Here is a 50,916-nt window from a genome sequence, read left to right on the forward strand (position 1 = left end):
TTTGAAATAATATGAAACGGTCTAACTTCTTAAGTCTAAATCAATAAATCCCCTAAATAAAACCGCAAAAGATATAACTACCTCAATCAATCTTCTAATATAATTAAAAGGTGTCATAATTTATACCATAATTAACACACCTAGAAGCCCCGATATAAATTCTCAAACCAAATTCCATATTTCTCAAACCAAATTCTTAGCATTCGATCACCATACCCTAATATAGTCAATACCATGAAGGTCATGTCGTTTCGTTTCCTTGTGTTGGCAGCCATCGTGCTTGTCGTGGCAGATATGAACATGGCACAAAAGACAAGTTGCAACTTACACGTGCTACTGACTTTATGTGGTGATTCCTTAAAAGAAGGTGCAATGCCATCAGCAAACTGTTGTAGCCTCTTTTCGGATCAGTGGGAGTGCATCTGTGATTACAAAGAAAGAACAGATTGGCCGGGTACCGCAAAGGTTTTTGGCATTTGTCATCTGCCAATGCCATATTGTACTTAAGTTATTCTATTATGCAACAAATGAAATGAAATTATTGAAATATTTAGACAATATCATCCAAACGGTTAACCAAGACTACTTGTGGTTTTCGTTATCTCCCCATCCCCAAATGTCTTAAATTAAATTAGTTATAATCATTCTATGCATGTAATAATGATGTGTTTGTAGTTCCAAATCCGAGGATTTTTGCTTTAGTACTATGTCTAATCTCTTGATCTGTTTCTGAATTTTACGTCTCATCAAACTAGTGTTATATGTCGGTGATCTTAGCCAACCATGTTAGGTAATTGAATTTTAATTCAGTTGTTGGTCAATTGAAGGTTTTAGGCCTAATTCACGTGTTGTTGATGGTAATTGAGTTTTTTACTGGGCCTTTAAGAAGAAGAGAAAAATTCCCCATTGATTATTTACAAACAAATTTGATTCACTTGGTTGGGCGCATTAGGTTGATAGGTTCTATCATGGGTCAAATGAGTTTTGGCCGATGTTTACAATAGGCTTTTGGATCAATGACTTAAAATTGATATTTTACCTAGTAAAACATGGAGTTGGTAGTTCAAGGACAATAATTTAGCAATGTCCACGAAATGGTATTCAGAATATATATTCGAGTGAATGTGTGATCCTTTGTGGTGTAAAGTCATCAAACTCATCCGTGTTCAATATGGTGGACTGTATTCACCGGTTCCTCCCATCAAATTATTATCCATATATCTTTGCTATCGTCAAATAGAGTCAATGATAGTGGGCTTATTTAAATTTTAGAATGATGATTTGGGCTTATTTAAAGTAGTCAATAATAGTGGGCTTATGGATTGGGTTGTGAATGTATGTGAAAAGTTGGATTAGGTTGGATTGTGTTAGTTGAAGATAGTTCTTTAACAGAAAGTTGGATCAAGTTGGATTGTGGTAATGAATCTTAGAACAAGCCTAAATAGTCTAAGAGATATGAGGTAAGACTATTGACCAACAGTTTTTGGACACACTTCTAAATTCGATCAAGAATAACAAGAAACTTTCTTATAATTAAATTCTTATAACCAGAAACATCTATAGATATTAGATAAGGTGGCAAAATCACATGTTATCACATCATACGTACCAACTACCCATTCACCACCCTCCTAATTAATTTAGTCCTATCTTCTTTCCTTCCTTTCCTCAATATGAAAGCGGTGTCAAATGTTGTGGTAGTCGTGACCATGGCAGTGGTTCTCGCGACATTATTAGTGGCGGCAACGACACACTGCGACGTGAAGGTGTTGCTAAAAGCATGCAGACAGAATTTACTGGAAGGAGGAGTGCCAACGCCTCATTGCTGCAAGATGTTAAAGAAGCAAAAACAAGCATGCATTTGTGGCTACCCCGAAAAACGCAATTGGCCTGGTCTCCCAAAAACTTGTGGTTTTTGCCATGTTTCCATGCCACGGTGTCGTCCATGAACTATTTCTTTCTTAAAGTTTAGATGTTTGAACTTTCAAGAATTTGTTGTCAACGTATCAAGTGAGATGATCGATCGGTATCTTTTTTTTCTTTTCTCTCTCTCTTTTTTTTTTTTTTTTTCTTATTACTCGTAGTTCTTTATATTGTATATTTATATTTACGTTGGTTGATAAAGATTTGATCATTGGGTTTTTATAATCATTTTGGCAATGTAATTTGACAATGAGCTATATATAGTTCGTTATTATACTTTAATTGTTTAAATACTAATTAACTATATATAATCTGTCCTTTGACTATTAAATCAAATAATGATTGACGATTGAAATTTTTTTCCCATTTAGTCTCAGTATATCAATTTATATTCACTCTTTTCTTTGAACAAATCAATTCATATCAGGTCGGTCACCGTTCGAATCAATAAATTAAAGATGTGACTCTTTTGTCGTTTTATTTGACCACGTGGAATTGACTCTGACTTGGTAATATGTTACGAGTATTGTTATTGTTATTAATATTTATTAAACTAATGTATTTTACTATGTTTTGTCCTGTTTACTTTGAAACTCATTGTAGACTTGTAGTTTATTTGGATTCGGGTTGATATATTTTTGAGGTTTAGTTTTTGAGAATTTTGCGCGTAAACCTCAAAGGTTATGATAACACATAATGCTTTCACAAATAAATTTCAAACAGTAGTATAATCTTTCATTTTTGTTTAACCATAACCCGATGAACTATACTTAGCAAACTCTGTTTTTTTTAATTATGAGCTAATTCTATTGATCTCAAACGTCTCCATATGTCAAAAAAAGGTTGCCAGATGTTGATGGGGATTATTAGTACTCATTGGGCTTGGAAAAGGCATATGTATGACGATTCTGGATAACTATAGTACACAACAACAACAACAACAACAATTCGTGAGGTTAATTTCCAGCATATATGGGCCTTGACGCTAAAAAGAACTAAGGGGGTGCCTGGTAGGGGGTTTTTGGGGTAAGGAATGAGAAAGACAATGAATAAACATGTCTGGTGATAGTAAGTAAAGGTATCCATTGCTTAATAATGGGTAATAGAGTATTACCCAATAAATTGAGGGGTAAGGTAATCATTACTTATAAATCTTTTCTTCTCCTTTCCTTTATCCTTTCTCTGTCAGATCTTGTTGGAATCCACCACCGACCACAGTCACCCGATTTGGCCTCTAACCACCGTCATCGAACATCACTCCAGCAGCCATCCATCCGGTATCACCTCTGATAGCCTCTGTCACCTCCAACAACTGCCACCACTCATCCTCCTTAACACCACTACCACCCATCCTCCTTCGAAAAGCAAGTACCACCACCGATTCACCAATCACCACCAACAGTCAACCACCACATTACAAATGGTCATGATTTCAGTAAATATGGGTGTGTCCATGAGTTGTAGGGCTGTAAACGAACCGAACGAACACGAACGGGACCTTGTTCATGTTCGTTCGTTTAACTTAACGAATAGATTAACGAACAAAATTACTTGTTCATGTTCGTTCGTTTGTGTTCATGAACGACTGTTCACGAACACAAACGAACGAACACTAATGAACGAGCACAAACGAACGAAATATTTATAAATTAAGTATTTTTATTTTAATTTTTTCTTAAATAGTTAGGTATTAATAATATATATTATATAAAGCACGTATTACTATTTGTAAATGAACATAACGAACAAATGTTCACGAACATAAACAAACTATTGTTCACGAATATTGTTCACGAACAACAGTTCATGAACATAAACGAACCATCGTTCACAAACAAATTATCGAATGTTCACGAACGTAAATGAACGAACGAGAGATTTGTTCATGTTCGTTCATTTAACTAAACGAACGAACACGAACGAACTTCTCGCCGAACGGTTCATGAACTGTTCGTGAACTGTTCAATTCGTTTACAGCCCTAGTGATTTGTATATTTATGTATATGCAGTTTGTCACGTACTTATTTATGTGTGTGTATGGTGGCTGGATTTTTTGGTGGGAGGTGGTAGTTTTTTTCCGGGAAAGCCAAATTTCAAATGGGTGGTAGTGGTTGTTAAAATGTATTATTAGGGCGATGCTTATAACAACTTCTCCCGAGCGTCTTTGAAGGCCTAAGACGCGGACGGCTATAGGCTGTGATCGTCTAAGCGTGAGCGTCCTCCGGATTGTTCTTGGGGAAGAAGTTCGAAGACGTTCAAAAGTGGGACCCTATTAGCCGTTTGATTTTATTTTTATTTTTTTTGTAACGATAACTTTTTCTTTTCTTATTTAAAAACTAACTTTATTCTCATTTTAACACACAAACAATTCATCAAACAAACTTCTCATTTCATTTTACATAAACATTTCATTTCAAACACCACCCAAATTATGTCTAGTTCATCAGCAAGTGATGAATTCAATTTCCTTTCTAATACCGCTACGCAAATGAACATGCTATTTAATCTAGAGATCGCATGCGTCGTTTTTTATCTTTGTAACGAAGAAGAATCAAACGATAACGTGTCTGGTTCACATGTTCCTAGAACCAGAAGGGTTTTATCACGAGATCATGCCGGATCCGCGGTACGTTTATGGAATGATTACTTTTCCAATGCACCAACGTTTCCGGCGGATTATTTCCGACGAAGATTTCGAATGCGCAAACATATGTTTATCCGCATATGCCAAGCTATACACAGCTTTAGCGCCATCGAACCCCTACCCAAACACTTTCAGCTTTTTCAAAGAAATCAAACCGATTGCACTGGTAGGCATGGACAAGTGAAGATGTCCAACGTTTGGTAAGTAAGAATGAACAGATACATGGTTTTCCTGATATGCTTGGTCGTATTGATTGTATGCATTGGGGTTGGAGAAACTGTCTGGTGTCTTGGCAAGGGTTGTACACACGAGGCGACAAAGGACATCCAACGATCATGCTTGAAGCAGTAGCTTCGTATGATTTGTGGATTTGGCATGCTTACTTTGTCCCCGCAGGTTCAAACAACGACATCAACGTCCTTAATGAATCAGATTTGTTAAAAGATTTGCTCCAAGGTAGGGCTCCTGCACTCCAATATACTGTTAACGGTGAAGAGTTTACCAAGGGATATTATCTAGCTGACGGTATTTATCCGGAATGGCGACACTGGTCAAGTCTTTTAAATGCCGGATGGATCCAAAGAGTGGAAAGCTCAAGCGCTATCAAGAGGCTGCAAGAAAGGATGTCGAACAAGCTTTCGGGGTGCTTCAAGGTCGTTGGGCAATCCTTAAACATAATGCCCGCCCGTTTTCGATGAACAAAATATAACGTATAATGTATGTTTGTGTTATTCTACACAACATGATTATTCAAGACAATGGTAACGCAATATCCAACTTTGAGGAAGATTATTTGTCCGATCCAACTAATGTGCCAACACGTACGTGGGATGAAAGGGTTGCAACGCAAATGCGGGCCTTTGGGGAGTTACGTGATAGAAGGACGCACCATCGACTTCGCAATGCTCTAGTGGAACATGTTTGGAACCTCCTGGAAAATTACCGTCAACGTTGATGATGTGTTTATTAATGTTTTTATTATGTCTAGGATCATAACTTTTCAAATAAATGTTGTAATGTGTTTTTTTTATTTGAATTGTATTTTTTAAATAAATGTTGTAATGTGTTTTTTTTTATTTGAATGGTGTTTTTTAAATAAATGTTGTAATGTGTTATTAATAATAAAAGTATTTTATTTGAATGGTGTCTTTTTGGTATAAAAATTAAATAAAATAAATGATGATGTGGCGAAAAAGTTCTAAAGAAGTTGTCTTTATAAGCAGTGGGTGTCCTGAGTAGGGTTCTGGATTATGTGATGTTGATGTGACAGTGAAAAAGTTCTAAGGAGTTAGTGCTTATAAGCACAGGCCTTAGAGAGAGGGAAGTGGGAGGTGTATGGAGTCAACTTTCAAGAAAAAGATCAGAATTGCTTTGTATACATTTTTCTGAAAAGCTGAGCATATGCCTAGCACACATAAAACTTGTGTTTTGTATACATTTTATATTTCTCATTGTTATATATGGAGTATTAAGCAACAAATGATTCCTTAATATAACCAAGCAATTTTTATACAATGATAGTATTACATAGCATTCCTTTATATAATGATAGTATTTTCTTTTCCCATCCCCTTCATGAAAATAAGATAAAGATAGTTGTGTACATAATTTTATTGATGGATCAATTAGATTTAAATGATAACCGCTGAACTGAATTGTAGAAATATACTAATATAATATTTATACAATGCGATGGCGGTAATCTGTTAAGGCGATTAAGGATTAGTGGTGGTGACAACCGGTGGTAGAGACTAAGACGAGTGCGGCGGGTAGTTGATGTAAATAAGTAAATTTAACTAACTAAGTAGATGTAATAAAGATGTTTGGAAGATCAAAAACTGATGGTGTAAATTAATCTATAATTTATGCTATTATATAAGTATCAATTCCTCATCCTTTTTCACAAATTACACTTTAAATTACCCAAATTACCCTTATTATTTATTCACTAATTTATACATCTCTACCTAATATATGTATAACACTTTTAATGAAATAACTTACAACATAAACCCCTTAACCCTTAGATTAACTACACTACCACTTTTAAAGTCAGTTACTTTTACATACACCACCATTATCGCTGTCATCACCCGTCATCGGTCACCGCCACCGTCGGCGACACCACCGCCACCACCACCCCGCGCCGTTACCACTTTCATTGCCGCATTGCGCGAGCATATGGCTTGTACCTTATAAAAAGGCAACTCACCCCCAAAAACCTCAAACAATGAATTGTACTACCTAAAATACTCCTATCCTTTATTCATTACATTAATCATTTCCACATAATATATATTTATAATACACAAAGGTGTAAACAAGCCGAGACGAGTCCGATCTTAGCAGTGTAGAGCTCGAGCTCGATCTAACCTTAGTGTTTAAATTCGATCTCGGCTCCTTAGGTATTAAGAAAACTCATGCTCGACTCGAGATCGACTCGTTTGTAATAAAAAAAAACTAAATGAATTTGAGTTTTGCTTGAGCTCGAGTTCGGAAAGTAATCAAAATTAAGTTTTTTTTAGACTCGACTCAAGGTCCAATAGTATAATAATATATGTATGTATATATAAAAATAATTTTATTATTAGAGTTGAGTATTATAAAATAAGTATTAAAGTAAAATAAATAGGACAAGATCTTGACCCTTAATATGTTTAAATTGTTTCACGAAGCAATTCTAAAAATACAGAAATTAATGCACGTTGAATTTTTGTACAGTTGTACGGATGACATCCTCGAATTAGTCCGCAATCTCTGCTCCACTAACTTTATTTTTCTTAATTTCTTCTCGAATCATCATATTTGTCTTTTTTAGACTTTTGTAAAACTTAAAATAGAAAAATTCGGTTGGTTATACAGCTTAATTAATTTGCAATTTTAAGAAATCAAACTTTTAGAACAATTTTAACATAACCAACTAGCGTAAATGACAGATAACTTCACCCAACAATAAAAAAATCGTGCTGGATTTGGTGTAGTTCATGATCATTTAAAAAAAGTGAAATGATATGTATACAATAAATTTTGTTAGTTGTTATACAGTATATAACCTCAGTAAAAAAGAAAAAAAAAGTTGTAGATAAATTAGTGTTTTTTCAAATTAGTATCCGTATAAATGTTGAAATTGTATATCGTCAAATTTGTTGAACATACATTAATACATTATTGCATTTTATTTAAAAGATATGTGTCATACATATGTATTTCATATTCACTTCCTTGATATAGAGGGACTTTTTCTTTTAACGGTTGATATAGAGGAACTTATAGCACGAAATGTCGAGATGTACTGTGTATATATAGAGTTGATAGACGCCGGTGGGTTACGGGGTTGATGATGATGAATCATAAACTTTGACAATAATTATCACTTTACACCATTAAGAAGAATTGAAACAAAATTCCAAAAAGTCGGTTCTAAGCCCAACAACGGGTCTTTCGGTATTTAACAAGTTCAACCGGCAGACCGTAAGCTAAACAGGTTCAACACTAGTAACTGGATCGCTCTTGATACCAGTTTCCGAATAGACTGACGAATTTGGTCTTGTAAACCTTGCATGACTAAGACGAAATTCCATACAATTACATAGTATATTGGATTACCTTATTATATGTTCATATATATATGCTTGTACACTTTTATGTTTTATATATTTGGATGCTTATACGTATTTCATATTTGACATACTTTTTTTCCTGTATAAGTTATCACCGGAAGACAAATTATATATTGAGTTAGATGCACAAAACTTAATCAATTTTTTTTTTTATTTATTTTAAATTACAGTTTCCAGGTATTATTGGTTGAAACTTAACAGGAGTGTCCTATCTTGTTGTACTCAAGAACTATGATTTTGTTGTGGGATAGACTGCACTCAAGGTTGAGTTGAACAAAATTGCAAAACACGAAAAAGCTTTTATTGAGAATCAACATGTATTTGTCCCATTTGGTTTTGACACCTTTGGTGTTCTTGCCCCCAACGTTGTACGATTTTGGTTTTAGGTTTTGAAAACTGTTTGTTAATCGTAATTCTTTGACTCTTAAGGCTCAAAACATTGTATCAAATGAAATCGGATTTGCTATTCGAAAAGGAGTTATGGTATAACTTGTTGTCTGACTATCTGCTATTGTAATGTAATGACTTTTCTGTGAGTATATAAATAAGTCATTTTTATGGAATTAAAATTCCAGGACGACCCCGTATTGGTTGCTCCCAAAATAAGTCAAAACAAAGACACTAAATTTCATAAACCAACAAGAAATCAGTGGCTCCCACGTTACAAATTTTCCGAAGACAGAGTCAAAAGGTTGACGTTGTTTAATTAAAACATTCCCTCCGTACCATATATATGATAAAAGTGGCCCAACCAAAATTTACCCAACCAATGCCATTACCCAAAAACATATTTCAATTTTTTCTCTCTAGGACAATATGTTGGGGAAGAAGATTGGTTCATTCAAGAACCTAGCCAAGAAGGCGAAAGTTCGGGGTGACGATGAAGCATCACAATGTGAACGGTTACTACTCAAGGACGACGTTGAAGAAGATGTAGGTTCACCATCGTGCAAAACACCAACCGGGTGTTTCACCGTTTACATTGGTGAGGAAAGACGTAGGTTCGTTATCCCAATGGGCTACTTGTCGCACCCTCTATTCAAGATGTTGCTAGAGAAGTCGTCAGAAGAGTTTGGTTTTGGTCAGAAGTATGGATTGGTGGTTCCATGTAGTGTCAATGCTTTCCAAGAGGTGGTAAGTGTCGTGGAATCATGTAATGGAAAATGTGATTTGAGTCATTTGGTTGAGGAATTTATTTAGATTATTTTGTGCACATATATAGAAGAGTAAATAATTGATTTCAACATATATATTGTATTGTCCAAACCGAGTTTTGATACAAAACATAATGTATTTTCCTTGCCAATAATTCAAATTTATTGTGTTAAAGAACATTATATTATCCGGTTGTTCCGAATTATGGCGATTTTGAGATTGCCTAGATATATAACAATCATAGCCCCTGATTTGGCGGTGTTATTAGACGTACTTCCATGGATACAAAGGTTTCAGCGTCCATACACAAGCTAACTCAATAAGCAACCATGTACAAGAAGAATACGTTAGTTATCCAGTGATTAATCTCTTTTATTTTTGTATTTATTTCTTGTTATGTCCATGAATGTTGCTTTGGACACACTAAGGAGTTTTCTATTTAAATGCACAGTTAGAAGTTAGAACTAGTTCTTCCTTCTAATAACATTCGAGATTTCTGATAGGATCTACATATTAGTGAGCTAGGTTCGATCAATATGTTATAAAAACTGTATAACTAAATCTAAAGATCAAGCTAAAGTTTCGTTAATTCTTTAATTTGACTCATCTATCTTTGTTTACTCTAACTTGCTAGTTGTTACCTTGAGTTTCCATGGCACTTAAAACTCACATATATGAGCCGAAAACGATTCCATTTACATAATTTTTTTTATAAGTAACATACATTTTTTAAAGCAAATGAAGCTAGCTCAACTGGCAGATGCATCCTTGGTTTTTTCCATAGGTCTTGGTTTCGACTCTTAAGGGTGACAAGTCTATGAGTTTTTTTTCTCTGAATCACCTGTAACGACTTATGGTCTACATCTCGTAGTCTAGAGTACGTGCAAAGCTTTACTGTTATACGGTGAGGTGTTTCCTGATGTCGAATATCGATTAACTGTCAAAAAGTTATAAATTATGAAACATAATTTTCTTGTATATGGCCAAAAGTTGAAGTTTAGACTTTAGTGTATAATTTTTCTTTCTTACTTTGCGGGCTATCTACGATAGTACGATGGGCTACCTTTGATTGTCAGTGGGCTCAGGTTATTTGAAATCTCACCAATTTGTGTATCTCTGGTTTTATCCATAGATTACTGTAGTGTTTTTTACTTTCTTGCCACTTTTATCCATGTTAAAAAGAACATGTTGACAATAATATATAGGAAAAGAATAAAAGAGAGACTCCTAGAAGGAGGCTAATGTTGGGTTAAATTTTCTTAACCATGAGAAAAAACCCACCAAATAAGTCAAATTTAAATCAATGATATTTATTGACTTTTGCTGAAAAGTATTATATTTAATAAGTTTTAGGCAGCCATTTTGAAAATTTAGATCAAATATATATATATATATGGGAAAGTGATTCGTAATACAGACTATACCTAAGCTTAGGTACCGCCACTTTAAAAAAAGTTACAAAATTAAACTTTTAAATTTGATAAACATACATAGTCACCCCTGAATTTTACATAATCTTCCCCTGAATATTACATAACCCCCTGCTTTACTTAAGATAGGTACTGCATGCTTTACCTAACATTTTCCTATATATATATAGAGGGAAAATTTCAGCTCATGGTTACCAACTTACCATGCATCGGTCTTTAAAACTGAAGATCTCTTAAGATTGAACTGTTGGATCTTTTAGAGTTTTGGTCAGTGTGTTCTTTCTATCTGGGCTAACATTTTGAACGGCTGAATTTGTCTCAAGTGGTCTGAAAGTCAAGTTACAGTGGTTGAAACATATGGCAAAAAAAAATAGTTGATATTATTAATCTTTTTGTCTTTGTTTTGTTTTCATACATTTTGATGCTTTATTCCAGTGTATGATGATTGTTGTATGCCTCTAATATATTTAGGGAAGGTCTGATTGTATTTCTCTACTATCGGCGATAGTGGATTTTAAGTGACTTATGGGTACCGTAGTTTTTACTTTCACTTTAATAGGTTTTTTCACGCTAAAAACTCTTGTTTTTGTGTGTGCATTTGTTTGTTGATTTTAACATTGTTAGGGGCTGAATTGATTACATTTAGTGTACCCTATTTATTAGTTTTTTCATAGGTTCAAATGAGTTGGGAAAGTACGGCCAAAAAAGAGGTTTTTTCGTCTTTGTGTTACTGTTGTGGTGCTTATTTTCTGTAACCAATCTAAATGATGATGTTTTGTTTTACTTACGTGATAAATACTCGTAGAACCGGCCGTTTAAATGAAAAAAAAAAAGTTACTTGAAAACCCTCCCACATTCAAGCAAAGCACTTTGGTAAAATGTAAACCGGTAAATGTAATGATCGTTGGGTTAAATGTAAATTGTATATGTAAAATGTAAATGTGAATGATCGTTGGGCTCAGTTTGTTCCATTGGGCTCAACCCAAGAGTCCACCCATTGACAATCTCACATACAAACCGTCAGATCAAACTTAAGTAGTAACAAACCAACGGTTAGATCAAGACCAGAGAGCGCTCCTTAAAAAATTTCAAAAACGCACAAAATCGTTTATCATCCCGCTGCTTTTTTCGCATCTCATTTTCATCCATCAAATCAAACTCTTTCAAAACACTCTCACAGATAGAAACAGACCAAAAACATTCCGATCCAAAGAAATTCATTAAATTAAATTTAAAATATGTCGGGTCGGCATGATAAAGGTGTGAATGTTCAGGTGCTACTGCGATGCAGGTACTTTCCATTCCCCCCCCCCCCCCCCCCCCCTTCAATTTGTTTATTTTTATTTTTTAAAATTAGATCTGGGGTTTATATGATTTTTATAAAAAAAATTGAAGTAATTAATTAAATAGTTAAAATTGTTTTGATTGGTAGGCCGTTTAGTAACGAAGAAGTTAAGAACAATGCACCACAAGTGGTGACGTGTAATGAGTTTCAGAGGGAAGTTGCTGTTTCACAAGCTATTGCTGGCAAACAAATTGACCGGGTTTTCACTTTTGATAAGGTACCGGATTTAGGATTTCTTTGGTGTTTTCGTGTTTGCTAAAAAGGATGTATGCTTTAAAATATTTATAAGTTTTGTTTTGTGTGGAATAGGTTATTGTATGTATTTACTTTCAAGCTTATCTTAGCAGACTAGTAGTAGAGATAAGCAATTAAGCAGCATTTCAGAAAACTGCTTATTTATTAATTCTTTTAAGCGGTTTCAAACAAGCTATTTAAGTTTTTCGTTTCATCTAGTTTTAGCTTTTTGTCAAAACAATATTGAAAGTAGACGATAAATATCTATTAAAGGACTCGCTGTAGAATGTAGGCTAGTAATGTTATCAAGAAAGGGAATCAATGTGTTTGTTTTGGACACTGTTATCGGTTTATTGTTTTTATCTAGGTTTTGACAGTAGATGCATTGGATTTCTTAGAAAAACAAGGAACTTTACTCGATGGTTTTTGGTTTATACTTTGTTACGCATGTTATGGTTATATAGGCAAGCAACCAATGATTATGATTGTGTGAATTTATGCAGGTTTTTGGCCCTACAGCTCAGCAAAAAGATTTATACGAGCAAGCTGTTATTCCGATCGTGAATGAAGTTTTAGAAGGATTTAATTGTACTATTTTTGCTTATGGGCAGACTGGAACTGGAAAAACTTATACCATGGAAGGAGAGTGTAAGAGGGCCAAGGTATTATATATAAAACTTTTGATACTGCTTATGTATGTAATAATCCTTTTGTTAATGCTGTAAACTTGTTGATATCTCAGAGTGGCCCAAATGGAGAGTTGCCATCAGAAGCAGGTGTTATACCTAGATCGGTGAAACAAATATTTGACACATTGGAGGGTCAGAATGCCGAGTATAGTGTTAAAGTTACGTTTTTAGAGTTGTATAATGAAGAAATCACTGATTTACTTGCTCCTGAAGAAATATCAAAAATTGGCATTGAGGATAAGCAGAAAAAAATCTTGCCTCTAATGGAAGATGGTAAAGGTGGAGTTCTTGTGAAAGGTTTAGAAGAGGAGATTGTAATGAATGCTAATGAAATATTCACGTTACTTGAAAGGGGTTCTGCCAAACGTCGTACTGCAGAGACTCTATTAAATAAACAATCAAGGTTATTTTTCTTCTCTAACCTATGCGCATTTCTGATAAGTTGATAACTCATGATCCTTACTGGTACACTCTGTATATTATTGTGTTTTTGCTTTCAGTCGGTCACATTCCCTCTTTTCAATTACAATACACATTAAAGAGTCGACCCCAGAGGGTGAAGAACTTATCAAATGTGGGAAGCTGAATCTGGTTGATTTAGCTGGGTCAGAAAATATTTCTCGTTCAGGTGCAAGGGAGGTAATTTTTAAAACTAAAATTTGTTTGCTATTATTTAACTTTCTATCTACAAGTAACTGAGAAGCGTAGTTTTTTGGTATCATTTGTGGTTTAGTTTGTAACATTATTAATTTTTAGGGCCGTGCAAGAGAAGCGGGTGAAATCAACAAAAGTTTACTTACTTTGGGACGAGTAATAAGTGCACTCGTGGAGCATCTGGGACATGTTCCTTACAGGTTATGATCAATCTTATCATGTTTTAACATTCTTTCTTTTTTGTCATTAGTGTTCTTCAACTTGCTAAAGTTTAATCTGATTTTTTTGAATTATTTATATTTGGTTACCTCCTCATGTCTGGCATTTTTTGAATGCCTAATTTCTCAACTTTGTTTAAAAATGTTCCAGGGATAGTAAACTGACTCGTTTACTTCGTGACTCATTGGGTGGAAGGACTAAAACATGTATCATTGCCACAGTATCACCAGCTGTCCACTGTCTTGAAGAGACCTTGAGCACATTAGATTATGCCCACAGGGCAAAGAATATAAAGAATAAGCCAGAGGTATAGCCACCGTCTTTACATTAATTGGGCAATTCTTCTCCTTGTTAATATCTGCTAAATCACTTCATTTATACTAATTTGTTTAAGTAATTGCTTTATGTTTCATAGATGTATAGTGAAATTTTATACATATTTTTCTTTGTCACGTTTTTATTATTAAGTGGTGATCTAATTGGTCTTCATATATAACCAGGATAGATTTCACAGTTTTCTACTTTGCGATGATGTTGTCCTGTGTTGCTGGTTAAAATGTTCATGCAATCTGCTTAAGCTTCATAACTTACTTTCTTGCGTTTTGGTGGTTTTATTGGTCAATCATGCTCATTTGTTTTTAGATCGGATGACTCTATTTTTCTTCTGTCTATAGGTAAATCAAAAGATGATGAAAACAACTCTAATCAAGGATCTGTATTCTGAAATTGATAGACTCAAAGCTGGTAAATAGTAGCTTTGTTTGATTATGCCTTCTAATTTCAATTCAAGAGTTAGATTAAAACAATTCCCCTCTAAGTCTCAAATGATAACTCTTTTTTCTTTTTCTTCCAGAGATAAATGCCTCCCGTGAGAAAAGTGGTGTATATCTGCCAAAAGAGCGATATTACCAAGAGGAAATGGAAAGGAAGGTACTTGTACTTTTTGCTTTTACGTTATCATTTGGTCACATAATGTTTTTATCATCACATATTGCCTTGTAACAATTTTATATCATTGAACTGTTATCAGTTTGTGTTCTAATAATTATACGAGCACTTTTTTGGGGTTCCCATCTCATGCGCTGATCCTAATGATGCTGTTTTTTGTGAAGTCAATGGCAGAAGAAATTATACGAATGGAACATCAGATTGAAAATCAGCAAAAGGTATAACGTTCCTCTGTTTCTAAGTTGATGTTGCAAACTTTTTCTCACTTACCCACTTATCCACAGAAATTTGAGGAATTGCAAACTCAATTTAATGCCCGTGTAGAAGAGTGTTCTGATTTAAGCAACAAACTTGGAATGACACAGGTATATCAAAACCTGTGATTTACTGCATGTTGTGTTATTTTTTAATAATAATATTTTTATTAAATAACATTTTATTTCTCTCTGTTTTCTGCTATATCTTTTTCCTAAACACAGAACAATCTGAACCAAACCACTAAGATGTTGGTTGATACTGAGGAAACACTGAAAAAGTGTCAATATGCTCTCAAGGAGCGGGAGTTTGTCATATTAGAGCAAAAAAAAGCGGGTTCGTATTTCTTAACTTTTTTTTTTATTTGTCATATTGTTGTTACTTCACACATTAACAGATAATTGTTACAGAAAATGCATTGGCTCATCAAGCATGTGTTCTCCGATCCGACTTAGAGAAATCTCTTCAGGACAATGCATCTTTGTTTATGAAGATTGGTATTTATTCTTTCTTATAATCTTATCTAGACGCATAAATGCTTATATATGTACAAATTGCATAGACACATATTTCATTTATAGGCTCATGTGAACTACCATCTTCTCATTTTTATGCAGCAAGAGAGGATAAACTGAATGCTGGTAATAGGTCAGTTGTAAATAAGTTTGAATCTGAGCTGGCACAAGATGTTGGTTCTCTTTGCAACATGGTGGCTGCTTCTGTGTCTGAGCAAAATGAACAACTTCAGTGCATTGAAAAGTTTTGTGACTCATTCATTATCATTAATGACAAGGTACTGCTTGCTTTTTGCCACTGGATGTATAAAATGCTTTACGCACTAGTTATTTATATGATTTTATGTTACAGGCCATCACTGACTTGAAGAAAAAAGTATCCGCATCAAGAAACTTGTATGTTTCTCACATTGAGGACATGGAAAATGTTGTACGTTTGCACAAGGCAAGTGCTAATGGAAGTCTAGAAGAAATATTTGTCAAAGCTTCTTCCAATGCTCATTGCGTTGAAACAGTAAGATTAAATACTTATGTGGCCGAAGAAATATTTGTCAAAGCTTCTGCATTTCTTTTTTATACTTCTAGTTAGTACATAACTTGATTGTAACTTTATTATAGCTATTGGCCGAAGAAGCTGCAAAAGGACAATCTATATTCGATGAGCTCCAGGGCACTTTATCAAAACAGCAAGGAGAGATTGCTGTTTTTGCTAGAGACCTTCGAAAGGTTACCATTTATCTATTCACACGAAAAGTTTAAATGTTGGTAGGGTCTATTTCTGTTTTTGTGTTGTTTAATGGTATATGACGTTTAATTTTTCAGAGATTCGATGCCAGCATACATCATACGACAAATATATCAGAGTTCATTAATGGTATATTTGATAAGCTGATGGAAGTATCTAAAGAGTTAGGAAGTCATACAAATCAAGTTGACGAGACACAAACGAAAAATATTGATGAATTTCAGAAGGCATATGAGGTACATTTAAAAATACATTATATACCCTCCATTTACCCTTTTTAATTAGTATGAAATAACAACTGATGAATAACCTTTCAAAAAATCTGCTTACTTTCAGGAACAATCAAGATCTGATGCACAGAAGCTTATTGCTGATGTCACGAGTTTAGTCTCAAGTCATATTAGCCGACAAAAAGAGATGGTGGATGCACGTTTAGCTGGTATAAGGGAAACTGCAGCTGGAAACAAGACAAAGTTGGATGGGCATGTTTCTTCAATTGTGGGAATCACATCAGATGCAAAAAGAAAATGGCAGGAGTTTTCTTTACAAGCAGAAGATGATGCAAAAGACAATTCTGACTTTTCTGCTGCTAAACACTGCCGAGTTGAGTTATTGCTACAAAAATGGTAAGCGGGAAATCTCTTGCACTTTTCTCATCTTTGATGTTAACTAGAAGAGCTTTATTTATTGATGGTTCTTTTTTGCAATTTTTTTTATCTTCAGTGTTGATACTACTGAAATAGCAAAAACTCATTCCAGAAAGACACATGAGTTCGTGAATGACATGGGTAAAACTCATGTCTCAGAAATGGAGAAGCTTGTCAGGCGAGTTATTTGCAATTCTCTAATCCCTCTCATTATGAATTTTGCAACTGATAGTTAATTAATCTTTTTTTTTTTTTACTTTTTAACAAAGGTATATTTTAAATGCATTCCCAAGTTTAAATGTTTATTACTGTTCAAACTCTGCAGAGGTGCTTCTGAGAGCAATGAGCTTCATGATGCCGAGGTCCGTTTTGCTAGGGAAACTGCTGAAGTGGACATGTTAAAGAATTGTGAGGACATCATTAAGCATATGGAAGGTAAGTCTCCAGTTGTAATATGCTTTCTTTTGCAGGAGATAATAAATACTGCAGTTTTGTCAAAACTTCCAAAAATGTCTATCAACAATACAGTTTTATGCATGATCGTAGGTACATCAGAAGAAGAGCGAGAGGCTATCAATGGAATTTTAGAATTCACAAAAGCACAATCATTGATTATTGAGAACTTACGAGATGATCACACTACCAAATCTGGTGCAATAGAGCAGAAGACTCGTGATACATTCCAGCAGAAATATATGGTAGGCTGATAATCTATGAATCTTTAGGGGTCATATTCACTAAATGATACCTTGTGATACTGAGATGTTATTTTGTATGCGCAGGATTACAAACCGTCCGGAACAACTCCTGTAAGATGTGACACAGATGTTCCAACTAAGATAACTATTGAGTCGCTTCGTGCGATGCCAATGGAAACCCTGATGGAAGAATTCAGAGAAAATCATCCATTGGAATCTTCGGAAGTAAAGGATGCCAAGATTTCACCTTCTCAACGCTCCCCTCTTACCGAAATCAACTAAACTACATGATGAGTTGATTAATATTTGCGACCCATTTGTACTGTTACTTTGTATATTTTTAAACACGAGGAGATAGGTGATAGATGGATCAATTCACATAATCCCTTCTTGGGATTTGATGTTTTTCTGTTGACCAATGCCGTAGAGATGGTTTCTTTGTGTAATTTGTTTGCTCTGTTTCCTGTTAAGATTCCTATATATTCTGGTGTTCTATTCTATCAATCATCTTTGTTTTGAGCATTTTCTGTCCTCTACTATAAGACCATTTGTAACTATTCACCCTTTCACCTACTTTCTTTTTTACACTTTTTTTGTCACTTCAACATCCCCTTCTCATTTACTTTTCCCTTAACAATTAACCTGTCATTTAGTTTACACTTTTATTTAATTAAAAACAATATACCTAAACAAAATAGAACAAAATAACACAAATAATATAAATAAATTAAAATGGACCCACGTCTCATCTTTTACTTAGACCATCTTTAACCTACCACGCTAAAGTTCAGTTTATTGGTACCACGTCAGCAACACACTGAGTCACCACATTGAATTACTTTCACCATTAACCCCCACACTGAAATATCAGTTTATTAGTACCGTATCATTATTTATTTAATAATAAATCATATGATATTAAAATCAAATATATTAATAAAATGAATTACTTAAAGAAACTAAAACATTAGATTAACATTATTTTCAAAAAGCTGATTTTAAACTCAGAACTACGAGTAAATTAAGAAAACTTTAAACTTCAAGAAAATAATTGAAATTAATAATAAAATAATATTATCCCAACCCCCCACTCCTCCATAAAATCATTTACTCTGTATTATATATTTTTTTGTCTTCGTCTTCTTCACAGACAGTTGCATATACACACGATCACAAACTCATAATACACATACATAAATCAATGAATATCAGCGCGGCGGCCACCAATTCGGGATAATACGCCGATGAAAACGCCGGAGGCATTAACGGGCCGCGCCGGAAAACTCAGCGTGTTCGACTGAAAACGTTAGGAATAAGTGTTGCGTTAAAGATGGTCTTAGGCTAAACTAAACATTCACCTATTTCCTATTCACCTTCTCCAATCACCTATAGAGCTGAACAATTTACCTATCCATTATATCTTTTCACCTATAGTATTCACCTTCCCTTTAAGAATGGTCTAAGTTCTCATTGACCACGTTCCATTGAGCGTTTAGGTCAATGAAAGTTCATAGTCTAACTAACCAAGTTGTTAACCTGATCATAATCTTTTTAGACTAATGAAAAAAGTTATTTTGTAAATTATTTAATCTTAACATTTAAATTATATATATAACAATCCGAATTCTAACTACTACAGTGTCGGCTCGGTTGGCTTAGTTAGATTGCCTTTGGCTTAGTCGGAGTTAGATTGCCTTTGGCTTAGTCGGCTAAAGTGGTTCTTTTATCCAATGAAATTTCGCCACCTTCAATCTTTTATTATGAGATGTCCTGACCTTTTTCACTCTTTTTATTTTCATAGTTTCTTGTGCGTCCTGCCAATAACTCTTTTGGGAATTAATTTCATATTCCTTTGTGTTATAATATAAGTGAAGAAAATGGAAGTAACAATTTTTTTCTCCTTGTTGCTCCTGCTTCAGCAAACCACACATACATATGAACACAAATATAGATACATAACAAACTGACAATGGATTAATACATATTCTAGAATGGAAATCGGTGCCACTCACATATGTTAGTGTAGTAACTCGAACCGGTACAGTAGCAACTCAGTATTAACATCAAATCTATGTCTATACAAATCCATCAAAAAAGCATATATCAAATTTGAAAACGAATCACCGAGATGAATCATCGCCGGGAACAGCTCCCGCCATTAACCAACACCGGCTTCTGTTTATCTTTTCGTGTATCGCACAGACAACTCTGTTATCAATGTGAACCACCATATTTGCACCCCAAAAATGAAAAAAAGAAAAAAAATTAAATCCATACAGGAATCAATGATCTACATGTGAAACTTACAATGACATTAGATGAAGCTGAATATCCCATTTCTGGAAACCAACGGATTACCCCGGTTGAAATAGTCGTCGTCGGTGGAAGTTGTAGCAATTACATCTGATAGTTGTGATGGTGATTTCAAGATTCTATGAGTAGGTAAAGTAAGAGAAGTTAGAAAGTAAATATCTCTACTTGCTTCTTCTAAGATTTCGAAGGATAGATTTGAAAGGAAAAATGTTTTGTAATTTAAGAGTAAATATTGGATACTTACATGAGAAATGAAAGGGATTTTGAAGATAAAATAAGTTAGACCCACCGTTTTAAATGGAATACGTGGTGTACTGGTGTCATAGCATTAGGTTGGAAGAAAAATGCTTTTTTTATTTAAATTAAATTATACGGAGCAACAACTTTTTCGTTTACATTTGTTTACCCAAAAAAACTTTTAAAAATAAGATTTAACACACACAAACATATATATATGTATATAAATATATACACACACAAGCATGGCACCCGCGCAATGCGACGGCGAGTCGGTGATGACGGTGGTGGCGACATATATTGGTGTATGTAAAAGTATTTGATTTAAATAGGTTAATAGAGATATTTTATAATATAATGGACTAATTGTGTAATTTAATATTAAGAGTTAATGGTGATTTAATTCATTAAAGGTATTTTGGTCAATTCGCATGTCTCATTTATGTAAATTTTCAACATAGGGGTTATAATTTTTATATAGTAGTATATATATATATATATGATGGACAATATGCATGATTTAACCCTATACGAATATTCATTCGACGCGGCTTTATCGGAGATAGTCGCGACAGGTGATGGTGCTGGCGATAGGTGGTAGCAAAGCAGATGGTTGTGGGATGACGATTGTGGTGGGGACATGGTGTGATTATTATTTTAAAAACATCTGATATAAAAGGGCTAATATAAACGATATGTAATGAAGATAAAATGTTTAGAAATATATTGGTCTTATAAAGGCTAAATGTTTTTACAAAATAACATACTTTATTAATTAAGGAGTTAAAACTAATGTTTATTTATTATTCATTGAATAGCTTTAACTCATTTTAAAACGTTAGTATTAACCCTAACACAAAGTGTGAGTAGATTAACAAAGGCTACGATTATATAAGTTCTATCGAATATTAATTCTAATTGCATGAAATTTCGTTTTTATTAAGGGAAGTGTATTCGAATCAGATAGAATTATTAATCTACCATAATTGTGCATTAGGTACTTGTACAGTGTGTTATAAGATGTGTACAATATGGTAAACTAATCAATTAATGTGGTACGAATATCATTTCCCTTTTATTAACATGTCCAAACCCGCAACGAAAAGGCATAAAAAGCTAGTCCTTGGCTATAACAAATTAACATTTTTACCACTTCGCTTTTACATTTTTTATTTCCTAACTTAATAATCCTTATTGTTAGACTTGATAACCTCAATATATTAGTACTCTATAATTAGGGGTGTTGATAGGTCGGGTTAATTGAGTTTCGGGTTATTTGGTTCGGGTTATTCGGGTTTCAAAGAATTATAAGTTAACCCGTAACCCAAACCAAATAATATTTGGATTATTTGGGTTTGGGTTGTTTGGGTTCGGGTTTTTTTGATTGGGTTTTGGTTAACCCAAATAATATGTCATGGGTTATTTGGGTTGACCCCAACTATAACATTTTCACACACAACCCAAACTGATTAAGCTTTGGGTTATTTGGGTTAACCCAAATGACGACCCACAAACCAAATAACCCAACCCGTATCACCCAAACCATTCGAGTTGGGTCGGGTTATTTGGGTTTGGTTATTTTCAATCATCCCTACTCTATATAATTAACTCCATTCCACACAATTAGGGGCAGCAACTCTTCAATGTTTAAACTCAAAACCCATAAATTATTTTCTTTGAATCCAGTTATTAGAACTAAAAAGTTTTCATCAATTGCATCTGCATCATCAATTCAAGATAATGACCAATCAAATCAATTTCATAATCAAATTCAAGAAACACAATCTTTGGCCCCAAGATTCTATCTTTTTGCCTTAACCAACTGTAAAAACATAAAACAGTTCAAACCCATTCACACCCATTTAACAGTTAATGGTTTTTTCAATGATATGGTTTTAGTTAACAAACTCTTATATGTATATGTACGTTATAATTTAATGGAAGATGCATATAAACTGTTTGATGAAATGCCTGAACGAAACGCGGCGTCGTGGAGTGTTATGATTGGTGGTTTTGCTAAGGCTGGATATTATATCAAGTGTTATGAAATGTTTAGGGAGTATATTAGGTCTGGTGAACAGCCTGATGTTTACACATTGCCTTGTGTTATTAGGGTATGTAGAGATAGAGTGGATCTCGTAATGGGGAGATTAGTTCATCAAATTGTGTATAAGTTTGGGTTAAGTACTAACGCGTTTATATGTGCCGCGCTTGTTGATATGTACGCGAAATGTGGGGTGATAGATGACGCGAGGAAGTTGTTTGACAATATGGTGATTAAGGATCTTACTACGTGGACTGTTATGTTTGGCGCGTATACTGCTTGTGGGAATGCTAGTGAGTCGTTGGTTTTATTCGATAAGATGCTAGAAAGTGGTCTTGTTCCCGACAAGATTTGTTTGGTGACGATTGTTAATGCGTGTGCAAAGTTAGGTGCCATGAATAAAGCTGAAGTTGTTGATGATATCATACAAAAACAATACAGTTCACTAGATGTGATTCTTGGAACGGCAATGATTGATATGTATGCTAAATGTGGAAGCATTGATTCTGCTCGAAAGATATTTGATAGAATGAGGGAAAAGAACGTTATAACTTGGAGTACGATGATTGCTGCTTATGGGTATCATGGACATGGACAAAAAGCACTTGAATTGCTTCCTTTGATGTCAAAAAACCGAGTTACACCAAACAGAATTACTTTCGTTTCACTTCTTAATGCCTGCAGTCACTCTTGTTTAGTTGAAGAAGGTCGTCGTGTTTTTTCATTAATGCAAGAAAAGTACTTCATAAAACCAGACGTGAAGCACTATACGTGCATGGTTGATCTATTAGGCCGTGCTGGAAAACTCAATGAAGCGTTCAATATGATTGAGAATATGAAAGTTGAGAAAGATGTAGGACTATGGTCTGCATTACTTGCTGCCTGTAGAATCTATAAAAATGTTGAAATGGCGCAAAAGGCAGCCGAATCTCTTCTAGAAATTGAGCCTGATGATCCCAGCCATTATGTCATGCTTTCAAACATTTATGCAAAAGAAGGAAAGTGGGAAAACATGGCCAAACTTCGTACACAAATGACTAGTAAAAGCTTAAAAAAGACCCCGGGTTTTACATGGGTTGAGGCACAGAATGGGGTTCACAAATTTTGCAGTGGTGATCACACACATTCGGAATCAAAGGCGATATATGAGAAACTCGAGAGTTTGATAGAGAAGTTAAGGGTTTCTGGGTATGTTCCAGATACAGAGTTTGTGTTACATGATGTTAATGAGGATGTCAAATTGGGAAGTTTGTATGCACATAGTGAGAAGCTTGCAATTGCATATGGACTTATTAGTACACCTGAGGGAACGGTGATTCGTTTAACCAAAAATCTTCGAGTGTGTGGCGATTGTCACACGTTTATGAAATATGTGTCTGTTGTTGAGAAGAGGGAGATAGTTGTTCGTGATGCCAAGCGGTTTCATCATGTCCGGGATGGCGTCTGTTCATGTGGTGATTATTGGTAAAGGAGTCGTGTTTTCGTGGTTGGATATGGACTTTGATTTATACTGTAAACTAAAGTTCGTCTCATTGATCCATTTTTGCTAGAGATCAATAATGACAGCTTTATATTATATTATAAGGATCAGTTTTCTTGTTCTATTTGTTTTTGTTAAAATAGATAATACCGATCATAACATTGGAAAACTTGGAAGCAGTTAACATGGTACTGTACATACAACTAAAATGGCTGGTAAAAGAACAAGTCTAATGATCCAGTATTAGCACATGACGCGCTGAATGATGAACTTTGGGAAACTAGAAAAATCAACAACTTTTGTATTTCCTATAATGTTCACCACTGATTTGACATATGCCAACATCAGATGTTTTAAGCTTTGTTTTTATACTTATCAATTTTATCTCGGGTATTATTATATTCTTTTGTTTAGAGAGGTTATCGCTCTGCCAGGTTGAATCGATAACTGTTTTGATGTTGGATTCGACGGTTCGACCGTGGAAGACTGGAAGTCTGGAAGTGGTATATACTAGACCAGTAGACCTTGTGACTTTTTAGATGTTAGCCCAACAAATGACACGCAAACCCACTAAAAGCCTACCCAATTAGTCAATTACCTTGCACAAAGATCAATCTTAATCTTAATATATACATCTAACCTCAATTAATCAATCACAACTCTCAATTTCTCAATTAACATATGTCTTAATTAATTTACACTTTTTTGTTTTCATTTCCAATTTACACTTTTAACCTAATTTAAAAATAACTAATACTCTATTATATAATGTCTATATAATAAGAACATATAGTTAAAGGTCAGGTATATTACATATTTATATCAATATTTTATTTTGTATTATTAGTTGTAATCAATTTAATTATAATATTGTTGTTATTAATAATTATAATTAGACTATAATTAAGATAATTATTGTTATTATTAATAATTAAAATCCAATTATTTTTACATAATCTTCTTTTCTTTTAATATACAAAAACACAGTTGCTCTAATAAATTATTGACCAATCATAGCTTTTAATTTTCTCATGCCTTTTGTTTTAATTTTGACTTTAATTTATATTTTTTTATTTTCATCTTAAATTACATTTTTTACTTGATAATTTTAATATATTAAGTTAAAATTAATAGTTAATAATTTAATATATATCTAATAAATAATATTTAATATATATTTAATAAAATAATAACTAATGTATATCCTAATATTAGGTTCTATCTCATAAATAAAAAATTAATTTAATAAAAGTAAATAAAATTTAATGTATATTAATATTTTAAAGTAATTGTACGATTATTTTTTTTGAAGTTTTTTTTTTTTATAAATTATCATGACACATAACAAAGACAAAACATGTAAAAAATATCATCTTTATAAGAAACACCTATAACATTATTATATTTTAATTCACATATTTTAGGATATGTTTCATCTCAGAATAACATATTATTTATTTATATTGCAAAATAAGAATGTAATACGCCATTAGTAACAATAAAACAAATAAAATGACATTGCTATATTATAATTTTTTTGATATTCAAATATCGATAAGCATTTCACAGTCTACAACTTCGATAGATATATTACGATTTTGTGATATTCAAATGTCAAATAATATACCATAGTAAACGATTTCGACGAACATATTTACAAAAAATATTTCAATGTATTATATGGATCAATTTTTTATTAATGAAAATTTTAAACTAAATTTAACTTCTAATATTGATAATGTCATAAACTCTCGTATATTGTACACGGACCTGATATCTAATTACTCCGTATTATGTAAAAGTGTTTAAAATATGTTTGAATCCTATTATGTAAAAGTACTTCAATAATCCCACATTCCCACCTATTATCTAATGTTAAACTGGGCCTTACGGAAAATAAAAATAAATGGCCTCATCATTATTGCATATTCTTGTAGCTAAAAGTCTAAAACAATCATAGAATGAAAATTAGTATAAAAACTAAATTTGTTACAACTACAAGTCTACAACCCCAATCTAATAAACACCATGACTTTTTCTTTGTCACATACGGAGTGATATTTTTCTATTACATGCTCATATGTCACATGTTATATATTTACATTAGATTAGATGAACTCCACCTACCAGGAAAACTCATTAAATTAGTAGACAAGAAAAATAAATACAGGTGACAATGATTAGAACTAGTCTAACTTTCTCCTCAAAAAATATATGGAATAATATGATAATTAGTTTTTGAAAGTGTCACCAAAATTGACTAAATTGGTTTTGAGGCATCCATATTTGAGTAAATAACGTGTGTACTTTGATGAGTATTTCCATGACTTCATCTAGAAAAGTAAGCCAAATCATTCTCAAAACGACTTGTCGCAAATCATCAAACGGTTATTATATAAGTGATATATAACTATCAGATTAGTACCGTATAAGTTATTTATGAATATAGATCCGTATCTAGGCAGGACAAAATCGTTGTTTCTTATTGTTATGGTTAATGTTGAAATTTTTATAAATTTATGCTATAAATAATGTTGTTATTTATCTAAAGGTGTATGTTTTTTTATATTATTGTATGGGCTGTATTTTATTGGAAATTTGGAAGAGGTTTGTCGATTGATGTGTCAGTTTATCAATTGATGTGACATAATTGAGGTCATTATTGGGTAAAGTTAGGAATTATATAATTTCTTAAAGTATAGTTAACCGAAGTTTTATAACCATCTATACAAATATTACAGTATGTGCTATCAAAGCCATGTACGTCCTCAAATGTATTTCAATATATGGATTTTAATTTGGTTTCACATTTCAATGACTAAATTTAGAATTTGAGTGCGAATGATGGTGAGACAAAGATATGTCAATGGCTCAATGCTAATGTTCAACCTATAGCTTGTAGGGGCCCCGGGTTTCAGTTGGACTTTGCATAAATTGTGGTGTGCAAATTGGGTCTCCGTGTGCTTGGTTTGATGGAGATTGATGTGGCTTGTTTTGTTGGCTACGGTTATGGTTGAAAATATAACTCAAATGTACTTTTTTTTTTTGAACGAAAAGTCGAAGCGAAATAAAATCAAAACTGTAACAATCATACCAAATAATTTAATTTTTCAATTATCGAAACTACTAATTTTTCAAGGCATGTATAGCAATAGCAGCAAAATCCGTTAGTACAAATGAGAATTATGTCATTCAATGACACTGACACATCTAGAAAGTATTGCTAAAACTCATTTAAAAGCGTCACTACAAGTTATAAAGTGTCCCTATCGATCTAAAGCACTCATTTACGTATCATCAGAATAGATTTTTACTTTTTACGTGATCAAGTTTTATATATATTTATCTACATTTCATAGAAAGTGTCACTAAAGAATGCTACTTATGAGACGACTTTAGTAAAATCACTTCACTCTCTTTAATATACCGTTTTCTATAAATGCATTTATAGTACGGGTAACGAATGTGCTTTTAGTAGTTTTTCCTTTTTCTTTTAAGCAAAAAAACTATCATATGCCAACTCTTATATTATTTTTTATTGAAGACAATTCTTTATATTATGAATTTATGAGTTGTAAGCCTCACAAGCAACAATTAATTACAATTAAACCAAAAGCGAAACGGGAGATGGATAGAGATAAGAAAAGTCAGCTCTTTTTATTCGACGAAAATTGAAACATAGACGAGTGATTCAAATATTCACACCATTGCTCCAAATGGTAGTCAACCATCTCCAACATGCTTTCATAGAATCATAGCTTATTTTTAGACTCGAAAATTTTCCTTTTCTGTTGTACCTATATTAAAAATATTAATTTGAGATCTAGAGTTTGACTTTTGACTTTTGGAGTAAATTAAGAAATCTAAAGTTTGAAAAGGTTAAAATTGAACACGTAGTCGCAGCAAAATAAGTGGACGGAAAGTCTTTGATTTTCTTTAAGAAACAGAAGAGAATATCCTATACTGTTGGATTAGAAAAATAAAATAAAATCTTATAGTGTGTGGTCATGTACTCAATTACATAAACAAGATTATATGATCGACAACATCAATGATTACAACTAATAATTCATTACACCCATATAGAGATTGTGATACACTGATACGATTATTTTAAATATAATTAAAAATCTATAATATCCTTATTCAAAATGTACAATCGAAAACAAAAACAATTAACCTATCCTTTTTTTCAATAAAGTAATAAACTAAATTTCACGATGATAATTCGTAAAAAGGGTCACAATAAAATATTATACCAACAAAAGGGTAGCTTGTCGTGCCATCAAAATTTTGTCTATGTGACGTTCTTTTAACTGTTTTAATTTTGATGAGTTATATATAAAATCACTAATTAATTAACTCTTTTTAACGTTTGTTTTAATTTGGTTTGCGGGAAATCTGTGCTCCATTCTATTTGAATCCTGGTTACCCAAAAAACAAACATTCACAAGAAGTCTAGGAATCTGGGATGCCATTGGGCTATGAATTAACCCATTGACGATTTATCTACTTTTAATTTATAACGTATTTTTCTTGTCCTGAAATTAAGTTTAGCCCCTTAATAAGAAAAAATATATCAATTTATTCTAACAAATGCGGTCTTAATAACCGTAAAGGCGTCAATCATTATTAAAACCTTTTTTTTCAAAAATTTTCTTATAAATATAAAAATCGGCTAGTAAAATAGGAGTTGTAATGACGAGCTATCATTCTATACGCAACTATTCAAGCTGCAAATAACTTCGAGCAAGGTTTGGCACCAATATGACCATTTAGTTAGAAAGAATTTTCAATGTATGAAGATCATATCATGATCTTGATGATCATGATGTATTATAAAATAAAAAGAACCCATGCTCTAAACTCCAAATTGCAAGCTCCAGTACGTGTGACCAACGGCAAACTATAAATAGATAAAAGATACGTACAACTATGAAGGATTTTTTCATTAATTTTTTTTTAAAAAAGAATATTGCCTCTCTTTTATTACTTTTCAACATCATTACATTTAATCGAATAAAAAAAAAAACTTATACAGTCCCAAGCATTACAATATATATAGCTCATATCTAATCCTATAACTAAGCTATTAAACTCACAACTATCCAAATCAATGTATATTAATATATATCCTAAAAACCATGAATCGTTTTGCGTTCCTTCTTTTTTTTAACTTTTATTGTTTCACACTTTTACATCAAACTTACATATCTTTTATTTCTAACACAAACTTAATTTATTTAGAATTTTAGGTTTTTTAATGTTTGCCACGTAACTTTAACCTTTTAACTTTTTGTCGCATAACGTTAATTTCTTTTACTTTTGATACGAAAGTTTTGTTTTATTTAGTTTTTAAACTTTTGTTTTTTTATGTTTTGCCACAAAAGTTTTAATCTCTTTACTTTTTATCACATAAACTTTTAACCTTTTATTTTTTGTCACATAACTTTAATTTCATTTACTTTTAGCACGAAAGTTTTGTTTTATTTTGTTTTTCAAACTTTTGCCATAAAACTTTCATTCTTTTTACTTTTTATCACATAAACTTTTAAATTTTTAGTTTTTGTCACATAAGTTTTATTTCTTTTACTTTTGGCATGAGATTTTATTTTATATACTTTTTAAACTTTCATTTTTCTAAATTTTGCCATGAAAGTTTCATTCTCTTACTTTTTATCACATAAATTTACTAAAGTTTTCACTCTTTTACTTTTTGTCACATCACTTTTTGTTTCTTCTACTTTCCGCACAAAAGTTTTGTTTTATTTACTTTTTATACTTTTAGTTTTCCAACTTTTGTCGCGATAGTTTCATTCTCTTACCTTTTACAAAAGTTTTATTTTCTTTACTTTTTAGCATATAACTTTGTGTTTTCGCCGCATAACTTTCAACTTTGTAACTTTTTTCATGAAAGTTTCATTTACTATAACTTTTCACTTTTTAACTTTTGCCACGAATGTTTCATTTTATATAATTTTTGCCGCATGTGTAGATGTTACGAAATATCTCCCGGGGCAACGCCCGGGAACAAAAACTAGTTAGTAGCCAATTCACAAAGAATGATCTTGTTAGATGTTCCATTTCTCTTTTAGTTCCTTATAAGCTCTTCCACCCTTAAACTTCAATTTCATCAATCTGTACTATATATTTATTTATATATGTAGAAAAATTAATAATACTTTGTAATACAATTATCTACTTATTGCCTGAGTTGATCAGAGTTAGAACTTAGCAAACAATTAAAGACATACTTTTTTTTTTCCTTCTGAATAAGTGAATTCTATTACTCCGTATATAATAATCAGAAGTCAAAGATTACAACGGGATTTTCTTCCTTGCAAAAATACGATGTATGAAAAGAATTAAAACTGTTTTGGCAGTTTTGCCAACTTGAACCAATGTATTGTTTATTTTATTTATAATGTCAAATCATTTGAGTGAGCAGAGCTTTATATGCATCAAAGTTACAACTAATTAACTAAACATCACATTTTGAACTCGATCGTACCCATTATTACAACTCCCTTGACCACACTCCACACTTCAAGTTCAGGAAAGTGTTGATCATAGGAATTACATGATAATTAAACAACATTTAAAATGGACTATACAATACACATTCGTATTTTTTAAATAAATTTCGTGCCTGACGTAGTCCCGTTTGCCTAGCTACCAACAACTAACATCTCATGAACGAACCACAAGTTTGATTTTTGACGGTTCAATTTTGTTTGCTTTTTAGTTTTTTTCGGATTTAGTTGCCTGCCTATTTTTTTTATCATTATTATTTTTTCTCATGCTTTTTTTACATTGTCCAATGTGGGGTTAACTTATAATTTGGTCAACACTCTTATCATTTAGGATGAAGTCTAAGGTAGGATTTTAATAGCTATCACGTTCATTCACATCTATTTCAGTAGGCAGAAAAGGCGTGGAAGCTACCGTTTCTATAATAGAATAGAATGAAGCAAGCTAGTGACTCTTTTAGTAGCGAAGGAAAGGGGCATTCGAGAAGCGACTAGTCGCTTTTGGCGAAGCTTCCAGAAGGCCGACCACTACATAGCTAGAGAGATCCATATACCAGTCATGAGCGATAGCGAAGCCTAATGAGGTGGAAACAATAGCTTCTAGAGGAAAATTTAGGATGTAGATTTGATGTTAAGAAAAAAAAAAAATCTTGAAATCTTAAGAAATTTTGGTTAGTTTAGAATAGATCCATCATAAAAAGTGCTCAATTATGTTAAAACTCTACTTGAAACTTTCATATATGGAATACCTTTCAATCTATGATACATGATAAAACAACAATCTCTTTTTTAAAATTTGAATTAAGGAATTAAAATATCTAAAATATTTCTCTTTTTTATTCATTAGTTTGAACATCTCTACTTAATATACCTATAAGGCTCTAATACTTTTAATGAAATAATTTACATCATAAATCCCTCAATCCTTTTAATAACTACACTACCTCCTTTATCATCAATTACTTTTACATTCACCACCATTGTCTCCCCCCCCCCCCCCACACCCATCACCACCGTTGCTGCCACTACCACCCCGCACCACTACCACTATCGCCGCTGCATTGTGCGGGCATATGACTCGTTATATATAAAACATTTGCTTTCTCTAATTTTTTCAATTAAGTAATTGATAACCTAAAATACCTCTTTATTTGGTTTACTAATTTAAACAATTTTACTTAAAATATATATAATATCCTTAATGAAATTATTTATAATATACATCTCTTAACAGTTAAAATAATTATATCACTCTCTTTTACACCAATCACTTTTACATTAATACTCACACTGCTACCACCACCACCCGTCACCACCGCCACTACCACCCCTTGTCACTGTCGTTATACTGCCGCATCGCATTTACATTTGTTTAGTTACCTTAAACATCAAGTCATTATAAACTAATTTTTTGAAATGTTTTATTTATTTATTAGTAGTAGTACAATTTAAACCTAAACATTTCCTATATCAAATAATCCATTTCTTTTGTAAATTCCAATAAGCTAAAATTACATTAAAATTATATAAATCTCAATTTTACGAACTCATAATCTCATTACAGAAATCAAAAAATTAATAGTTATAATTGTTGTGTTTCTATCCAATTTTCTTTTACTTTTTCCTAATATACATGCACTTTTTACTTAATATATAAATGAATAACTGGAACATAAATTCTTGAATGATGTATTAAGTTTTTCTAAAACATTAATTTGATTTAATTTGTATGTTTCTTTTTTGTTTTTACAATCCCTATATAAATTTAAAACTGAATTTCAATAATAACAAAAAGTCTCTATATATAGTCATTATAATTGTATCTTTTATTGTAACAATCCAAAAAAAATAGATTTGATATAAGTATTATAATAACAATCATTTTCCTTATAAAAGTGTTTTTATTTTCAAGGAAAATAAGTAATTCTCTTAAAATCCTTTTAAAATTATTAAATTGTAACATGCGGATTATACTAACTTTTTCCATAATCTCAATTTTTAATTTTGTTATATGTCATGATGAAACTTTTAAGAATACATATATATTTTCTTTTTATAAATACATTTTTCAAGGTACATATATTATACAATATATAGCTGTTTATATGAAGAGATATATATTAGACTAAGGAGATATAAATTGATACCTGTTATGTAATAAATATTAAATGGATGTCATATATGATAACTAGATATTTGTATTGTATTAAGAGACTTGTTTTTTGGATAAAATTCTTACTTTGTGTCTATATAAACATATATATATTGATGATGTTAATGAAAGAACTATTTATTCTGTCTATATCTCTTATATTCTTTATTGTTTTGTTTCTTTAGTTTACAACACGTTTTGACTCTATATTTTTTTTTGGAAGTAGCTAATTCGGAGACACCAAGTTTTTCCAACAATCTATTCTTATCAAGATGTTAAAAACTTGAAGAACTATCACTATACGATTAAATCATACTCTTTTTTTTGGAATCTTGACTATAGCATATGAGAGGTTTGCGATCTTGCGTTGCAAAAGGCTTGCAAGATAATTCAACTTGTAAAAACATAATCACCTCGCCAATAGATGTATTCATCATCCAAATCCTTGTAATGGATATATTAAGATGTATTATTAACACTACATTAAGCATACTAAATTAAAGTTTTATGCAAAAAGACAAAGAAAAAAAATTAACATCATCAGGTAATTTAGTTATTTTAAGCCATATAATAACACATAATTGCATACAACCAAAATTTTGAAAAATAGATCGATTCATTTTTAAATGATTACTCCAAATTAGTTATGTGTATTATATTGATCAACTATATATAGCCATAGGACCGGCTTCGCAAGGATCGGGACCTGTGATCTGGTGGATTGTCTGTTTTTTGCTAATAGCTTATATATTTTTAGTTGTTATGGGACCTATAATAGACCAAAAACAATTAAAAAGAAGTAAGTTGATCGAGCATTCTGAGTAAACACGTGGTGTTGGAAATTCATGTCGACCTAGCTTTTAGACAGATTTGTATTATGTTTCATGTGGCTCATTATATAATATCAAGTAAGAAAACGAAAAAAATTGACAAATCAAGACTTGTTAAAAAGGGACCGACAATGAGCGAATCGTTATACAGTATACAAACATGGTAAGAGACTTCATCGGCAAAACCTTTTAGAGAAAGACATTGACTAAATCACATATTCACATTCTATACCACTGGGCACTGGTGATCTCTCATCCTATTACACACCTTAATTAGACTATCTTCAATGGAGAAGTTTGTGCACATCCATCAAGATCTTTTATTGTCCATAGCATTGAAGCATGTCCGTCCTTGCTTGTCCATAACCTATATATCGTTCACTAAGGATATGGTTTTGGATATCCATAGCCTATGCAACATCTTTTTAACTTTACATTTCATTAAAGGCAATGATGTGAAAAATGTAAGGATACGTAAAGATGTTTATATGGTTGAAGGTGAAATTAAAGGATTTGTAAAGACTTTAATGATTTGTAATGATATGATGTAGTAGCTCAAGGATGCCTAAAGACATCCTTAGCATTGGAGATAACCTTAGTGCAAAATAGATATTCTTTTTTACCCTCTGCCCATACTTTAATACATGATGGTTTAGTGTGTGTTTATATATATATTTATATGATTATATCTATGTCTATAGGAAAAAAATAATTTGAGTGCATCTCTTTCAAAAAACACAAAAGTCGTTTATCTCTTTTTCCTTCCATTCTTCTTTGAAGGGGGTGTTTGGTACAATGAAATGTAAGTAAGAGAAAGTGAATGAGAAATACTTCATTTTTTTGGTTGCATCGAATAATGAAATCGGGAATGGAGGAGTAGGAATGAATTTCTTAATGGAAACTGGGAATGATTTTTTTTTTATGATGTTATATGTGTTATTTTTTAATTAATAATTAAATTTTTATATTTCTCTAATATTCATTCTCTGTGTTTGTACCAAACGACATAATCAAATTGCTTTCCAAATACTCATTCCTTTTTTCACTATTTTCATTTTCTATTACATTTTCATTCCTTATGATTTTCTCGTACCAAACGCCCCTTACTTTTTTCCTTTTATATTTTAGAGGGCGTAAACCATAAAGAGTGGAACCCGTTAGGTCTATCATATCATCACCCCACTCATTTTCCCTTATTGATTCCTGTAAGGGCAAAACCCAGACCGTATCAGATCAGAAAATATATTTTTTTTCATGAGTTTTTATTTTAAAAATAAAAAGTTATAAAAATGAAAAAATATATATTAAATCGTATCAAAAAGGGGAGAAGATGGAAAATAAGTCACTGAAATTTGGAACCTGTCCTTTTTGCAAGGGGTGTATACAGATTAACTTATATTTATATCTAAATTTATGGGTTTTAGGTAAAATAAAACAAGTTCAATTAAAGTAAAACAAATAAAACAATAGGTTATTCTTCAATGAAAATCACCGTAAATCATAAAAATCACCGTATATCAATTACTTTGTGAATCTTCGTGCATCAATTCAACCATGATCCAATTAAGGGTCAAGATCGTATCCTATTTTGTTACTTTAATACTTGTTTTACAATACCCAACTCAAAATCTATGTCCATATTACATTATAAATTATTTGATCTCATCCATTTTTCCAAATAAGTATTTAATCTACTCAAATTATCATTCTTCTCTATTTATTAGCTTGAATAACTTCATCTTATAACATATAATACCTTTAATAAAATAATCTATAACTTATCTTCCAATCATTTATATCAATTATTTTTACCTTAATAATCATACCATCATCGTCATCATCATCCGTTGTCATCACCATCTTTATATATGCATTACTATAGTGTATATCCTTTATAAAATTAATTCAATCATTATAAATGTCAAAATAGATGTCATAAAAAAACTATTATTGTAATGTAATGACGCATCGAAGGGTGTGAAATGTTTTACACTGATGGTACTATATTTTTTTTTATAAAAAAACTACTTGCTAATTAAATAATTAACATTCGAGACAACATAGTAAAATTCAATTGGGCAGTATGTGAAGTTCGAATTATGCATGTCTGAGATGAAACTCTATGACTCTTGAAACTCCTCTAATAATCCACTCCGGCCTACAAGTGTAAGAAGTGAGATTCGAACCTTGATGAATTTCACCAAGGTCTAAAATCTTATTAATGAGTCATCAACCCATTCATCTAATAATATTATCGATACTGTTATTTTAGTTAATTTATTCATTAAAGTTATTTCAAACAACTTCCTCGAAGGTTTGTAAGTTCAAATCATCATTTTCCCAAAATACCGATATCTATTCGTTTAACGTTGAAAGAAAAAATCGTAACAACTTTACGGATAAATGTTGACTTCTGTAGTTCTGTACGACATACTTACGATAATAAAATTTCAAACTCTCGATTTTCAAGATAAGTTGCAAAAAAGCAATTTGGATACTAGCCAGCAAACACACATATGCGTCACGAAAGCACTTTCGTATCAAAAAAGGTAAAAAATGATGTAAATTTCCTACCGCATTATTCAAAATCTAACACAAATTATTTACCTGCAGACCAAAAGTGTATAATACACTAAACCATTTCGCAAGTGTGAGTTACACCTTTGTAGCTATCCTATGTTTGGAGCTATTCATTACTCCGTATAAGGTGGATGATACAGTACGTAGTTAATGTCAAAAAGATACTCGGATTAAAGGGATCCCCTTCATTATACTTTATTTATTTATGAGAAAATGTCACAAATGGTCCCTGTGGTTTGTCATATTCGCATTTTGTCCCTTATTTTTTCGTTGCAACTAGTCCCTGCCTTTTTCGTTTTCGTTGCTAGAAGCCCCTGGCACTAATTTCTGTTAAATTTGACCGTTAAATCTCTTCATATGCATTGCACATGAGGGCATCTTAGTCATTTTACATCTAGAACAACCAACCATTCTTCTTCTTTATCCGGAATCAGTGTTCTTCTTTTTCTTTTTCAGATTTAATATTTTTTTTCCCCTAATATTCTTATATGGTATTATTATATTACACCTACCACTAATCCATAATCCTCTTTACCAAATTCCCATACTTAGATTTAACAATTTTCAAAACACATAATAAAACAAATCTATAATCCAAACTGAGAAAAAAACAAAACCTATTGAGAAAGGAGCAGATCTAACCCAAAAGATGCAAGTACAAGATCAATCATCATCATTTTCATTATATCATATATACAAATCAATTAATCAATCGATACATACAAGAATATATATATATATATACACACATATACAAACTTGAACATCATTCTTGATCCCACCTTCACATTCGATTACCACAATAATGACCATACCGCTGCCACCTTCCACCTCTGTAGACGGTGGTGGTTTTATTTGATCTACCATCCGTTGATAATGACGATGGAGGTTTATGATGTTGCGCTTCATTGACCCGAGCGAGTTGTAGCGGGTTATGGTCATGGGTTTCTCTGGCGTCTTCTTGTCGGCGACATCTCAAGATTCCGGTAATGGTTTCGGAATTGTTGCTTATTATGTCTGTAGTCACTTAAAGATGATTAAATGTCACATGAGTTAGAGAATGATACCATGGAATATACGTATATGTTAGTTACTGTACAAAAGTTTAAATTATTTGAAATTACAAAGTGAAGTTTTTCTTTAAATCTGTTATTGAGGTTCAGACCTTTGGTAGTCAAGAAATCCTTTATCTTTTCTACCCCACTTTCAAACAATATGGCATAATTATTAATTGTGTGTTTGTTTGTAGACCAAGAGGAGGAAGAAGAAATAATAAAGAGAAATTAGGGTTTTATTTTAGGAAATAAATTTGGGGGTTTAATGAGGGAGAAGGAAAAAAAAAAGAGTAAATATGGTGGTTGTGAAAGTTGAATGGACAATAATACCCTCTTTTAACGACCAAATCTAACAGGAAGTTAGTGCCAAGGGCTTTGGCAACGAAAACGAGAAAGACAGAGACCAGTTGCAACGAAAAAAAGCACAGGAATCAAAATGCGAATGTAACAAACCACAGAGACCATTTGTGACATTTTCTCTTTATTTATTTATTTATTATTACACTAATAAAAAGATGCTCGCGCGATTACCAGGCGACAACATAATGATGGCCATGGTGTGTGGTGGAGATGGATGCGACGACGTTGGCGGTGACGGGTGGTGGTGGCGGTGCCGATTGGTGGTGGTAACGGTAGCGGTAGTGGCGGCGGCAACGACAGTGACGGTGGCGGCAAGTAATGTAGGTTATTCTTTTAATATGGTTTAAATGTATTGTACATCTGCATTATCATGTGTACATTGTTTAAAGTTGAAAACCATATATGTTTTATATTATAAATATTTGTTTTATATTATAGATAATAAAGTATAGATTAATTTTAAAAAATTACTCATAAGAGAATCCATGAGTCATGCTTTTATGTATTTATTTTTTTATTTATATATAATTGCAGAGTATTTGTTGAAGGAAAATGATTAAATTTTTAATCAAATAGTCTAATAATCCCCCTAATTATGAGATGATGATATGTGAAAAAATCAGGGGAAAAAATTATGAAAGATAATTAATGGATATCACATGTCACTTTCTTAATGTATTAGGAGGATTATTGAGCTATTTAATTAGAAGGTGGCGGCAAATAATGTAGGTTATTGTTTTAATGTGGTTTAGATGTATTGTACATCTGCATTAGCATGTATACATTGTTTAAAGTTGAAAACCATATATGTTTTATATTATAAATATTTGTTTTATATTATAGATAATAAAGTATAGATTAATTTTAAAAAATTACTCATAAGAGAATCCATGAGTCATGCTTCTATGTATCTATTTTTTTATTTATATATAATTGCAGAGTATTTGTTGAAGTAAAATGATTAATTTTTTAATCAAATAGTCTAATAATCCTTCTAATTATGAGATGATGACATGTGAAAAAATCAGGGGGCAAAATTATGAAAGATAATTAATGGATAACACATGTTACTTTCTTAATGTATTAGGAGGATTATTGAGCTATTTAATTAGAAAGATTTATCATTTTTCTTTGTTGAATTTGAGATATACGTAATCAATATATATGGTTCTTGAGTCTAAAAGTTTTTAGGATGTTCTTGATTGTCATCTATATATACTCGTATATGTTACGCTGTAATATATGCATAAATAAATATCTATTGGTACTTTGTCACTTAGATCATCATATCTTTTTTCTAACAAGACTTAGATCTTCTAACAGGTCTTTTATCTTTAAATATATTGGTAGAAGAAAAGAAAATTCATTACTATATATTTTTATATTTAGAGAAGTCAACCTATGTACATATGAAGGACTAAATCATCTATTCTTTTTATAACGAGATGGGTAGACGCACAATACAACGGCGGTGTCGGTAACGAGTGGTGCTAGTGGGGGTGTTGGTAACGATGTGGTTATTAATCTAAAAGCGATTGATGTAAATGGTAGTGTTGTTATTTTATGCTTAGAGATGTATCTTTTGTAAATAACTTTATTAAGAGTAGTATAGAGATATTAGGTGAAAATATTTAAATTAATGAATAAAGAAGATAGATATTTTGGGTAAATATGAGTGAAAAATATTTTTGGGATATATTAGGTAGATTTAGTGTGTGAGTTAAAAATGTGTTGAAAACTAAGGGTATTTTTGGTATATTAAAGGTAGAGAGTTTAAAAGAGGAGTTGATAGTTTGTTTATTAATATAGTATATAGATGTGTTGAAAATTAAGGGTATTTTGGGTATTTAAAAGGTTGGGAGTTTAAAAGAGAAGATGATAGTTTGTTTATTAATATACTAGTCTTGTATCCGCACGATGCGGCAGGGCATAGGAAAAAAACGCTGGTTAATTAGCGGTACCCGCTCGATTATTGGATCACCGTACCTATGACTATGTGTGTTTTAGACAGCGGAAACGACGACGTTTTTGGGGGGCGGTGGCTATGTGTGTTTTAGAGGGAGGCGATTCTGAGGGGATGTATGTGTGTGTTTTGTTTCGGGGAATGTATGAGTGTGTTTTTTGGTATAATATGTGAGCAGCTTCAGAGAAGGTAAGGGAGGCAAATTGGGCGTAAGGGTATTTTCGATATTTCAGGATTAAAGTGTTTGGTGGTAGTGTAAATTAAAAGGATAAAATAGAGAATTTAAAGGTAGGGTGTTTAATTTGGAGATGGGTAGTTTGTTTATATAGAGAGTAGAGATATATAGATTGTATAATTAGTATTTTTGAAGTGATACAATATTAAAAATATAGAGGTAAGAGCATCCACAATAGTATCAACTTATCAAAGACTTTTTTTCAATGTCCCTACTATAAATTTCTGATGTTAAATTATGAGTGCTAGTTAAAGTTATAAAAAAGTATTTTAATGAATGAAATTCAAAAGTTAGTGTGAGTATATAGAAAAAAGTCCTTGATCAAATAGCTTGAGGATTATCAAGCTTTTGAAGAAAAAAGCTATTTACTCCAATGGTAATAAACTATTCAAAGACTTTTTTGTCTAAAAAAAACTTTACATCAAACTCCCATTGAAGATGCTCTAATAAAGTAAAATAGATAAAATAAGATATTGGCTTCAAAGATTCATATATCACAAATATACACTAATAATCAAGATTTATATGATACATAACAAAATTCAGTTATATATTTTATTTTAGCAAGATAAAATAAGATTTTCAAATTAAAAGGCTAGTAGCTAGAGATACAATTTATATAAAGGAAGAATATACTATGAAGATAATCTTTTTACAAAATAAAATTGAAATCATACATGGTTAGAGGTGACTTTACTAGTTATATACTCTGTAAAAAGGTTTTATCTTCTATTGGATTAATTTCATTTATGGCAACTAATATGTTGGGCCGGTTGGAGTGTTTCAAGTTGTCCACTTGTATGCATGTTTACATGAAGATGTACATAATTTCTCTATTCTTCCTCGCCTCCAATAATATAATTTTGCACGTGTTAGGTGACACCATTTATGTAAGTGTTTTGTTGTCTGTTTATTCTATTTAATCGTTGCCCTCTTCGCACCAATATATTCACTAAAATTGATAATTGAGTATAAGATACTGATAAATCTAACTAGATTTATATGCCTGATAATATGTGAAAATATCAGAGGGCAAAATTAAAAAAAAAATTAGTGGAATTCACCTGTCAAATTCTTAAAAGCATATAAGTTAGATTGATTAATTATTTTCTAAGTAATTAATATAGGACAAGGTGTAATTGTTTTTTCCGTCTGTTGAATTTGGTAAGTTTTAGCCCTTTGGCTGGTTCTTTAATATCTTCACAATTTGATATTTTTCTAGTAAATTTTAATAAATTTTTTAAAGACAACATAACATGTTTTTATTGATCTATGTTTTATGTGAAAACTTATCAATTTGTCAAAAAGTATCAAATTTGCTAATCATGTAGTCAATAAAGAAACTAGCGAACTAACTCGCAAACTATGTTGTAAACCAGTATATATGAAGCCGCAAGTATCGAATTGGAAAACCAAGTTTGTCTCGCTACCGAGTTTAAACTTTAAGCACCACTAGTACTATAGCCAATTAAAGTACCGAATTAGCACCAACAAAATCTCAAATATCCATAATAAAAGACAGAGCATGTCCTATCAATTAAAGTTAATAACAAATCGCGAACAAGACTAACAATCTCAAGTTCCGATTGGGTTATCACTAGACTTGTACACAAAAAGCAAGTAATCTCGTGATTCGTGAAATCAGAAACTCTCACGTCTTCGTGGAGATGCCATCCCCAAAATTTGGCCAGAACATATGGTCTAAAAACTAAGGATCTCAAAACGTGACCAAAACACCATAGCAGAACGTAGTGGCGACAATAATGAAGTCTAGAGGTGTTGGTGGCATCGAATGTTATCTATATAAATGATGTGAATGTATTCGATAAAATAAAGATAGTTGGGATATCTTGGAGCATAAAAGATCGATGATCTAAATTAATTCAACTAGCATGGTACCCGCACAAAACGGCGATATGATGAAGACGACAAATGATAATGGGGATGGTGTTGAATGCTATAAGTAATTGATTTAAAGGTGATTAATTTAAAGGGGATAATAGAGATTTTTTATAAGAAAAATGATAAATTTTTCTAACCAAATAGCTTAATAATCCTCCTGATACATTAAGAAGGTGACATGTGGTATCAACTAATTCTCTTTCCTAATCTTGCCTCCTGATTTTTCTACGTGTCATCATCTTATGATTAGGAAGATTATTCATTTCCCTTTTATATTATAATTAGAGATTGATAGTGTAATTTAATATTAAGGGTTGTTAGTAATTTAATCATTAAGGGTAATTTGGTCAGTTCACGTGCTCATCTTTTCTTAACTTTCAAAATGAGGTTATAATTTTTATACAGTACGAGTAGTATTGAAGCAGTGGCGGTACTAGAAATTTTTTTACAAGGAGGCAAAATCGAAACATGGAAAATTTTTTATTACTAACCAAAAATGAGTTACTGTATAATATAATGTTCCCATTTCAGTGATGGACATAGCAAACATTACTTTATACCATTACAAAAAGAACAGCCATGTTATCTATATATATGAACCTTATACAACTTTGTAAAAAAATCCAACCATGTCAGCCATATTAAGTGCAATAAACTACTACATGGTTACTCAAAAATTGTTTGCCAACCGAGAACGACGAGATTTTATATTGTGATAGATTTTTTCATTATTTCTTCATCAAAAATCTTAATAAATAGAAACCCTAAGCTTTACAAAATAAAAACTTACTGGCTAGTTTACAAAGACAAAGTCACAAGGCCGAACACTATGACATATAATTTATAATTTTGATAATAAAGTGAACATTATATATTGATGTCCAGGGGTTAACTTTTGGATGGGTGAACTGAGAATTTGATAATGACGGGTTTATTTTTGTTTGTGGGATGAGACGCTTGCGAGGTAGAAGCTTAAAAAAGGTAATTAAAACTGTTTTGTTTTTTATCAGCCAAATCACCATTAATCCTTTTTTTAAAAAAAATTCCTAAAAGTTGAGGGTGGGCACTTGCGCGCCCCTGCTGCCCCCTACGGATTCCGCCTCTGTATTGAAGTATAAATACGTAAATAATAAATGGGAAATGTTGAACGGGGCTATGTTTAAGATTTTATTACATACATAAAAAGTTAAACATTTGAGATCATAAGAGGTTGTTATGGTTAATGTACATTTCATTCATGCATGTAATAAGATTTTAAACATAGTTAGGGACTGTGTTTATCTTTTCCTATGATAACTTAATAATAAGTTTAGGAAAATGCTAAATAGAGTACTTCTTAAGGCTTAATTTAACGTGTATAAAAACTTGTAGCTTTTATGTCGAAATCCACTATTTAACGCATCTTAATTACTTTAAATTAAGACTGTATTTAACAAAACTCATAAGTTTATACTAAAATACGCCATCCAATAATTTAAATATGAATTTTATTCCTCACGTTATTAATCAAACAAAATTATTTAGATAAAACAAATGTGAAAAACAGCTAGATCATATCTGTTCCTAAAGCTATATAATAATGCATGTGCTACATGCAAAAACTTAACTTTCTATTTTCAAATAAGATATTGATCGAAGTTGAACAAATTTTTGGAAAACAATTATAATTTGGATAACCATTGGCACATGTATTTCTATATTTCAAAATTTGAATAACCATCGAACCGACTAAATGCAGAATTATGTAAGGTAATACGTTATTTAGGCAACACAATATGAAAATTTTTTGATGTCTTCATGAAAACGGCAGAAATATTAGAAAACAATATTTTATCCAAAATATCTAAATTTAATTTAATCTTATCCTAATACAAACAATCCAACCTATCTTCTCTATATATACCCCGTTTAAACCAACCTTTCTTCCTCACCACGTTCTCCTCTTTGGGAACACACATATCTAAACCTTTTTAGTGTGTGTAGACTTTTTCATTTCATTCATCAATCAAATAATAATAAAAAAATATACCTACTAATTAAGATGATGGTGTTCACTAAGCCATTTTGGATAATTGCATTGCTAGTGTGTTTATTTCCATTGTTGAACATTAATAATAATGGTGAAGTCATGGCATTTCACAAGGTTCAAATGAAATATCAATCGTTGACGACTGCGAAAGTTAACGAGGTTTATAGAACCGGATATCACTTTCAACCTAAACAAAACTGGATCAATGGTACGTTTTCTTCTTCTTGTATATATGTATCATACTCCGTATTTTCTTTTCTTTTTGTATATCAGAATTAAGTTTCATTTTTCCATACAAGGAAAAACGTTGTTTAGTGCTTGTAGAAAGTATTATTCATTCATATATATATATATATATATATCATTTTTTTTGTTTGATATCAATGTATATTCTTGTTTTTAACATGGCTGAAATAAAACTTTGCATGAAAAGCGGAACTTTGTTGCGCAGCATTTATAGTTCTATTTCAATCTTCTTAAATCTTAAGTTAACTTTAACAAACAGTAAGAATGCTGACAAATTTAGGATTGAGCATTATAAATGTGGTAATCAACATAATTTAGACAATATTGACTTTTTCAGTAATACTTTGATGAATTAAATAATTTAAAATCACAAAAGTCATTTGATTTTTATATTGAAGATCATGCAATTGCACCGAAAACGTAAATCTTTCTTTTTAACAACTACGAATATTAGCACACATATATATATCTATAGGAGCTTCAGATACGTAATTATCAATTTTATTAACTTATTAATGTCACATACGATTGGAATGTAAAATTTTAAATTAAGTAATCTTATAATTAATTTCTTAATTAAAATAAAAGCATTTTTACATGGATGAAGGCTATTATTGTTTTCCTTATTGAATTTGTTCAATTTAAAAGGAAATGCATGGTACATATGCAACATGTTTTTGTTTTTACAATGATCTCTATTATTAGCATATACTGAGGATAATTATTAAATTTTGAAAAAAATGTTGCACTTAATTGGACTTTTATTTGTTGCATGCAATTAAAATGGATCAAATTTTCAAAATCAAGTTGTGTAAAGCTAGATACGGAGTATATCATTATTTTATTATAATAATCACTGAACCATATAGTAGACACGAGATCCAGGAAAAAACAAAAAGTCAAATGATTCGCGTCAGTCCCACGTATTGCTGAATTTATTAGCCTACCATATTTGAAGCAGTTACAATAATCATACGGATATATATTAAAAGTGATTAAGCTACACGTCCCGTAAAATCGAGGTGTCTGATTTTGCGTTTTGTTTTGGGTTGGTTTTGAAGACTTTGATTAATTTTCTTATTAATCATCGTGTATCCTTATCGACCTTGCTAGTGTATACGGTTCAAAAAAAATATTCTTGATAAAGTTTGATCTGTTTTAAGAAGCATCTTACATGTATATATAGCACAACAGATTAAGTAATATTTCTTATTAAATTTTTTTAAGTAAGACAGCTAATTTGGAACCTATAATTAAAAATGTTTGTCACATGACCAATCAAATGTTAAGATTATGAAAACCGAGTGAATTGAAATACAGATATCAACACCAAAATTTTGAACGTTATTCTTAAACTTACCAAATAATCATATATATTATTTTGTTATAAAAAATGTCTAAAGGACCTTTTTTAAAAGGAAACACAAAACTACAAAAGTGAGATTTTCAAACGTTTCTCTATCATAATTGAATAGTTGCATGATTCTCTAATGTGGTTGTGTGGCCGGTGCTTATATAGCTTCTTGACAAGAGTCTTGAAGCAGTAAGACGCTCGAACTCTATTGACATTGATTGTCCTACTTCTTGCGTCTTGCACAATGTTCTTCTCCAAGAAGTTCAAGGACGGAAGGAGGTGGGGTCCTTTTATCCTTTTTTTTTGTTTTATATATGTGTGGGGTATATATAGGTGTATTTGTGTGTGAGAGATAAATTATAATTAATTGATGATGTGGTGAAAAAGTTCTGAAAAAAATGTCCTTATAAACAGTGAAAAAGTTCCAAAAAGGTAGTGCCTGAGGTAACAAGATTTTATGCATATATCATCATTTGTGGTCCATAATTACCCAACTGTTATGGGTTAAGGTTTTTAAAGTAATTTGCTGATACTATATTATAAACAAGTTCTAAATTAGTAATGGTGATTACTAATGTCTTGTTTAAAAAAAAAGCCAATTAGATCACTACAAATAATCTTGCATTTTTTTCACACTTTAGTTATTCGTGAACAAATTAAAAATTTGTCATACTTTTATGTGTGTAAAATTATGGAAATTTAAAAGTGTGTAAAAATTAATCCACACTTAAAATTGTGATATTTTAAAAGTTCACAATTTTCAGTGTGAATTTTTATATTTAACTTGTAACACCACATCTATTCACACTATTTAAACATGTAACGTGGACAAATGTGGTGTGACAAATTAAATATGAAAGTTCACACTAAAAAGTGTGAACTTTTAGAATACCATAATTTTAAGTGTGGATTAATTTCTACACATTTTTAATTCTCCATATCTTTACACACATAAAAGCATGACAAAATTTTCAATTTGTTCACGCTAATTAAAAGTGTGAATAAATACAATATTATTTGTAGTGGATGGTTAAACACTTAAACCAACAAAACTAAATTAATACCGTATATATAGTACTCCGTATGATGATTATGGTTAGTGTCATATAAATTTTGAAATTTAGATGTAGTTTTGGGTTCATAATCAGCAACCTGTCAAATGTAATCCCAATAGATTTATCATTTCTAGTTGCTTTTCAATGTTGTTTCACGAAAAAACACTATACTGTAAAAATAGAACTTTTAGAACAAATACGTATATATTGCTAATTGATTAAAAATTGAAATATAGATAATGACAATTTTACTAACAGCTAGCATTAAATTATATAATATTGCTAACAAAATACGATCTTTATAAAATAATACAAACATAAATACCTAGTATGAATCGTGTCTTAGTCTAATTCGTTCAGTCACAAAGCTGACTTTTTATTCTATATCTATTACCTGTACGAGTAATATTCAAACCCAATGACAAGTTGTATAGAGTTAAATGTTCAACAACATGGTCCCACTGACAATTACATGACATGGATTAAACTAATATATACTTTTCTCCTCACACTTTTTGAGAAAAATTGTACGATGGTGACTATGAAATCTACTTATGAAAGTAAAGTTCATTTTTGCTAGTTTAGCAGTTTTCCCGTTGCAGTCAACTGATTATTATTTTTCTTGGCTAGTATACCTTTACTAATGATTTTCTCCTTTTTTGTGTTCACTCGTTCGGGCTGGAATATTTTGAATGCACGCAGACCCAAATGGTGAGTATATCTTTATAAAAATCTAGTATATATTATATTAAAAATAACTTGTTATACTAGTAGTAATATATATAGTACTATTTTGGTATCAAAAGTAACTCTTCTAATTAAAAATGGTTTATATGGTTTGTTTTGACAGCACCAATGTATTACAAGGGCTACTACCATTTATTTTACCAATATAACCCGAAAGGTGCGGTATGGGGCAACATTGTTTGGGCACATTCTGTATCAAAGGACATGATCAACTGGATACCGTTAGAGCCAGCAGTCGTACCTTCAAAACCTTTTGACAAGTACGGTTGCTGGTCTGGCTCGGCCACAATCCTGCCAGGAAATAAACCTGTTATTTTGTATACTGGAATTGTTGACCTAAAGCCCGCCCCAGGTTACCAAGTTCAAAACTATGCCATTCCTGCAAACTATTCGGATCCATTACTTAGAGAATGGATCAAACCGGATGACAACCCAATAGTGAAACCTACTAGTGAAAATGTGTCATCTTTTCGTGATCCAACAACGGCTTGGTTCAACAATGGTCGTTGGAAAATGATCGTTGGTAGCAAGAATAACCATCGTGGTATTGCCTATTTATATAGGAGCCGAGATTTCATTAAATGGACTAAAGCCAAGCATACATTACATGATAAACCTGGGACGGGAATGTGGGAATGCCCTGACTTTTATCCTGTATCGACCCGTGGAATGTATGGGGTGGAAACCTCGGCATTAGAGGGTGGCATAAAACATGTTTTTAAAGTCAGTCTTGATATGACTAGGTTCGAGTATTACACAATTGGGACATATAACCCAATTAAAGACAAATATTACCCAGACAAGAACTCTGTTGACGGTTGGGCCGGGCTAAGATATGATTATGGAAACTTTTATGCATCAAAGACATTCTTTGACCCAATTCAAAACCGGAGGATCCTATGGGGATGGGCTAATGAGTCTAGCACCAGCTTAGAAGACATCACAAAGGGATGGGCTGGAATTCAGGTAATCAACATGAACTTTACTTAATTGGGCATATAAATTAGTGCTATTATACTTGTACTGTAGTCTTAGTATACTCTAATTGTTTTATAGTCCATCTTTCCAATATACTTTTCCTCAAAAACTATTATGTTTATTTTTTTTATCTCGTAGACACTTGTTTTGGGATGATAACTTACATTGGGCATTTTATTGTACAGTTGATCCCTCGTGTGGTATGGCTTGACCCCAGTGGAAAGCAATTATTGCAATGGCCTATTCATGAATTAACAAGGTTAAGAAGTGACAATGTGCACTTAAAAAGTTTACAGCTAAACCAGGGGGATGTTGTTCAGATCGAAAGAGTTACTGCTGCACAGGTTTGTATATATTAACCATTTAATTACCGGGATAACTTTAGATACAATATGTATGATTAATGATATGTGCTGATTGATCTAATACAGGCGGATGTGGAGGTGACCTTTACTTTCTCTAGCTTGGATAAAGCGGAAACTTTTGATCCAGAATGGAACAAATTGCCATTGGAAAATCTGGCCATGCAGATATGTGCTATCAAGGGCACTCGGCGTGGTGGGTTAGGACCTTTTGGGATTCTAACATTGGCCTCAATGAAACTCGAAGAGTTCACTCCTGTTTTCTTTAGAGTTTTCAAGACTCTCGACAACAAGCATAAAGTTCTCATGTGTTCTGATGCTTCAACGTAATTAATCACTCTATATCAAATATATTTCATACGCCCACATATAAGCTTATTTTTTTATGCGACTAACTTGAATTTTTTTTTTTTAATGAATATACAGTTCCTCCTTAAACCAGAATGAGTACAAGCCATCGTTTGCAGGATTTGTGGATGTCGATCTAGCTGAAAAGAAGCTGTCGTTAAGGAGCTTAATCGATCACTCTGTCGTTGAAAGCTTTGGGGAGGGAGGAAAGACGGTCATAACATCAAGGGTTTATCCGACGCTGGCAGTGGGAGAAGGCGCACGATTATTTTTATTTAACAATGGTACCGAGGCCGTCACTGTTGAGAGATTGAATGCTTGGTCTATGAAGAAGCCACTTTTCATGAACTAAGCGAAAGATGAGACTGTACACTAACAAGTTACGATTTTTGTATCTGGATTTATTCATGGTAAATTATTACGAGTAATAATCCTCCTTTCGATCAGGATTTACTAATTTTCCGATTTGCTATGTGTATTTTAATTTTGATAATTTATAAATAATAAAACTTCATAAAAGAGATTTGTAGTTTTTTTGTACAAGCAACAAGTCAACAACTACTCTGCTAGTCTGCTGCGTTGCATTTAGCCATTGACGTTTTTTTTTTTTTTTTTCATCTTTAATAACAGAACCATATACCTATGGACTAATTTGGCCCAAAAGTATCTTCACATATGTTTCAAGGTATTAGACTAAAGGCCCAAAGTAAAAGATAAATATGTTGCCCAAAATAATCAGAGCATTATTTTTAATTCTTTATTTAACCCCCTTAATTAGTCCATTGAATAGCATGAAACCCAACCCAATCGAGAAACCAATACCAAAAAAGAGAATTCATAGTTGGTTTGGAACTTTGGATTACAAGTTTATATTTAAACATTAAGAAACCAAATAACGGTAAACCTGGTTGACCCGGCCCATAAGTAAACACCCTAACGGCCTAACCTATAGACTATAATGTGATGTATTATTATTGTTTAGTGTTTACACCTTACAATATTTGTTCCCCATAACGCCACTACAAGAATGCCATTTAGTGATACCATATTAACATTAATGTCACTAGAAGCCATAAAGTACCATTAAAATTTAAAAGCTATAAAATCAAAGTCACTAACATATTCAAAAAAACAAAAAAGTATGAGTGTGGGAAAAAAACATTTAGATACTTCGATTCTATCAACACTTTTACTTCTAAAAAGCGATGTTACAAAAGTACAAAGTTACATATTTTACTCATAATCAAAACTATTATATTATTTTTATATACTTTTAATTTTTTTTGAACATCGAGTTAGTATTTAACAATTCGTAGTTAGCATTTGAGATACCACAATGACATCCAATTGGGGAGCTCGAACCACACAATACTGGAATAAAACCTAGGACTCTAAAAAACTTTCCTAATAATACACTCCTACAAATGTAGAAAGTAAGATTTGAACCATGGTTGATTTTTTCAAGGTTTAAGACCTTATCAATGGACTTATATACTCTATTAAATTATGAATAGTAACACACCTGCATCATGTTCTGATGTTCAAAAATTACGAGTTATTTATTGGTTTTTCCTATTTTTTCGTTTCAGGATACTAACCAATATATTGCGACTTTTTCGTGGCCATATCTCGGAAATTTTGTATCTTATGAATAGTAGTAACTCGTCTGCATGATGAGTTATGATTCATCAAAGTTATACCTCATACCACTATTCGGATTTTGCTACATGATATATTGATATCCTGATCGAGTTTTCAACAACCGATTACTTATTAGCTTTTTTGCACGTTTCTCTTTGCTCTTAAAGAAATACGAGTATATATTTTTAATAAGCCTATCAGTGATAAAACGATTTTAGTTAAACGGTTGAATGTTTAACTCTGATACGACTGTTCCCATTTTTGACATTTTGTCCAGTATGAATGAGAAATATCGATCACTAGTGTTGTGACAATGACCTGCAACTACCAGATTATTATTCCAAGTTTATTATACGTGGCACTTCTTGAGGGTAGACATGGATTACACATATTTCGGCCATGCCAATTGGTTATCGAGTACTCATTCCGTATTGACAAACGTAACTACGACCTCCTGATTGAAAACTCCCGCTAAGTCGCTAACGAACACATTAACACGATAATGAGCCATTCCTTCCACACAAACTTGTAGAATGGAGAAAGGGCTGGTTGCCAGCCATGTAAGCATTTAAGAAATGATAAGTCATGTAAGCATTTAAGAAATGATAAGTATTATCAATAGCAAAGATCTGATTATTGTAAAACACACGTTAAGATAAAACAGTAATAAAATCTTCACCGTTAGATCATGATAAATTTGATGCCTGAAAATTCATAAAACACAAGTATTATATAATGTCTCACAAAGACTTTC

At 31.9% G+C, this 50,916-nt stretch overlaps 4 protein-coding genes and 1 long non-coding RNA gene across 5 annotated transcripts; 4 read left to right on the forward strand and 1 right to left on the reverse strand.

The window, feature by feature from the left end:
* Positions 1–8,961: 8,961 nt before the first annotated feature.
* Positions 8,962–9,448, forward strand: LOC122590447 (auxin-induced protein 15A-like). The gene has a single exon (XM_043762651.1). The coding sequence runs from the start codon at positions 9,004–9,006 to the stop codon at positions 9,385–9,387; it is 384 nt and encodes a 127-aa protein (XP_043618586.1). The 5' UTR covers positions 8,962–9,003; the 3' UTR covers positions 9,388–9,448.
* A 2,481-nt stretch (positions 9,449–11,929) lies between these two features.
* Positions 11,930–18,243, forward strand: LOC122593022 (kinesin-like protein KIN-5C). The gene is made up of 22 exons (XM_043765358.1): positions 11,930–12,063; positions 12,205–12,334; positions 12,855–13,013; positions 13,094–13,443; positions 13,541–13,679; positions 13,797–13,894; positions 14,064–14,220; positions 14,588–14,657; positions 14,767–14,843; positions 15,026–15,079; positions 15,146–15,226; positions 15,341–15,452; positions 15,527–15,613; positions 15,734–15,909; positions 15,984–16,145; positions 16,250–16,357; positions 16,454–16,612; positions 16,713–17,002; positions 17,100–17,201; positions 17,349–17,458; positions 17,570–17,721; positions 17,806–18,243. The coding sequence occupies exons 1-22, from the start codon at positions 12,011–12,013 to the stop codon at positions 18,001–18,003; spliced, it is 3,024 nt and encodes a 1,007-aa protein (XP_043621293.1). The 5' UTR covers positions 11,930–12,010; the 3' UTR covers positions 18,004–18,243.
* Positions 18,244–19,603: 1,360 nt separating this feature from the next.
* On the reverse strand, positions 19,604–20,324 carry LOC122594647. Its single transcript, XR_006323056.1, has 2 exons — positions 20,279–20,324; positions 19,604–20,153 (listed from the first exon to the last, which is right to left on the reverse strand). It is a non-coding gene; the product is annotated as an uncharacterized LOC122594647 (long non-coding RNA).
* A 1,590-nt stretch (positions 20,325–21,914) lies between these two features.
* LOC122592005 (pentatricopeptide repeat-containing protein At2g33760-like) lies at positions 21,915–23,919 on the forward strand. Its single transcript, XM_043764222.1, has one exon. The coding sequence runs from the start codon at positions 21,915–21,917 to the stop codon at positions 23,781–23,783; it is 1,869 nt and encodes a 622-aa protein (XP_043620157.1). The 3' UTR covers positions 23,784–23,919.
* Positions 23,920–43,347: 19,428 nt separating this feature from the next.
* On the forward strand, positions 43,348–49,040 carry LOC122591139 (beta-fructofuranosidase, insoluble isoenzyme 1-like). The gene is made up of 6 exons (XM_043763354.1): positions 43,348–43,639; positions 46,789–46,797; positions 46,937–47,799; positions 47,997–48,155; positions 48,243–48,499; positions 48,600–49,040. Exons 1-6 carry the CDS (start codon positions 43,444–43,446, stop codon positions 48,871–48,873), a joined length of 1,758 nt encoding a protein of 585 aa, XP_043619289.1. The 5' UTR covers positions 43,348–43,443; the 3' UTR covers positions 48,874–49,040.
* Positions 49,041–50,916: the final 1,876 nt, after the last annotated feature.

This window comes from Erigeron canadensis, chromosome 3 (assembly GCF_010389155.1).
Source record: "Erigeron canadensis isolate Cc75 chromosome 3, C_canadensis_v1, whole genome shotgun sequence".
Taxonomy (NCBI): domain Eukaryota; kingdom Viridiplantae; phylum Streptophyta; class Magnoliopsida; order Asterales; family Asteraceae; genus Erigeron; species Erigeron canadensis.

What these genes read in the sequence shown, in the direction of transcription:
- LOC122590447 (XM_043762651.1), top strand. Translation starts at nt 9,004, where the DNA reads ATGTTGGGGAAGAAGATTGGTTCATTCAAGAACCTAGCCAAGAAGGCG.
- LOC122593022 (XM_043765358.1), top strand. Translation starts at nt 12,011, where the DNA reads ATGTCGGGTCGGCATGATAAAGGTGTGAATGTTCAGGTGCTACTGCGA. An exon ending in ACAAACTTGGAATGACACAG is followed by an intron (nt 15,227 to 15,340) that starts GTATATCAAAAC and finishes TCCTAAACACAG; the next exon opens with AACAATCTGAACCAAACCAC. An exon ending in TTGCTAGAGACCTTCGAAAG is followed by an intron (nt 16,358 to 16,453) that starts GTTACCATTTAT and finishes TTAATTTTTCAG; the next exon opens with AGATTCGATGCCAGCATACA.
- LOC122592005 (XM_043764222.1), top strand. Translation starts at nt 21,915, where the DNA reads ATGTTTAAACTCAAAACCCATAAATTATTTTCTTTGAATCCAGTTATT.
- LOC122591139 (XM_043763354.1), top strand. Translation starts at nt 43,444, where the DNA reads ATGATGGTGTTCACTAAGCCATTTTGGATAATTGCATTGCTAGTGTGT. An exon ending in AGGGATGGGCTGGAATTCAG is followed by an intron (nt 47,800 to 47,996) that starts GTAATCAACATG and finishes TTTATTGTACAG; the next exon opens with TTGATCCCTCGTGTGGTATG. An exon ending in ATGTGTTCTGATGCTTCAAC is followed by an intron (nt 48,500 to 48,599) that starts GTAATTAATCAC and finishes ATGAATATACAG; the next exon opens with TTCCTCCTTAAACCAGAATG.